The following is a 72,089-nucleotide window of genomic DNA, read 5'->3' as shown; positions in this document are numbered from 1 at the left end:
ATTCAACATCAACATGCTCCACCTCAACAGGAATCTCTACCTGTTCCAGCTCTTCGTCAGATGTTTCTGTACTTCGACCAACATCATCAGTTTTCTTAAAAGCCATTTCAGCTTCATTGAAAACTACATCTCGACTGGTGATACACCTCCTATGACCTGGCTCTAGGCACCATAGCCTATAAGCTTTGACTCCTTCAGGGTATCCCATGAACATGCATTTCAGAGCTCTAGGTTCGACCTTGTCTTGCCTAATGTGAGCATAGGCTATGCAGCCAAATACTCTCAGTTTGTCGAGATCTGGTGGATGTCCCGACCAAACTTCTTCAGGTGTCTTCATATCTAACGCTGTCGAAGGACATCTGTTTATCAGATATGTTGTTGTCGAAACAGCCTCAGCCCAGAACACCTTCTTTAAACCGGCACTAGTCAACATGCATCTGACTCTCTCCAAAATAGTTCGATTAAACCTTTCAGCCAAACCATTTTGCTGTGGAGTACCTGCAGTAGTTCTATGCCTTGCAATACCAGAGGCAGCACAAAAACTGTCGAATGCCTCATTGCAAAATTCAAGGCCATTGTCGGTTCTCAACCTCTTGACTTTTCTGCCAGTCTGATTTTCAACCAGAGTCTTCCAATTTTTGAAATTCTCAAAAGTTTCATCCTTAGTCTTCTAGATGAATACCCATAATTTTCTGGAATAATCATCTACTATGGATAGAAAATACCTTGCTCCTGAATGTGATGGACACCTTGCAGGCCCCCAAAGATCAGCATGGATGTAATCAAGGGATCCATGTGTTCTTTGTTTTCCTTTGTTGAACTTCACTCTGCAAGATTTTCCAAGTACACAGGGTTCACAAAACTTCAGCTTTTCGATTTTGTCTCCACCAAGCAGATTTTGTTTCCCTAATTCGACCAGACCCCTTTCACTGACATGGCCCAATCTCATGTGCCAGATTTCTGTTTTCGACAACGGTTTCGTGGATGCAACATTTGTCGAACCACTTACAACTTCAGCCTCAAGGGTATACAAGCCTTGTTTCTTCACGCCTCTCAAGACTTCCTTCGAACCCTTCATGACTCTTAGGATACTTTTCTCTCCTTGGAAAACATATCCTTTCTTGTCGAATTCACCAAGAGAAAGCAGATTTCTCTTCAAATCAGGAACATACCTGACTTCAGTCAACAACCTTATTGACTCATCATGGAGCTTGAATCTCACAGATCCAACACCTGCAATCTTGCAAGCCTTGTTGTTTCCCAGCAATACTGATCCACCATCTTGATCACATAATTCCTCGAACAAGTCTTTGTTTGGAGTCATGTGCCAAGTGCAACCGGAATCCATAATCCACTCCTTCTTAGAGTCACTGCTTGAAACCACAAGAACATCAGATGATTCGAAATCATCTTGAACAATGGAAGCGTTGCCATTATCCTTACCTCCGTGATATTTCAAGCGTTCAGGGCACACCTTTCTTGTGTGACCCTCCTTTTTACAATGGTAGCATCGAATGCCAGATGCTTCGCCACTGTAAGTCTTCGACTGGCTTTTGCCTTTCTTCTTGTCGAACTTACCATCCTTTCGTAAGAGTTTTCCTTTAACGGCCAAACCTTCGCCAACAGTCGAAGGTTTATGCTCCTTTCGTTCATTCAAGTCCTTAGAGTACAAGGCTGATTGAACTTCTTCAAACGTCAGGGACTCCCTTCCATACAAGAGAGTTTCTTTGAAGTGAGCATGTGATCGAGGCAAAGAACACAATAGTAACAGCGCTTGATCTTCATCATTGATCTTCACATCAATATTTTCAAGATCAAGAATCAGCTTGTTGAACATATCCAACTGCTCAGCCAATACTTTGTCTTCAATCATCTTGAATGAATACAAAGCTTGCTTCAGGTAGAGTCGATTTACCAGCGATTTGGTCATATACAAACTTTCAAGTTTCACCCATAACCCTGATGCCGTCGTCTCCTTTGATACCTGCCGGAGAACCTTATCACCAAGGCTCAACAAAATTGCGCTGTGTGCTTTCTCGATCATATTCTTCTTCTCCGCTGCCGTCAATTCTGCATTCATGGCTGCCTCTCCCTTCAACGCTTCCAAACAACCCTGCTGAACCAGTAGGGCGTTCATCTTCAAGCGCCACAGACCGAAATCATTCACTCCGGTGAACTTTTCAATCTCATACTTTGTTGAAGGCATCTTCTCCACGCTCACCGCACCAATTTGTTGTGAATTCAATGCCAAGAACAAAGTATAAAACAAGGAAGAAGAGGAACACAAGAATTGGTTATAACTGCTATTCTTTTACTTTCTCTTAAAACAAGATTACAAGTTTACAAGAATAACAAAGAACCTCTCTCACCCTAAATTAGGATTTGCAGCTTAGCAATGATGAGAGACTAGTATGCTATTTATAATAAAACCTAACATACTAACTAATGGGCTTTTTCAGCAAGGCCCATTACACAAGCCAACTTAATAAACAAGCTAACTTAACAAATTAGGGTTTAAACACTAAAACCTAATTTAACATGCTAACAACCCTAGCATCTTCGACATCTGCATGCTCTTCGACTACAGCATGCACACTTCGACACCAGCATGTGAGCAACCCTTCGACTTCATGCTTAACTCTGTCGGACTGTCGAACCAAGAAGCTACCCTTCGATAATACTAGAGTTCGATCCAATATCTCACACTTCCATTATTGGAAATTCTTGGTGTTACTTCTATTGAGAAGACTTATTCTATCGAGTTTGCATTTCTAAAGTGTGAAAAAGAGGAGAATTTTACTTGGGATTTAGAGGTGTGTCGGACAAGACTGAAGAATCAAGAAGAATTGTCAAAAGTAATTGTTACCGACCGTGATTCCGCTTTAGTGAACTCAATCGCAAAGGTATTTCATACTTCTTATGCATTACTTTGTAGATATCACATAACAAAGAATGTGAGAAGTCGGGTTAAAACCGTGGTAGGGACAAAACAAATAGAGGGTGAAGATGGAAAAATTGTCAAGGCGATCGTCATAGTAGAAAAAATAATGGATGCATGGAATGTTATAATAAATTTCTCTACAAAATATGTATATGGAGATGTTTTTATACAATTCAGAAATGTGTTTGGGAAATATCCAGATTTATTTAAATATGTTGTAATTACAATTTTGGACTAGGTTAACGAAAAGATTGTATGTTCTTGAACCGCTCAGGTTAGACACTTAGGAAATAAAAAACAAATTGAGTTGAGTTTTCCATGCTACTTTGAAGAATTGGTTGACAAATAGTAAGGGAAATTTGTGTACAGATTGGAATTCTGTGAGCCAAATGATTCAAAACTAGCATAATGAGATATAAACATCATTTAGATGAAGTCAAAAGAGCTGAAAATGTAGGTTCCGATAGCTCAAAGTGTTGTTGCACAGTTGTGAAAACCTATGGTCTCCCATGTGCTTGTGTTATATCTAAGAAGGTGAAACTTGATATCCCGATACGAATGGATGAAGTTTGCACTCATTGGAAAAAGCTCAGTTTTGACGATGACGAAGGTGTCGTGAAAGATGGTAAATCAAATATCTTTATCTTGAACGAACTGGAAATGATACAAATAGATTTTTGAAAGTCGATGATAATATGAAACTCCACATCAAAGAGCTATTGGGGGATATTATTTGTGTTGGATGGATTTCAAATATGTGGCATTTTATTCAAGTTTATTTAAAATTGGGGTGCCTTATACCACTTAAATCACGGAGTGGACAACTAATTCAACAACCAAAGTTGAGACTTGGCCGGACCATTTTGTTGAAAGAATGCAAGAGTTCATCAAATTGAACTAGATTGAAAGAGAAACAAATAAACAAAAGTCAAAGGGGGTACCACTAATAGTTATAGATTTGGCCCGAGACAAGTCTTTCGATTCATTTTAGTATTTATTTATTAATTTATTGTAAGTAACATTGTATTAATTTGTTATGATGTCTAATATATACATTTTAAAGTTTGTCAAAAGAACCCTGCATTTATTACATGTTCTATTTCTGTTCTGTTGTGTTCTGTTAGGGAAGGTTCAGAAATAAAGGATGGTACTAGAGATGCACTTTTGGAACGTTCCTTTGTACAAGATAGAATTTTTGAGGTCCATATTAGTATATAACGATTGTAAATATAGGGAACTTTTCATATTGTTTCATACCAAAATACATTACACTAGAATGAACGTCATTTTACATGTCGAAAATACTTACTTTAACGGTGTGACACCCTTAAGAGAATATAAGATCACTGAGTACACCCCTCTTGAAGATTTGAAATAAACAATGTAGGAGCTCTTAGCGTATGGCGACTATTGCAAAATTGTGAAGATCGAGTATGGCTCGCTATACGTTGAAAAAGAAGGGAAGATTGAGTTCGACAACTACGAGCTGAACACGGGCGCTGCTGATTTAAGGGCTATGTTGACAACTTTTTTCCATTTCGAATGAAAAGTTTTGATCGAGATGGATGCGACTGTTTCGAGATCGGTCAATGATATTATCAAGATGTTGCAACGTCCACCTGAATATTGAAATGTAATGTTTGATCTAAGTTATATATAATTCCTTATGTATTGCTAATTTTATGATATCAATGACAATTTTATTTCGTCAACATGTTGTCTTTTGATTTTATTTTTCTGTTACTGCCTCGTAACGCTACGGAAATAAATCTTCGTAATTTTTACGAAAACGCATCTCTGAAATAAAGGCTCATTAATATGTTTTGGTGCGTCTGAAGATGGATATCCAAAATCTAAAGACATTAAGTTGCATTTTCACGCAATACCTTAATAATGCATAAGGTGCATTAAGAAATCTCCTTTTTTTGTAGTGATTGCATATCAAATTTATCTCTTGAGGGAGATATTTTTAGTAGAGAAGAATACTGCTATCTTTTTTTCTTTTTTTCTTTTTTTTTTTTAATCAAGTTGTATTGAGGAAGAACAAATGTTCAAAACACGATTATAAAAGATGGCCTAAACACAAGCTACAAAAAATGAAAATTACACATTAAATAGAGTCTAAGATAAGTATAGCAAAGGGTTTTTGCTAAAATCATAGAAATTGTAATTGGAATGGGTAATTTTCCCTGTATAAGACCATCTCAAAAGCAAAGCTTTGCAACTCCAAGTGACATCTCTAGCATTCCACTCAACATCGTTGAAAAAAATATCGTTCCTACAAATCCATAAAGACCATAAAACGGCTAGCCAAACACTTCCCTCCTTGCCTCTTTTGAATTTCAAATTTCGACACGAAGAGCCCCACATAAGAAAACTTTCTTTAAACCCCACATTTTTGGCATGAGACAAACCCAACCAACCAGCAATATCCTTCCAAATCCCTTCCACTTTTTGACAATCCAAGAACGAGTGACATGGAGATTCAGGATACGCATTACAGAAAGCACAAAGAAGGTTGGAAGAAGATGGAAGAATATCTCTATTATTGAGCATATCTTTAGTAGAAATCATATTCCAAAAGCATCTCCATCCAAACGCACGGACTTTCAAAGGAACATCATTCTTCCAAACTAGAGAAAAGACTAAATCATAACGATTTGCCGGGCCAAACGAAATGTATCTTTTTTCTGATTGGTAGCCCTGCATGTCTACAGACGGAACTTTGTGCTACCATGAGGTAGCCTTGTGCTGCCCCCATTTTTCTTTATTTTTGAACAAGTTAATTAGTATATTTTTATGAAGCTAATTTTTTATATACATGCGTTAATCTAAATATTTTAATAGTGTAAGTCGTAACACCTGAGGCTTGACTAGGGCTAGGAGTGATTGGAGGTTCACGAACACATGTCATGTTCAAAGAGAGGCCATTAACACATGAATCAATTAAATTCAAGTTAATAAAAGAAACTTTTAGATTGTGCATGCACGAGACTTTGTAGTTGAAACATGACATAAGAATTGATTGTTACTAACTATATCAATGTAAGATATATATTCTTTTCGTTGGTCTATATCATCATTGGAAAATCATGATAAAGTGTGTTTTCTTAAGAGCAATTGTGAGTTCTAAAAAGTTTTTAAAAAGGTTGTGAGTGGGGAACAAAACAAACCGAAATTTATGAAGACAATAAGGTCATACTAGAGTAGTTTGAGACAAACCATGTGCGAGACTTTAAAATTAATTACGATGAAAGCCAAATGTTTATATGATTTAATTAGGCTGTGAAAAAAGCTATTTGCAATAACTATGTATGGAAAAATACTTGCATGATCACAAACATAACAGGTGGCTATACAAATAACCAATCACAACCACCTCATGAATCCAATTAAAAAATAAATTAAATTTAAAATAAATTTAAAATTTTCTCTTTTCTTATTGGTTGTTCGTAACACTCATGATTTATGTTCGTATCCATGCAAATTTTTCTCCTATGTATGAGTGAAATAGCTATCTTTAGAATATGCATAAAAAATATTCAGAAATTAAAAAAAAAAAAAAAGTTTGCTATCGAAGACCACTTGTTTTAAGAAGGTTTATTTAGAAACATGCACGTTAGAGTGTGTTTAACTATTTTAGTAAGTTCATGTGGAATTTGCTAAATTAAACCTACTTATTTTTATGAAAATGTGTTTTAACAATATGCACCTCAAGATAGATTTAATATTTTTTATTTCAAAAAAATATGTGGATCTACGTTAACGAACCCATATATATATATATATATATATATATATATATATATATATATATATATATATATATATATATATATATATATATATATATATATATATATATATATATATATATATATATATATATATATATTTCATTTGTAAGGGACCAAGTCAGATTAGCAACACACACTCTCATATGTTTAAACCATAATATATTTTTTATTTAATCACTTTGTTCATACAAGCATCGTGCTTGAATATAATAATTAGTAACAAACCCGTGCATACGCATAGGTTCTAGTTTGGTACACGCATTTGTTTAATTAATATATTTATTTTAAATTTAAATCAAAATTTTTGGATCATAAATAGTAATTTTGAATATAAAAATATTTAGATCAATAATAGATTTTTTCCCGTATACAAATATTATTTATGTTTAGGTATCATTTAGAAAAATATTTGGATCAATAGTAAATTTTCATATATAAAAATATTTAAATTAATAATATATTTTTTCCAGTATACCATTTTTTAATCAAAATTTTTTGGATCACAAATATAATTTTTCATATATAAAAATATTTAGATCATTAATAGATTTTTCCCATATACAAATATTATGTATGTTTAGGTATCATTTACAAAAATATCTTAATCAATTGTAAATTTTCGTATATAAAAATATTTAGATCAATAATAGTACTTTTCCCGTATACCTTTTTTTAATACAATTTTTTGGGATCATAAATACAATTTTTCATGTATAAAAATATTTATATAATTAATAGATTTTTCCCATGTACAAATATTATTTATGTTTATGTATCATTTACGAAATATCTGAATCAATTGTAAATTTCCGTATATAAAAATATTTAGATCAATAATAGTTTTTTTCCCGTATAGTCGTATATATATTTTGAACAAAATTTTTTTTGGATCATAAATAAAATTTTTCATTTATAATAATATTTAGATCATTAATGACATATATTAATATAATAATATTTTGAATCATATAAATTAAGTTAATGATAACTGACACGCACTTTTGTATTTTATCCCATAACACATATTTTCAAGTATATTTTTAAATTCATTTTAATTAAAATATTTTTTTTAAACTAAAATTATTATTATTTTCTTGAAAAATATTGTATCTTAAAATAAAAATTATTAAAGTTAAATTTTAAAAATTAAATACTATTTTAAATGTAAATTGATAATCATTTAAAATGATCATAATAATTTTTTTATTAAAAAATAATTTATTAAAATATTTTGATTAGTAATTTATTAGAAATAATAATAATAAAATAATAAAAAGTGAAAATTTAGAAAGTGAAAAAGTGAAAAGTGAAATGTTAAAAGTGAAAAGTGAGTTGAAAAGTGAAAAAGTGAGTTGGAAAAAATCAAAAAAAAAAACATTTTTTGCCCCTAAATTATTAATTTAGATTAAAAACATATTATTGAATTTTAAGCTCTTTGTATCAATTTAAAACCTATTATAGATTATCAATCAAGTTTTATTACACTTGTTAAACTACAATAAAGTTTTTTAGCGTTATTGTCGAAAATTTTCTATTATTATTGAATTTTAAGCTCTTTGTATCAATTTAAAACCTTTTTTCTTTGCAACAAAAATTTTGCATTTATTTATTTATAAAAAAATTTATTTTATTTTTACTTCAAGAATTCTTATATACTTTTCTGCCAACAAATTGTTTGAGATTTGTAAAAATTTGTTATTTGAAATTCTTATCACCTCCATTTGCCGACACATTTTTAATTTAGAGTTTAAATTAAAGGTACCTTTAATATGTAGGGTAGGGTCAAAAAATTTACGAGTTGGTCGAAAACCAGATATTACGGCTACATCGAACAAAGTTGGTATAATCATCCTACAACAGAGGAGGGAGGTGTTTGTCGAGCTTTCCTAGAAATGCAGTGTTGCGATGAGCATGTTTGGACTATATATATGGATTGCAAATGGAAACATTTCAAAATGGTTCACACGTTCTAGATCTAATTTCACACGTACTATGCCCTCAAAATTTTTCATATAAATAGAGAATTATTTTGCCTTCATTTGCAAGCTTGAATAGCCATAGAACCTCTGCCGTCTTCACTCAAAAAAAGCTTCAAAAAACCAGAAATCCTTTTCCCAAATTGAGCTTGTTTTTGCTTTGTTTTTTTGCCCAGAATCACTCATGGGCATCATTCGAAGCAATTGAACCATTGCTGAAGCTTAAAACTACCTACAACCTTCAACTCGATGTTACCATTGTTGACCTTTAAAAGTTCAACTGAAAATATAGTTACGAGTTAGATTTTTGAGCAAACGAGTTACCACTTTCTTCGTCTTGGTTCACTAATTAAAAGCCATCACTTACCTAAAATTTACCTTACGTATTTGTCATTTAATTTTACTTTGAAGAATTAGGGTTCTTCCTGTTCTCGAGCAAATTCTCTTTGCTCAGAGCCAATCAATGGCTCTGAAGCAAATAGACATGAATGATGATATGAGTAGAAGCTTAAACGTGTATTATTTGAGCTTAAAACTCAGAGTTCATGGATTTGCAAAAACCATCTTGAGGTTGAAGATGATGAAGGGAAGCGCGCACTCTGGTGGGAAAATTGAAATTCGAACCAATGAGAGCTTGCCACGCATCCTAGCCATTGACCTTTTTATTTCTTTTATTTTAAATTCATTTTAATTTTTCTTTTCTTTTCTGATTTATTTTAAATAGCTCATTTGACCTTTTTTTATTCAAATTTTTTTCATAAATCACTAAAAATATTTTCTATCACATATATTTGTTTCGGAATTTTAAAATCATTTTTAGTAATTTTTTGTTATTTTCTTCTTATTTTCCTTTTAATATTCATATAATAATTAAGTTCCACACATTTCAAATACTTTTCTGTCCAACTTTTGATATCTAATTACTAAGAATATTGTTGAGTTTCTCAATTTTTCTTGGCAATTTACTTGATGTTTACATGCTTTCTTTTAAATTTTCCATTTAATTTCCATTTTGAATCATTTTAAAATCCTTTTAATCTTTTTTTAAATTCATTTTTGTTTTACTTTTTGGTTGACTTGGATCGTGGTTTGGTTAATTAATGCTTCATCAATTTCAATTGGTCCATGTATGATACTTTGGTTGTATGAACTTTCATCATTTCAAATCCATTGATTAAATGATCATTGGATCATTTTTTATACTTTATATTAGTGACAAGTTTTTCCCATTTCGTATCATCCATCTACTTCTCTTTCTTTTGTTTTTGATCATTGTGTTACATTTTTTTAGGTGGATGATTTTGTATCATTCCTCTAACATGTATGACACATAAATTTCCATTGACCGACCTCATATTGGTGTGACTTCTACATAAGTTTACTTACGATTGCTTAACATAGCGCTAAATTGTCCTGACTCGATTGATTCCTCATTAACACTAACATTGACATAGTAATTGTATAAATGACTAACTTTTACCTTTTATACTATTTACTTTAATGCAATTTAATTTCATGTTATTTACATTCATGCCTTTACATTCTTGCCATTTTACTTTGTCTTTTATTTTATGTTTCGTATTTTTGCTTCTACTATTTTATTAATTTAAAAGATCAAAAATATTAAAAAATGGATAAAACCCTAAAAAACATTTGTCTGATCTTGTGTACTTTGTGTTACTATCCCTTTCTTGAGGAGTATTTTGAACTTTGGACTTAGTATTTTCCTTTGCTTAGAGTGGTTGTATATGAGACTTTGTGATTCATTTGGACCTTTAAACTTTAATTCAAGACTTGGACATGTTTTGAGAAACTTTTGATCTTTATCTTGAACACTTGGGATTTCCTCTGTGGCTTGGTGATCTTGATACTTTTTTGGGACTCTTCTTGATCATCTGCCTATGTGCTTGCTTGCTTTTTTTCTTATCTTGTAGCCTAATCCAAAGGGAAAGGAATGCTCATTTTGACCAATGTCAAATGCTTGCTCTATCTTATGGTTAGTACACTTGCACGCACTAAGACTTTCTCTTGGGCTACCTTAAAATGAGAAATTTTATTTCATGTCATTTACTTTATACTTTAGGATAGTCTCTTCATCTCCTACCCCCTTCTTGAGTTTTCAAAACTTCTTCTTCAAACGTTTCTCAATAAACCTTAACTTTGTCAAGTGATCCCGAAAATATTTTTTCTTAATAAATGCTAAGACACCTAAACATACTTAAACTCTTTTCAAAACCCCTAAAAAATATAAACCTCATCAAATTTATTTTTATGCCTTTGTTCACTTTTTCTTTTAAAAACTTTTTCCAAATATTGGATATTAGTCTATTCTTATAATGATACAAACCACTATGCTTCTATAATATACTGTGAAGTGATTGATATTTTCCACTTGAATGTAGAGATGTGCTTATGAGAAAGTCCAAGTAAAAGTTCTCTATTTCAAGATGAAGCAAATGCTCATGTTCTCATACTTGTGGGTACTGTAACATCCCTATATTTATATTATTAAGTATGAGAGACATATAATGGTATTTGGAAATTTTTAAGAGAAGTAATTTGATCTAGTTAGAATAGAAATGAATCATTGGAAATGGACCAAATGGCATAGTAGTAATTATCATTTAGTTGAGGGGTACAATAGCCAATAAACTTTGTTGCATGCCATCATAAGACCTTGTTTGGACTAAAGGTTACAGTTGGTAACAGAGCTGGTCGATTCTCGGCCGAGCCATGAGACATCACTAGGAATTCCTTTCTTCTTCCCATGTGCGCGTTGCTAGTCTGATTTTACTGATATCGCATTCAGTCGTTGAACTTCATCAACTCATCAATTGGGTGCGTGATAGTAGAATCACGGTAGAGCCGCCACGAGGACTCGTAAACCTGTAAGTGTTATGAACCCAACTAGTAAGAGTTAGATGAGTGATGGATTGATTGGACGACTGTAGATAAGGAACTATTGTGTAGTAATGGAACTAAGTGGTTTGTGGATGTAGCGGGACTCAAAGGATTTCAAGAAGTTTGTGATTGGTCGAGATCAGAGTAGCGCAACGGATAAAGGAAGAACCTGATAAGTCTGGGATAGGATCGGACGAACTACTTGTAGGTTTTGTGTTGGGAAGGAAGTATCCTCCTAAGAGAAACTCGTCGAAGTAATGTTTCGTTCATCTCAGTCATTCCTGAGGATTCACCATAACCCCGAGAGGTGTTGTTAGTGGCCTATCTTAGAAGATACTTTGTGGTTGACATGTGGTCCGATGTTCGTAGACCATCAATTGAGCTTGTAAGCATCAAGAGTTAGACATAGTATCGGGACGTTTGGAATGTTGAATACAAGTGAAGGATTTCATTTGACATAGGTTTTATATGGCTATGGCATGTGCGCTTGAGTTTGCATGAAGATTTGGATCGTGGTTGCAGGTTAATTTTTAGAGTTCACCTTTCACCAGTGGAACCTTGTGCGAAGTTGTCGTATATCAAGACTATAGTTATAAAATGATACACCTTTGTGACTTGCAATGAATGTTGTTAGGTATAAGACCGAAGCGGAGGTTGAAGTAAGAAGCCTTAGTTGCATAAGCAAAGGTAAATCTGGAACAAGCTATCCTAAGCATCAGGGAATTGGAAGTTAAGACCAAGAATTTGGTAATCATCTAAATGCCACCGTATGGACTCGTGTGAGGAGTATTTTGAAGTATCATTGCATATGGGAACATTGTGGCAGGAAATTATCGATTGGGAAGTTATTCAAGGAGCTGAGAAAAAATTGGTAATGTACGTTGAGCAAGGATAAGTTAGGCAAAGAGTGGAACAAAGGATACCCGAAAAGAGTGGATTGCTAGGGTTTTCGAAGTCATGAAAATCCAGTGCAGAGTAGTGTAGGTCAAGGACCTTGGAAGGATCTTTCCCAAGTATGTCAAGGCGAAGTATCCGAAGAGAGGTGTTGTGTGAAGATTAGGATTTCCGATCATGAACAGTGGAACGCGAGTGTTTCGGAGGATTATGTATCCTCAGATGGAACGACACCTAGGCAGAATAATGATGTTATTTAAAGGAGGAATGTAAGGAACATTCCATCCCCTGGCTGGGATAGACTTGGAGAGTTTGTTTTTCGTGGTGATCGGAAAGAATTCAAGAGAGAATTCTATTTAAGGGGGGAGAATGTAACATCCCTATAGTTATATTATTAAGTATGAGAGGTACATAATGGTATTTGGAAATTTTTAAGAGAAGTAATTGGATCTAGTTAGAATAGAAAGGAATCATTGGAAATGAACCAAATGGTATAGTAGTAATAATCATTTAGTTGAGGGGTATAATAGCTAATAAACTTTGTTGCATGCCATTATAAGACCTTGCTTGGACTAAAGGTTACAGGTACACTACTAGAAAATTCGCTTTTAGTGACCGATTTAGTGACCGAAAAGTTTCTGTCACTGTAGGGACCGAATTAGCCACCAAAATTTGATATTCATGAGCAAATTTTAAAAGGTCACTAAATCGGTCACTAAAATAGATCAGCCACAGTTTTAGAGGCCAAACTTTTGTGACCGAAATTTCGATCATTGTAGTGACCGAATTAGCCACCAAAATTTGATATTCATGAGCCAAATTTAAGAGGTCACTAAATCAGTCATGAAATTTTTTTATACACAGTTTTATTTATATATAAAAATTAGAGACCGAAATTTCAGTCACTTATAATTTTTGTTTTCTTTTTCTATTTTTAATCCTCTTTATTATGTTACTATTTCCTTTCCATTTTTTTAAATATTTTAATTCTCATTCAATTTTCAATTTTTACTAAAATTTTCATATTTTTTTATTGTTTTAACTAGGGGTGGCAAAACAGGTCGCAGCCCGCCGGGCCGGCCCGCGCACCCGCCATAAAACCATCTGCCAATACCCGCCCCGCCAAAATCCGCCGCCTGCCAAAGCCCGCATCGCCTATTCGTTCAGCCTATCCCGCCTTAAGTCCTCATTTTTAAAGTTAATTCTAGTAATTCTAATTTTTGATGGTTTAATTTATACATTTATTTGTACATATATGCAACATTTTTTAAAGTAATATTTGTTAAAGAGATGTTTTATAAAAAAAGGTTAAATACCTTTTACCCCCTCCGATATGAGCGTGTTTTGATTTTCACCCCCTTAAAATTTTATTTTTCCACAACCATCACCAAATAAAGATCAGCCCGCGTGGCTTTTTTTTTTCTTAAGTATTTTTTAAATCCAAGTGGCATTTTTTTAATTATGAATTCTTTTTATGAATATTTTAAATATTATATATATTTTTTATTTTTTTTACGTTTTTTAATAATTTTTATAAATTATTTTTAATTAATATTTATTAGTTTTTATGAATTCTAAAAATTGATGTTTGGGCCTAAAGCCCGTACTTGTTATGATAGAAGCCCATTTGTTGGATTATGTTTTTAATTCATAAGTGTGTGTGTGTGTGTGTTTTTGCTTTATAAAGACTCATTTTGTCTTTGTAAAAAACGATGTGGGACTTGTAAATATACATACAGCAACAACCCTGAACAGAAAACAACAACCCCAGTCATCTCATGCACTCGTACTTTTGACTATGTTGGTTTCTCCATTGTTTCACAATTCCACCTTCTCATACACTCTCAAATATTGCCACTTTCTCCAGCCAAAACCAGACAACATCATACACTCATACTACTAAAAAAAAATCATTCTACCAATACCTTGTACCGAACATTAGCTGAATGACTACTGCTGGGATGATTTTTGTATCATGTACGTCATGTTCAATGCTCATAAACAAAGGGATAAACCCATCTTCCCAGTATTTTTCTGTTTGTTTTTAATAGATAAAGAAATTGCTCTCTTCTTTCAGTTTGTTGTTAGATTAGAAATATCAACGACATATGTAATGTAGACACAATTGTAGATATCTAATCCAATTGTTTACATAATAGGATATGTGCTGGCTGCAATACTGAGATTGGTTAAGGGCGGAATCTAAATTTCTTGGGTGCATTATGGCATCCTGAATGCTTCCGCTGTCGTGCTTGCAACCTACTTATTTCTGATTATGAGGTGCAGGAAGTCACATTGCTCATTTTAATGGTTTCATTTTGATAACAGGTGTTTATTATGTACTTAGAGATTTATTGGTTTTATATTTACATATATTTGCTTTTGTAGTTTTCCACGTCTGGAAATTGACAATACTACACATTTTTGCAATATGGACTACAAAGCCATAACTCCCCCTCAAGTTTAATCATGTAGCCTAAAGTGGACTTTATGGAATCAATTTCTTCATCCATATTAGAGACAAAGTACCCCACTAGAGTAGGCTTATTTACTCCAAAGCAAAGCCACATAGAAGTAGTATCGGGAGGATACCTTAAAATCCATTTTTCAACATTCTAATGCTCTCTACATGGATTTGATAAAATTCTACCAACTGTACCAACATCATGTGTTATATCTAGTCTTGTACACACCATTACATACATCAAATTATCCACATTAGACGCAAAAGGAACACATTTATAATCAAATGGTTCACCCTCACTTAACGTACTTTGATTACAACTTAAATTGAATTGAGTAGCAACAAGAATGTTTACCGCCTTAGAACTTTCCATTTGAAATTTCCTCGAAATCACCGTGAAGGAAAGTCATTTTCATATCCATTTGCTCAACCACTAAATCAAAAGAAGCAGCCAAACTCAACACGGTTCTTATTGATGACATCTGTACAACAAGTGAGAACTTTAAAATAAACACCCTTTCTTAGATGGGAACCTTTCACCAATAATCTGGATTTATTCCTTGGAGACTTAGAGTTACTCTCATGTTAAACTCTATAAATCCACCTGTTTTCCAAAACCCTTTTGCCTATAGGCAATTTCACACTACGCCAAAACTGGTTTTAGACAGCACTTCATAGACAGCGCTATTATACCAAAGCACTACTATAAGTTCAAAAAAAAACTATATACTAAATTGAGAAAAAGCGCTTCTAAAGGGTAACTTTAATAATGTATTGTCTTTATTTCTTTTGTGTGAAGTTTATGGTCCTTAGATATTTTTGTTGTTGTAATGTTCTGTATTGGATTTGAATAGTTCTAGAAGTTCTGAATTAAGGGTTAATGGAATTTGTAATTATGTTTGGTCAATCTTTAGAAGTTAATGATTTTGGAAGTGAATTTGTTGTTATTAGAATGGTGGATGTTTTAATTTTTAAGAAAACTTAGTATTAATGGTATATAGCATTTACAAATTTTGATAAAAATATTATTTTCTTGGTGTATGAGGTTTGTGTTGAACTATAATGGTTATAAGGTTTATGTGTTGAATTATAATGGTCATAAGGTTTATGTGTTGAATTATAATGGTTATAAGGTTTATGTGTTTAATTATATGGTTATAAGGTTATAAGGACTTTGACTAATATGCATAAGGATTTACTTATACACCATGCATAAGCTTACATAAGCCATTGGATCATGTTTTTAATCCAGTATTGAGTATTGAGTGGTGAGTATTGAGTATTTAGTAATAACAATTGATGTCTAGAATTTGATCCAAGGGTCCATAATAATCTATGCATGGTGCATAGATTTTTATCTATGCACGGTAACTGCACCCGGTTATAAGGTTTATGTGTTGAATTAAAGGTTTAGGTTGAATTATAAATGTTTGTGATAAATTTTGATAAAAATATGATTTTCTTGATGTATACTAGTATATAGAAATTTTTATAAGGTTTGTGTTTAATTATAATGGTTACAAAATTTATGTGTTATATAGTTTGGTTATGATGTCTTTTAATTTGTTGGTTTTGCTTCAGATAGATGCAGAAGATAGAGATAACAAGTTATTAAAAGTTGTAGATATGTGTAGAAGACAAGTTTATAGTTTTTTAGCTAGTGTTGGTATATATATATATATATATATATCTGTGTGTGTGTGTGTGTGCGCGCGCGCGCGCGCAAGCGCGCGCGCGTGTGTATATATATGTTGTGCTAGCGCTTCTAAAATATATGATGCCATATTATTAAAAAATAAGACTCATGTCAACGCTTTAACCAAAAAATGCTGCCATATATGTGCACAATAGACATCACTTTTGACAAAAAATTGCTTCCTAAATGAGACAATAGAAAATGCTTTTAACAAAAAGCGCTGCCTAAGTGAAGAACAGGAAGTGCTTTGTAAACAAAAGCGCTTCCTATAGTTGAGAATAGAAAGCTCTACCTAAAAGAGATCTAAAAGAGAACTAAAAGATACAACAATATAATGCGCTTTTAAAGAAAAAACGTTTCCTAAAGGTTACAATAGAAAGCGTTTTTAAATGAAGCGCTCTCTGTAATTACAGTAATGCCTTATAGGCAGCGGTTTTTAGCGTTGTCTTTGCCAAAAAAGCGCTATCTTTTCCCTTATTTGTTGTAGTGTCATTAAATCATAAGTGTGATTATCATGCAATAATTTTATCTCATCATGCATTGCATCTAACCACTTTTGATTTTCATCACTTTTTACATCCTCTTGAAAACACTCAAGTTCACCCTCATCAGTCATGGTCACATACTCATCCGAACTATACCTTGTAAAAGGTTTTCTATGCATGTTAGACCTCCTAAGTTGAACTTTAGATGATTATGGAGTTTCACAAAGATTTCCATCCTCTAACATATCATTTTGCCCTTCATCATCACTAGTTATAATATTCACTTCATCTCCAAGTTATTGGTCATCAACATAATCATTTGGCTCACCATTCTGATCATCACCACCAATAGTATCCATATTATAAATAGGTAATCGAACTAGATCAGTATTAAACAAACTGACATATTTTTTTAGTGTAGTCTTCTCCACCTTATCAGTGTTTTCAATAGTTTGGTCTTCCATGAAGACCACATCGCGGCTTCTCATAAGCTTCTTCCCTATAGGATCATACAACCTATAACTAAACTCATCTTTCCCATAGCCGATGAAGATATATTATTTTGAATTTGCATCCGACTTGGATCTTTCATCCTTTAGAATATTCACAAAATCCTTACAACCAAAGACTCTTAGATGATCATAATTAACATTCTTTCCAAATCAAATTTTTTCTGGAACTTCACTGTTCAAAGTAACATTAGGTGTGAGATTAAGAACAAGTAACACGTGTAAAATGTATCACCCCAATATTGATTGGGCAACTTAGATTCCGATAGCATACACCTATTCTCCCCATTAGTGTATGATTCATCCTTTCTATTAAACTATTCAATTGATGAGTTTTAGGAGGAGTATTTTCAAGTGCAATATCATGCTTCTTTCAATAGGCATTAAACGATCAACAATACTCACCGTCATAGTCAGAACGGACACATTTCAGCTTCTCGCCTATTTGCCTTTCAACCAAAGCATGAAATTCTTTGAAATTCTCCAACACTTTTGTCTTCAAGACACAAACCCATAGTTCACTAGAACAGTCATTAATAAAGGTAACAAAATAAAATGAACCTCTAAAGTATTTTACCTTTAATGGATCACAAACATCATAATGTACCAATTGAAGCAACTTTGACTTCCTTCGAGGGAGGATTTGTCTTGAAAGGTACTCTATTCTATTTACCAGCCATACAATGAGAAAACACTTCTCCAAATCTGCATTCTTTAATCTTGAAAGAACATCATTTTTGGTCAAAACATTCACCCTTTTTTTTTGCTATATGACTAAGTCTTCGGTGCCACAAAGATGCTTCCATGTCGATAGCAATTACACTCTCCCTAGAAACCAAAGCTTTTGTCTAATAAAGTTTAGAAAGATTCTCCTCTCTAGAAACAACTAAGTTATCTTTGTTGAGTTACAATTTCTAAAACCAAAGTGATTGTCATAACCACAATTATCTTAGATACACCATCATTACCCATCTTCAGCACTCCAAAGTCACAAGAAGTATAAGATGCGAAGTAATCCGTCTTTGGTGTAACATGCAATGTAGCACCACTGTCAACTATTCACATATTCTCGTCTAATACGAGATTAACATATTCATGATCACGTAGAATAAAAAAATCATTACAAGTAGCTGTAGTAATTAGGTCATCATCATGATCTTCATGATCTATTTGTTTAGATTTTCCTTTCTTTCCTTTGTTATCCCTTTTCCATTGATAAAAATACTTTGCGGAACTAAACACCGGTAAATGCAATTTCTTCACAAATGGTAAGTCTTTCATCTTGCCCTTCCATAAATGATAACTACAACTAGTCAACAATATCATTTTCATATTTGTATTTGACTCTATTATTCAAACTAGTAAAATAGCCCTTGACCAAGAGCTCTGATGTCACTCTTGTTGGAAATTAACTCACAATAAAAAACCAATACGTAGCAGATATAAAATTCCTCAAACTTGTTAGAAGCTTGAGGATCAACATGATATAACAACAAATTGAACAAATAACAGCACCAAAGGACACTGACATTTTTTCGTGGAAAACCCCTCAATATGGGAGTAAAACCACAAGTTGTCTAGATCAAAGAAATAGCTCCATTATAATCAAATAAGGATACAAGAGAGTTTTAAAGTGATTCGCAAAGCAATGCTAACAACTGCAAAACCACAAAGCAGACTTGCTTACAAATAAGAATCAAGAAGCTGATTAATATTACCCAAATATGCAACTTCAATGCGAAGTAAATATCTTTCAGCTTAGGCTTCGTTTTGAAGATCCAAACGGTCAAAAGATAGATAGATGTGTTGCAAACCTGCCCTCCAAATTTGAGCTTGATCCAACGGTTAACGAATTCGCAATCACCAATTTAGTGAGACTAGTTGTAGAAAAACAGGAATATGGTTCTCTCCTCTTTTCTCTCTTTTGAAACCTTATTTTCTCTATACCTCTCACAACTATAAATTGACCCTCTCCACATAAATAAGTGAGACAAATGGACTAACATATTTGAGTCTTTCTTTAAATGGACTCTCTCCACTTAAATAAGTGAGACAAATATGCATATAGGAAGGGAGTCCAAACCCAACAAAATAAGAAATTAATTTGAACTTGAAGATATCATTAGTTATCCCAGAGATTTTGAAATTGCTTGCCACTTCAAAGAATTACTTCAAATGAAGATGAAAGTTATGTCGCAGCACTTAAGTATTGTTCTATAACTTGCAACATTTGAAACATTATAGGCTTGAATTCAAATTGGACCACAGTGATATTGATCATATGATACTGGTATTCATGGCATTAGGATCAAATATTATATAATCTCTTATGTTTCTTGCTAGGTCCTTGACAATGTCAATGATATCTTCATTATTAGTCATGGCTTCTTTCTCTTGTTGTTCGGCTTCAAATTCTACTTCAACTTGCTAAGTTTAGTGTGGAAGAATTACAATTCCATGCAAAATATTCTACTTCGACATTTGACAGTTGCAAAATTCAATTTTTTACTTTGAACTGCCTTCAATTTTCTCTTCATTTCAAGTTCTTTAATTAAGCAGAACTGATATTTGTTTATGTGCTCAAGCACTCATGAATCCGTTCCCTTCATTTATTTGTCATAAATAGACATGGAAATAAAACCCAGACCCACGGGTACCCACCCGAACCTGCCCCGAAGTTGACGGGGAAAACCCGCTTTGACTGGGTTTGGGTTCGGGTTTTCCCCGATTAGAAAACATGGGGATGGGTCGGGTAATGGGGACATTAGTACCCACCCCGAACCCGCCCCGTTTATTTCAATATGTACATTATTATTTATATTTCAAAATTTATATTATTAAATATGTGGATATTGTTTTAATAATTTGATTTGTATTTATTATTTTAAATATTTGAAATATATGTATGAAATTTTTTGAGATTGTTTTATTTTGTTATTTATAATGTAATTTTATTTTTGAAAAAGTAAATATTTTTATTAAAAAAATTGATTTTACGAAATACATGGTGGCGGGGCGGGGATACCCGAATCCGTTAAAGACGGGTTTGGGTTTTAATTCTCCATCCCCGTTTGGGTTTGGGGCGGATAACGGGGATTGATTGGAGATTCGGGTTTGGGTTTGGGGAGGTAAAAACCGTCCCCAACCCGCCCCGTTGTCATGCCTGGTCATAAATTGTAAGTGTTGCGGATTCACCAAATAATATGTTTTTTTTTTTTATGACAGCTATAAAAAGGTTGTGCTTACCAAAGACAAATATTTTGAATGCAATGAGAAATAAAAATCACACCTAACAAATTCACAGTCAAATATTTTGCATTGGGCAAAAAAGTTTCTGGTCCACATCCCATCTTGAACTCAAAGACAAGTATAGGAGACTCCATGCATAAAAAAAATATATTGTAGTTGTGGATATTATTATTAAGACACCTTCCATTTGACACAAACACACACATTATTGTATTACACTCTTGGATATTATTATTATTATTATTATTATTATTATTATTATTATTATTATTATTATTATTATTATTATTATTATATATTATTATTATTATTATTATTATTATTATTATTATTATTATTATTTGGATGACTAATGACAATACAGTAATAGTAGGGACAACAAAATCTTGCCATTCTTCTAAAGATAAGCATCTTAGCGCGTATGGAAAACAATGAAATTGACCTATCAATAATATTCATTCAATAATATAGATAACAATGGATACATGTCTACGGCTTCTACAACCACACGCACTACGCAGGTTCATAGTATAAATACCTATACTCAGAATGGGGCTATTCAATCTCAAAAAATTATAGATTTTCTAACTTCACTAAGTAATACATCTCATATTCTATAACATAGTTAAAGATGGTTCATTCTTTTGTTGGAAAGATCCAAAAGGGTATTTCACACTTTGTACACAAAAGGAACGGTTTGAGTAAAGAGTTGGTGGCAGAAGAAGTTAGGGAAGGATATTTTGCTGTTGTTGCAGTGAAGGATGGAGAACTAAAAAGGTTTATCATTGGATTGGAGTACTTGAGTGATCCTGAATTTTTGGAACTACTCGATCAAGCTCAAGAAGAGTATGGTTTCATACAGAAAGGAGCTATTTTTATCCCTTGTCGGCCTCAACAATTTCAAACCATTTTAGATAGTCAGAGAGATGAGCATTAGGGCATAGAGCACTAATCTAAGTTGCATAGGTGTTGTTTTTGTAAAACACGTTTGAAATACCTCTCGGAAGCAAATTCGGTGAGGTCCCAATTGAATAGGTTAGACTAAGTTTCTTTAGAGATTTGAGCTACATGATAACTGTATGCATAAGTTCAAGATGAAAGCATGTATTGTTTATCCTTCAATCGGGAGTCCTATTTATACCTCCAGGATGAATTGCAATGTTAATGAAGTCACCCGTTGTTAGCTGGCATTTTCAACACCACGTTATTGTTGAAGAAAATGAAATATAATTGAGAAGATTGGAAGTCTTCGACAAGATGACATGATTGATGAAAGTCTGTCGAAGTTACCTTTTGATAAGGAAAGTTGTTGGACATGGACTTAGAAATATTTTCTAAGTTTTGATATTTGGTTCGACGGAAATGAGCATTCGACAGGAAAGTTAAGTCTGAACGAAGGCGTAACTGTTGTTTGTCCTGATATTTTGTATGAAGGGACGCGTAGAGCTTTAGGGCAAGGGAAGAGCATGTCGAGCGCAACGTGACGAGCTCTGATCGAAAGACCGTTGGGACAGTTATTTCGAATTAGTATATATAGGAGTGTTAGCGTTTACATCCCGGGTCTTCATTTTGTACAAAATCTCATTAATTTACTCATAGTACATGCATGTGAGAAACAAGTCATTCTGAGAATGTACGTATAAAAACACCATCATTACATCCTTTTTTTACAGTTTTAACGTTTCCAGAATTTTACATTCTTGTCATTTACATTACTGCAATTTATTCTTCAATTGCCTTTACATTATCTGTTTTACAAGTTAAATTGATATTTTAAAAGATTCACGTAGATCAAATGAACTTTGAAACGAGAACATGATTTGTGTCGAATTGTTCTTCACTTTATACGAGAATATCTAAAATATAAAGCACATGTCCTAGGATCAATCTAGTCGATCCTGTGAGTAACCAAAAGCTTTTTACTTTTGAAAGACTAGCGCTTATTTACCAATTTTCACGGTAAACACCCCCAGAGTCCCTCAGTAATGGAAACTATTATAACCTTCGCCTCCCTTCATTTAAGGGACGTAACACTCGTAACGGCCTCAGCATACCGGAAATCTGTAATCGTCATAGAAAACCAGGATTCCCGGCAAGCGAGATGGACGATGTAGAACCCCTCCGAGTTGAGGGTCTTGCCGAGTAGAAGACATGATCTAACTAGAGAAGATGTGTCTGACCTGCTCGATGGTATGCCGCGCAACCGACCTTACTTGTCATAGCCGGTTATATTCATATCGACTTCCCATGTTGCCTTAAGTATTTTTGGTATGTACAGATGCAAATACTATCAATACATGTTCCTAACTTACGGTTAATTCATTTGTTAAACTAATTAATAAGTCTTGAAAATGTATATAAAGATATGGAACTTTTTTTTAACCAAGAGAGATTACAAAGACAACTAAGGGTTCTCAACCTCGATTACAAAAAGCGAGACAAAAACTCGGAAGCAGAAAAATTACAAACCAATTGCAACTTAAGATAAATAAAACAAAGGGTTTTTGCTAAACTCGTAAAATTTATAATTGGTATGAGTAATTTCTATGATAAAATACCACCTCCAAACCAAAGCCTTAACATTCCAAACTACATCTAAAACACACCCTACTTTTCCGAAATTCACTTTCTTAGCCTTGCAATAAGCGCACCACCTCAAGAAACTTCCCTTGAAACTCTCTCCATAGTGCTCCAAAAACCTGATCCACTCTTGCACTGAGGCGGTACCAAAAAGCAAGGAGTGCTTCAAAGATTCTCCAACAGCCATACAAAGAACGCACGCTAGATCTGTTGCACCCCAAAATTTGCCCATCTAATTTTATGCTAACTGGCTAAGCTTCGCATTCTTATGCATTTTTCCATTAAGGCACTAATATAACTCCCGCATCATTAATCAATAAAATTGGCATTGGGATCAAGGATCTTGAATTATTGAGGTTTCATTTGATTTATTCACCAATTTAGGTTTGAGTACAAGTCATTTGCTTAAAGCTTCATTACAAGAGTATGGATTCATTCCTTTATATTGGGCCATTTTCAATGATGGAGGCATTTGATGAAACTTCGACTTTTGGTAAAAGTCAACCATGAGCTTTTGTCTTATGATGCTGGGTCAAGATACAGAGAGAAGAGATTTGGGAATTTGAAAAAAATAGCCCATGGAGAAAAGACTTGAAATTCAAAATTGAAAGTGGAGGAAAAAGAAAGTTGTCACTAGAGGAAATAGTGTATTACATGTCAAACTTCATTACAAGTCAAATTCACATAAATTACAAGAAGAAAATACAAATTCACAACAATTGACTTTTGACTCTTAAGTTTGACCAAATCAGTTTGACTTTCAAGAAAAGTGTTTCAACTTAACATCAAATCCATTATATACTTGATTCATGTCACTGCCAAAGTGTAATGCAAGGTACCGGAGTCATTACAAAGTTCCAATATACATTACAAGAGCCATGTTCATTTACACCTCCAACCAATTCAGGTCCATTACAAAGGAAAATATACAAAAATTGACCAAGTGACCTTTTGACTTTCATGTCACCTATCTCTAAACTTTTCTCCCTAAACTTATTTTCCAAGATATCCTCATTATTGTCTTTGTTGGTGTACTTCCATGCCTTACACTTCAAACTTCAAAGCACTCCAGAATTGCTTCATATGCCTTGACACATCATGGTACCATAACCCTGCATATCAAACACAAGCCATATCATAATGTATCGGTTCAGAAAATAATATCATGACAGCCCTGTATATAGTAGCACATACAAAAACATATTCAGCATATCTCATTTACATTCAATTATCCAGTTTCAAATTACAACCATATATACACCCCTTGTACCATGTTGCATACAAAAAGAGAACAACAGCATCACCATTCAGCTTAACCTACACTACTACATACATAATCAACACAACATCAAAACCCAATTAACCTTTAACCAACCACCCATCAGTTCCAGCCTCTTTTAACAAACTCTGTGTAACAGTTTTATTATAACTAACAAAAAAAATCAGTTTATAACTACCCCATTCACACTGTAACTAACTCTCCTGACACTTGAACCACCCCTAACAGTTAATAACAAACTTCATAACTAACTTATAACCTCCAACAGAATTCAGTTACTACCTAACTAACCTCAACCATCTTATAACTACCCTAACAACCTCCAAAAAAACAGTTACACAGTTACTAACAGATAACAGAAAATTGTAACTAACCTTCAGAAAACTAATCCTCTTCATCTCTATATAACAGGCTCTCGATTCATTCTTCAAGTCCTTGGCCATTCTTCACATAATCAGAATCACTCTCTTCATCTCTTCACTTCTCTGTTTCTATACATCAACTCTCCACCATCTTCCATTATCCTCACCACTTTCTTCCTCTTGCTCACTCTCTGAAATTTCAATATCTTCATCCCTTCATCTCCTCTTCATTCATCTTCATCCCTTCAATCTCCACACTGAATCATCACTACTTCCTCAATCTTCCATCCTCAACCTACAAAAAAAATCCAACAATCAGTATAAGGAAAATTCGGAAAAAATATGAGGGAAAATCTGTAACAGCAAAGCAACCACCGGAATCTTCATCACCTTCAACTCACCATAACAGATTCTTCAATTTCTCCTTCGATTCATCTTCAATCATCATCGTCATCCACATCTGTTCTTAATCATCAACGCGCATCTCCAGCAAAATTCTATCGTCCTTCTTCATCTTCATAGCATCACCGAAACTCAGCGACAACAACAACTATCAAGACTTCATCATCGTCGATCTTCAACTGAGAATCTTCAGCACTGAATCGATAATATCATCATTATGTCAGCTTTACATTCACAATGGCCTTCATCACGGACGAAGAGGAGAGTGAGAGCTGAATCAAATCGGAAACGAGGCGAAGCTTTAATTGAAAGATAAAGGATGGCAAGAAAGAGGTCTGTTTATGAGGTGGTGGTGAACGACAAGACTCTCGTCGGAGAAGAAGGATTCGCGGCGCCGCTGAAGGAGAAGAAAGGAAACTCGTTCAAGAGAAGGTCGAAGGTCACAATTATTAACCCTAAATCCCAATTCTATTTTCCTTTTATTCTTCTTTTTATTAATTTCTTTTGTTCTTTATGAAAATAAGTGGATCAATCTGTGTATAAACCTCTGGGCCTGAGTTGCTAATTCACACCCCTCTATGGTCCATTGCATCATTTTTGACACAAGAAAAATCTGTAACAAAAACATCTCCTGGGCCAATCATTTGGGCCATGCGCCCCATTTATTCTTCACACCTTTAATTCCAGTTCATACCCCCCCGGCTCTATATTCTAACTAGTGAAATTTAGTTTTTTTACTTAGTCTTTTTCCATTATTTTTAGGCAATAAAATATTAATTTTCTCCTATTATTTTTAGACTTTAACACAAATTTTGACATGGAAAATAATCATAAAAAATATTAGTTTTTAGGCTATTTGTTTTTTAGTCTTTTTACTTGACTTGTAATTCAATTTCTCTCATAAAAATCAACATAAAAATAATAGTACTTTTAATTCACTTTTGTGCTATATTTTGACTTGTTCTATTTCATGCTTTTGTACTATTTTCATGTATCCTACTTGTTGACTTCTAATTGTGATCTTTATTTTCATATTCTTTTATTCCTAACCTTAGGTAGAAACCATGATAACATTAGGTAGAAATCCCCTTCATACTTAGGCTAGTTTCTTTTCCTTTTCAACATTAAAACATCTAAAAAATATCAAAATAAAATCCCTTTAAAAAATACAAAGAAAACACTTAATAAAACATTAATAAAAAAGTGAAAATCATTAAAAAGGGAATGGAAGCTTGAATCTCCCTTGCTTTAGGCAATCATTCGAGTGCTTGGATCTCCCTTGCTTTAGGGAACCATTTGAGCGTAAGTTCCCAATTTCTAAAAAAACACAAACCAAAGAGCAACTCGAGTCTCCCTTGCTTTAGGGTGCCACTTGAACGCTCAAACTCTTTTCTCTATCTCGCCTCCGAGGCATTCTTTAATCGGACACGTTATTTCCGCTCCATTCCCAGCTTAAGACTCCAGAGGTCGAGCAGCGGAGTGCGAATGTAACTTCGTCCACTAAAAAACACAAAAACAAACAAAAACTAAAGAGCCGAACTACGGCACTCTGATTCCTGAAAAGGATACGTAGGCATTGGGTCGCGGGGCCTAAGCGAGCACAACTATTTAAAAACCTTATTTTCCCCGTGTTTCTTTTCTTTCATTTGCACGCATTCCCTTAGTAATTAAGCTTTAGATAGTATACACCCTTTAGATAGCAACAAACATAGGTGGATACCATCGAGTACAATGGGCGTGAGGGGTGCTAGGACCTTCCCCTTGCGTAACCGACTCCCGTACCTTATCTCTGGTCGAAAAGACCTCGTTCTTATTCACCTTAGGTTTTCTGATATTCCTTTCCCTCTTTGGGATAAATATATTGGTGGCGACTCTGTTCATTTTCGCGAGCGTGCGACAAGATCGCCAAAGGAAAGAATGATGCATCGAATCTTCAATAAATCTCTTGTCGGTAACCTATTAATGAAACATCTCCAACCAAAAGCTCTGATTTTGAATGGAACCTTCATTCTCCAAAAAATATCCAAATCCTTATCGTGATGATTTGAAGGGCCCATTGGAATTCTATACATGCTGATAAATTTACAGAAGGAACTAACAGAGAAGCTACAATCAGGTTTCAAGTTCCAACTAATCCTATCCTTCCAACCCGTGTTCGGACAGGCCGTCTATAGTAACACCCGCAACAATTGCAATTCAGCAGCGGCCACAGGATCTCCCAAAAAGGGCACACCAAAATCACACCACTTCTATTCCCCATCTGACCAGCCTCCCATACTTGCCACCGGCACATCCTACAAATGAGAAATAGCAAACAAAAAAGGATATAAATCCTTTATGCTACTATCTTCGAGCCAAATCGCATGACAAAAGGGTGTGATCTTTCCAATTCCAATAAAAAACCTGCAATTTGAAACAAAAACCTCCTCCAAAAAATTCTTCCCTAAAGATAAAATATCCCTCCACCAATACGATTTAGAAACCTTCCTGTTTTAAGAAATCCAAAAATCCACCATCTGCAAATTAATGTCCATGAAACAATTTACTAGGTCATGGAATTATTAAATAAAGGAATTTCATGAACAAATACTATTAAAAAGCATGTAGGTATATAGCTAATTTAGTTACTTTAGGCCTAAGGAACTAGGGCTAATGGGATAAGCAGAACACGTTTAATATGAAATGTAATGATGATATAATGAGTAGGGGTGGCAAAACGGGCCACCCGTCTTAAGCCTGCTAAAAAATCAGTGGGGCGGGCTAGCCCGCCAAGTGGAAATGGGCATGAAAATCATGTGAGTCCCGCCAACGTGGCAGGTTTGCGGATGGCATGAAAATCATGCCTATTTTTTATTTATTTATTTTTTATTTGTTTTAATAGATTAATAGGTTTTTCACTTATTTTTTAGAAAAAAATTTTATAAAGTATCTTTTAACAAGTTTTACTTAAAAATTAAATCATATATTCACAAATATTGTATAAAATAAAATCATCAAGAATTGAAATGATTATAATTAATTAAAAAAGGACGGGCTTAAGGTGGGACGAGATCAACAAATAGGCGTGGCGGGAGGCGATTTTTGGCGGGGCGATCTTTAGCCTGCCACGGGTTTTGACAAAGCGTGCTTTGGTGGGAGGCGAGCCCAAAATCCCAATCCAGCCAGTTATTTTTTGGCGGGTGCACGGTCTGGTTTGGTGTATCACGACCCGTTTTGTCATCCCTAATTGTGAGGCATAGGAACAAGTTCAGTGGTGAATCAATTCATATTTTCACGTTTAGGTACACACCACTAGGTTGAGCTCTACCCCCATATGTCACGACACCTCATTTCATACTCATTACATTAGATAAAGTCATTAAATGAGTCAATATCCAACATATTAGTCCATCTAGTAAAACGTTTATTTCTAAGTTGTGATTTAATTGTTTCTCATCACGTGACACATACTCAATTATGTTATTACTAGTTGATGTTTACTTTACAACTTCTTGTATATAAACTATTATGCTTAATACAATACTCAAGGGTTTGATAATTTTTCATATACAATACAATACATCCATACATTTTTTAGCGGTGTTGTCGGGGATTGTGTCTCTAACATTTTGATTTTTCATTAATCTTTGAAAAAATTTACATTTGAGCTTTTGATATATTTCTATTTTCTACTGGCACGAGATGAGTGTAAAAATATTTGTTAGAACAAGATTTGTTCTGATCAATATTCTTAGTTTTGATGATAACAAGGATATGAATTTTGTGTGAGATAATGTGGTACTCTAATACATTGCAATTTCCATTTCAGGAAATATATAAAGAGTATGCACAAATCAGCGCTCAGAAGCTTTGTCTTAGAAGGTTCAGCATGCAACATCAGAACATGGTCTGGCAAGACATCAGAAGATGGTCAAGGCAGAATCAGAACATGGGTCTATGAAAGCATCAGAAGAACTTGAGATCAAAAGCAGAAGCACTGAAGTTCTCATGGTATCACGCTCAGAAGCACTTCAAGGTCAGAAGACAAGAAGATGTTATGCATCAAGCTGATTGACTCTGATGATATTCAAATATTATATTCACAAACATCAGATCAGAAGAAAGTACAGGTGGCAGGCTACGCTGACTGACAAAAGGAACGTTGGAAGCTATTAAAGGCAACGTCAGTAGACACAGCGTGAACAAGGCTCGAGGTAGTTGACAAAAGCGTGAAACATTAAATGCAAAGCTGTACGGAACACGCAAAGAATTAAATGCACTCAACAGTCATCTTCTCAAACGCCTATAAATATGAAGTTCTGATGAGAAGCAAGGTTAACAACTCTGAACCAATTCTGAACGAAACTATTCTGAAAAACTTGCTGAAACGCTGTTCAAATTCAAAGCTCAGAAACTTCATCTTCATCAAAGCTCACTACATTGTTGTTGTAATATATTAGTGAGATTAAGCTTAAACGTTAAGAGAAATATCACTGCTGTGATTATAGCTTTTCAGAAGCATTTGTAATACTCTTAGAATTGATTACATTAATTTGTAAGTAACTAGAGTGATCACGTGGTGGTCAGGATACTCTAAGAAAGTCTTAGCTTGTGTCTAAGCATTTGTTCTTGGAGTGATCAGGTTGTGATCAGGATACTCTAGAAGACTTAGTCGCGGACTAAGTGGAAAACCATTGTAATCTGTTGCGATTAGTGGATTAAATCCTCAGGTGAGGTAAATCACTCCGTGGGGGTGGACTGGAGTAGTTTAGTTAACAACGAACCAGGATAAAAATAACTGTGCAATTTATTTTTATCGTTCAAGTTTTTAAGACTACACTTATTCAAACCCCCCCTTTCTAAGTGTTTTTCTATCCTTCAATTGGTATCAGAGCGCCGGTTCTAAGGTGCAAGCACTTAACCGTGTTTAGAAAAGATTCAGGAAGAGAAAAACGCTTCAGTAAAAGATGGCTGGTGAAATTCCAACAAATCCAGCTGCATCTACATCTGGCTCTGCTGAGCAATACAATGGTAACAATGGTTATACTAGACCACCAATATTCGATGGTGAAAACTTTGAATATTGGAAAGATAAACTGGAAAGTTACTTTCTTGGTCTGGATGCTGATCTATGGGATCTTCTGCTGGATGGTTACAAACATCCTGTTAAAGCTACTGGTGTAAGGCTCACGAGAAGAGAAATGAATGATGATCAAAAGAAAGATTTCAAGAATCATCACAAATGCAGGACTGTTTTGCTGAATGCTATCTCTCATGCTGAGTATGAGAAGATATCTAACAGGGAAACGGCCCATGACATATATGAGTCCTTGGAAATGACTCACGAAGGAAATGCTCAAGTCAAGGAGACTAAAGCTCTTGCTCTAATCTAGAAATATGAAGCCTTCAAGATGGAGGATGATGAAGATACTGAGAAGATGTTCTCAAGATTTCAAACTCTAACTGCTGGATTGAGAGTTCTGGATAAAGGCTACACCAAGGCTGATCATGTAAAGAAGATCATCAGAAGTTTTCCCAGAAGATGGGGCCCAATGGTGACTGCATTCAAGATTGCGAAGAATCTGAATGAAGTTTCTTTGGAAGAGCTTATCAGTGCCTTGAGAAGCCATGAAATTGAGCTGGACGCAAACGAGCCTCAGAAGAAAGGTAAGTCTATTGCATTAAAATCTAATATTAAAAAATGCACTAACGCTTTTCAGGCTAGAGAAGAAGATCCTGAAGAATCAGAATCTGAAGAAGAAGATGAACTGTCCATGATCTCCAGAAGGGTGAACCAACTCTGGAAGAGCAAGCAAAGGAAGTTCAGAGGCTTCAGAAGTTCAAAGAGATTTGAACGTGGAGAATCTTCTGGTGACAAAAGATCTGACAAGAAGAAGGCTGTCTGCTATGAGTGCAATGAGCCTGGACATTACAAGAACGAGTGTCCAAAACTTCAGAAGGAGAATCCCAAGAAGAAGTTTCATAAGAAGAAAGGTCTTATGGCAACATGGGATGATTCTGAATCAGAATCAGGATCAGACTCTGAAGGAGAGCACGCAAACTTTGCGCTGATGGCGACAGAAGATGATGGATCAGAATCTACATCAGAATCAGATTCTGAAGAGGTATTTTCTGAACTATCTAGAGAAGAGTTAGTTTCCAGTCTAACAGAGCTTCTTGAATTAAAAGCTCATCTTAGTATCAAATACAAAAAGCTGAAAAAGCAATTTGAATTTGAAACTAAGAAGCTTGAGTTGGAAAATTCTGAATTAAAAGAAAAAGTTTTAAAATTATCCAATAATGTTGGATCTCCTTCTGATTCAGAAAAATCCACTCCCAGTCTGAATCATATTCTGAAAGAATATGATTTAAGTTTCAGGAAGTTCTTATCTAGAAGTATTGGCAGAAGTCAGCTAGCTTCTATGATATATGCTGTGTCTGGGAACAAGAGAGTTGGCATTGGTTATGAGGGTGAAATCCCATACAAGCTTGAATCTGTGGATGATATGAAAATATCATACAAGCCTCTGTATAACCAATTTAAATTTGGCCACTCCCATGATATAAAGCACACATCACATGCACAAAGTTTTCACATAACACACACCAAGAAGCATGTGACACAACCTAAGAAATATCATGGAACTCAGAATAAGAAGTATCATGCTGTTCCTCCTGTTAAATGTTTTGCTAAACCCAAGTTCAATCAGAACTTGAGGAGAACTAACAAGAAAGGACCCAAGAAATTGTGGGTACCTAAGGAGAAGATAATTTCTGTTGCAGATATCCTTGGCGGCAAAGAGGACAGAAAGCAAAATGTCATGGTACCTGGACTATGGGTGCTCGCGACACATGACGGGAAGAAGGTCTACATTCCAAGACCTGGTGCTTAAACCAGGTGGAGAAGTCAAGTTTGGAGGAGATCAGAAGGGCAAAATCATTGGCTCTGGAACCATAAGTCTTGGTAACTCTCCTTCCATAACTAATGTACTTCTTGTTGAAGGATTAACGCATAACTTATTGTCCATAAGTCAATTAAGTGACAATGGTTATGATATAATCTTCAATCAAAAGTCTTGCAAGGCTGTAAGTCAGAAGGATGGCTCAATCCTATTTACAGGCAAGAGGAAGAACAACATTTATAAGATTGATCTTTCTGATCTTGAGAAGCAGAAGGTGACTTGTCTTATGTCTGTTTCTGAAGAGCAATGGGTCTGGCACAGAAGATTAGGACATGCTAGTTTGAGAAAGATTTCTCAAATTAACAAACTAAATCTGGTCAGAGGACTCCCAAATCTGAAATACAAATCAGATGCTCTTTGTGAAGCATGTCAGAAGGGCAAGTTCTCCAGACCTGCATTCAAGTCTAAAAATGTTGTTTCTACCTCAAGGCCGTTAGAACTCTTGCACATTGATCTGTTTGGCCCAGTCAAAACAGCATCTGTCAGAGGGAAGAAATATGGATTAGTCATCGTTGATGATTATAGCCGCTGGACATGGGTAAAGTTCTTGAAACACAAGGATGAGTCTCATTCAGTGTTCTTTGAATTCTGCACTCAGATTCAATCTGAGAAAGAGTGCAAAATCATAAAGGTCAGAAGTGATCATGGTGGCGAATTTGAGAACAAATTCTTTGAGGTGTTCTTCAAATAAAATGGTATTGCCCATGATTTCTCTTGCCCTAGAACTCCACAGCAAAATGGAGTTGTAGAGCGAAAGAATAGGACTCTGCAAGAAATGGCCAGAACCATGATCAATGAAACCAATATGGCTAAGCATTTCTGGGCAGAAGCAATAAACACTGCATGTTATATTCAGAATAGAATCTCTATCAGACCTATTCTAAATAAGACTCCTTATGAATTGTGGAAGAACAGAAAGCCCAACATTTCATATTTCCATCCTTTTGGATGTGTATGTTTTATTCTGAATACTAAAGATCATCTTGGTAAGTTTGACTCTAAAGCACAAAAGTGTTTTCTTCTTGGATATTTTGAACGCTCTAAAGGCTACAGAGTATACAATACTGAAACATTGATTGTAGAAGAATCAATCAATATCAGGTTTGATGATAAGCTTGGTCTTGAAAAACCAAAGCAGTTTGAGAATTTTGCAGATTTTGATATTGATATATCAGAAGCAGTAGAACCAAGAAGCAAAGCTGCAGAAGCTGGCAGTCTCAGAAGCAATGAATCAGAAGATCAAATTGCTGCATCTTTAGAGAATCTGAGAATTTCTGAAGAACCAACTATCAGAAGATCACCTAGACTTGCTTCAGCTCATTCAGAAGATGTGATCCTTGGAAAGAAAGATGATCCTATCAGAACAAGGGCATTCCTTAAGAACAATGCAGAATGTCAATTAGGTCTTGTTTCTTTGATCGAGCCAACTTCTGTTGATCAAGCTCTAGAAGATCCAGACTGGATAATTGCCATGCAAGAAGAACTAAATCAGTTTACAAGGAATGATGTATGGGACTTGGTTCCTAGACCAAAAGGATTTAACATCATCGGTACTAAGTGGGTTTTCAGAAACAAGCTAAGTGAGAAAGGTGAAGTGGTAAGAAACAAAGCCAGACTAGTTGCTCAAGGTTATAGTCAGCAAGAAGGGATTGACTACACAGAAACCTTTGCACCAGTGGCCAGGTTAGAATCTATTCGTCTATTAATTTCTTTTGCCACTCAACACAACATCACTCTTTATCAGATGGATGTTAAGAGTGCCTTCTTAAATGGTTACATAGATGAAGAAGTTTATGTCCATCAACCTCCTGGTTTTGAAGACTCCATGTCTCCAAATCATGTTTTTAAATTAAAGAAATCATTATACGGATTGAAACAAGCTCCCAGAGCTTGGTATGAACGTTTGAGTTCTTTCCTTCTGGAAAATGGTTTCACTAGAGGAAAAGTGGACACTACTCTCTTTTGTAAAACATTTAAAAAGGATATTTTAATTTGTCAAATATATGTTGATGATATTATCTTTGGAACATCTAATGCTACACTTGGAAAGGAGTTTGCTGAGGCTATGCAGGCTGAATTTGAAATGAGCATGATGGGAGAACTCAAGTATTTCCTTGGGATTCAAATCAACCAAACTTCCGATGGAACCTATGTTCATCAAACGAAGTATGTGAAAGAACTTCTGAAGAAGTTTAATCTTTCTGAAAGCAAAGAAGCCAAAACTCCTATGCATCCAACATGTGTACTGGGTAAGGATGAGGTAAGTAAGAAGGTAGATCAGAAGTTGTACAAAGGTATGATTGGATCTCTTCTATATCTAACTGCTTCTAGACCTGACATTCTCTTTAGTGTTTGTTTGTGTGCTCGATTCCAATCAGATCCAAGAGAATCTCATTTAACAGCGGTTAAGAGAATTCTAAGGTATCTGAAAGGTACCACTAATGTTGGTTTAGTTTACAGAAGATCTAAAGATTACAACTTAGTAGGATTCTGTGATGCTGACTATGCTGGAGATAGAATAGAAAGAAAGAGCACTTCTGGAAGTTGTCAATTTCTTGGAAGTCATCTGATCTCATGGTACAGCAAGAAGCAAGCTACTATTGCCCTCTCAACAACAGAAGCAGAATATGTTGCTGCTGCTGGTTGTAGCACACAAATGCTCTGGATGAGAAGTCAGCTGGAAGATTAACAGATATATGAGAGTAACATTCCTATTTTCTGTGATAATACTTCTGCTATATGTTTATCTAAGAATCCTATTTTACATTCAAAAGCTAAACATATTGAGATTAAACATCATTTCATAAGGGACTATGTTCAGAAGGGTGTTATATCTTTAAACTTTGTGGATACAGACCATCAATGGGCTGATATCTTTACAAAACCCCTTGCTGAAGATAGGTTTAAGTTCATTCTGAAGAATATCAGTATGGATCTATGCCCAGAATGAGAAGATGAGAAGATCTTATGTATGAGTATCTTCTGAAATGAAATTGGATATTTGTTTTTATAAGAAGTTCTGATTGAAATCAATTAGAAATTGTGATTCAGTTATTACTAACGATTCATTGTCTAAGTTGATTCAGAATCTCTTTAAAAGCAAAACAGCTGTAACTGACTATCCAGATGGTAAACACGTGTTCACTATTTCTGGACAAGCGTGCGTGCAGTTGAGGGGACGTCTACTTAGGTAACTGTGCAAATCTCGTCTTTTGTCATTATTATCTCTCCTCACGTCACGTAACATTAAATGCTATCCATTATTTACTCTTTTTCAGTTTTCTTTTTATACTCTTCAAACATTTCTTTTCCCTCTTATATTTCTCTCACTTTGCATTCAGTTTCTTTTTCGTTCTCTCTCTTTGCATTCATATCATAAACCCTAGCAGTTTTCAATATCTGCAACTTCATCATGAATCCATCGTCAAGCTCTGGAAATCAAGAAAATGATCGAAAACAAAAGAGAAAGGCAACTGATGAACAAGAAACCAAACCAAAAAGAGTAAGGATCACCTATGACCCTCTCAAAGTGAACCCGTTTGAAGCTATGATGTCTGGAAACTACTCTAGACGTGTGTATCAACCCCTCGACGGTACCCCTTAATCACCTCCCTCTTCACAGACCTCCACCACCTCTTCCTCCTCATTCATCCTTTCGGAACCACCTTCTTCACCATCTGATATCTCCTCTCCTTCAACCTATCCCTCAGATATTTCCTCATCTCTCTCACACCCTTTTCCCACCAGAACACCTAACCCCTACAGTGTTGTTTTTCCCGACTCCAGGTTCACTGTCAACCCTCCAACCCCTACCTCTCAATCATTTCTGGAGCTTTTATATTCTGATGTAAATAGCTGGTTGGAGATTCTGGGTGCTGCTCACCTTAACCATCTGGATGAGTATGCTACATGCAACCTTTGGGATACCTTTCGTCAGGATTTTCTGGTTAGGGCTACAGACATTCAGAGAAGGATCATGTCTGAAGCACCTGGTGTTCGTGGTCTTCGGTTGGAAGTTGGTGAAAGCAGCTATCACCATCTCATCAGGAACAGAAGAGTTCTTGAAGAGAGGATACCTGCAGATGAGTTGGAAGAAGAAAATCCTTGCAGAGACATCGTGGTATGGAGACCATGGTATCCTGTGCTGACTGGAGACTTTCAGTGGCTGTTTAACTGGTTCAGAATGAACCCCTCTGAAAAAGCACCTCACATGGTCTTTCCAGTAGTGGTCTATCCTGCTGAAGTTGCTGGTCCTACTCCTCCAACAAACCTGGCAGCTATTCTTCAGGCATTGGAAGTTGGAGCTTCTGTGTTGCCTGAACCAGAATATGCTAAGGCTACTTCTGAGTCAGACTCAGATGAGGAGATGGAAGATGCACAAGCTGAAGACCTTCCAGAAGAGCGCCCTGCTGAGATTTCTGTCCCTTTTGGCAGAAATTCTGGTGCCTCTTCTTCTGGTGAAACCTCAGCTCTGATGGAGACCTTGGAAGCTCTTCATCAGAATCAAGCTATGCTGGCTTCTCGTTTGGACGCGCAAGAAGCAGCCAATGCTGAGTTTCGCTCGTTCATGGCAAGGCAAGCTACAAGCACTGACGGGATTCATGATGTTCTGGCGCGGATTTTGCGTAGGCTAGGGTCTTAGTCCTTTGGTCTTTGTAGTTTTCCTTCCTTGTTGCATCTGTTTTCCTGCATTCCTCTTTTGTAATCCTTCTTGTTGAAATCAATGAAAAGTTATTTATGTTTCTTTCCTTTTGTCTCTTGCTTTACATCTGAATCTTTTACATTCTTTTTGATGTTATGACAAAAAGGGGAGAAAATATATGATAAATGATCTGATTAATATTATCAGTTACCGAGCAAAAAGGCTCCACATTTCTAACAGAAGCTGCAAGCTTCATATGTTTCTAAGTTGTGTTGTTGCAGGAATCAAAGATTCAAGATCAACATGAGGAGCAACAAGATGATGAATCAAGCTCATGGATTCTTGAAGCAAGCTGAGTGCTAGGAAGCTTCAGAATCAGAAGCAAGAAGGAAGAATGATCAAAAATTCTGATAATAGAATATGATCCAAATCATTGTCTATTTGCTCTGATACATTTTCTATTGGATCTGATATATTCTATATGGCTTATATGGCTCTGATACATATTTTGTGTTCTGATACACATTTTATGTTCTAACTCATTCATGCTGACTTTTGTCGTTTAGTTTTGTTCTGTAACATTTCAGGATGTAGAGATGCTCTGATGATGCTCTGGTACATTCAACAATGTTCTGATACAATCTAGCATGAAGTGATGTAAGAAGAAATTCAAAGCTCTGAAGCTATCCGAGGGAAGCAGAAATCAGAAGCTGTGAATATTCTAAAGATCCAGAAAACTCAAGTTCTGAAGCTGTCCTAAATGGAAGCATGAATCAGAAGCTGTGAATGTTTTGAAGATCAAAGAAATTCAAGGTCTGAAGCTGTCCTAAATGGAAGCAGGAATCAGAAGCTGTGAATGTTCTGAAGATCAAAGAAATTCAAGTTCTGAAGCTGTCCTAAATGGAAGCAGGAATCAGAAGCTGTGAGTGTTCTAGGGATCTAAAGAAATTCAAGTTTTGAAGCTGTCCAATGGAAGCAGAAGTCAGAAGCTATGAATTATCAGAAGCAAGAAGCTTATGTGATCGTCTCTACCGAAATAATCAGGGAAGTCTTTTATTATTAAAGTTCTTCGAGTATTTATTTCAGGGGGAGATTATTCATCTCAGGGGGAGATTGTTAATCTCAGGGGGAGACATATTCACATGCTTATGCTATAGCTGTGTAATTTGTCTTTAGCCGTCTGCTCTTTCTGATCGCAAATTCATATAATTTATATATGTTTTTGTCATCATCAAAAAGGGGGAGATTGTTAGAACAAGATTTGTTCTGATCAATATTCTTAGTTTTGATGATAACAAGGATATGAATTTTGTGTGAGATAATGTGGTACTCTAATACATTGCAATTTCCATTTCAGGAAATATATAAAGAGTATGAACAAATCAGCGCTCAGAAGCTTTGTCTCAGAAGGTTCAGCATGCAACATCAGAACATGGTCTGGCAAGACATCAGAAGATGGTCAAGGCAGAATCAGAACATGGGTCTATGAAAGCATCAGAAGAACTTGAGATCAGAAGCAGAAGCACTGAAGTTCTCATGGTATCACGCTCAGAAGCACTTCAAGGTCAGGAGACAAGAAGATGCTATGCACCAAGCTGATTGACTCTGATGATATTCAAATATTATATTCACAAACATCAGATCAGAAGAAAGTACAGGTGGCAGGCTACGCTGACTGACAAAAGGAATGTTGGAAGCTATTAAAGGCAACGTCAGTAGACACAGCGTGAACAAGGCTCGAGGTAGTTGACAAAAGCGTGAAACATTAAATGCAAAGCTGTACGGAACACGCAAAGCATTAAATGCACTCAATGGTCATCTTCTCAAACGCCTATAAATATGAAGTTCTGATGAGAAGCAAGGTTAACAACTCTGAACCAATTCTGAACGAAACTATTCTGAAAAACTTGCTGAAACGCTGTTCAAATTCAAAGCTCAGAAACTTCATCTTCATCAAAGCTCGCTACATTGCTGTTGTAATATATTAGTGAGATTAAGCTTAAACGTTAAGAGAAATATCACTGTTGTGATTATAGCTTTTCAGAAGCATTTGTAATACTCTTAGAATTGATTACATTAATTTGTAAGTAACTAGAGTGATCACGTGGTGGTCAGGATACTCTAAGAAAGTCTTAGCTTGTGTCTAAGCATTTGTTCCTGGAGTGATCAGGTTGTGATCAGGATACTCTAGAAGACTTAGTCGCGGACTAAGTGGAAAACCATTGTAATCTGTTGCGATTAGTGGATTAAATCCTCAGCTGAGGTAAATCACTCCATGGGGGTGGACTGGAGTAGTTTAGTTAACAACGAACCAGGATAAAAATAACTGTGCAATTTATTTTTATCGTTCAAGTTTTTAAGACTACACTTATTCAAACCCCCCCTTTCTAAGTGTTTTTCTATCCTTCAATATTACAATTGTAGGTTGATATCTCGAATATATAAAGTAGACCATTGAGTCATAGAGAACTTTCCAACTCTTAAGGACATCTCAATTTTCTCATCAAGTACTGGGAACCTCTGTTCTTGCTCCTAATTTTAACAAGTTGAGATTGAGCTTGAAGACTATCAACAAGAGAAAGAAGAAGACATACCATAACAAGATATCATTGTCACTACTAAGAAAACAACGTTTAATCTCGGTTTGATATGAGGTGCTACCTCGTTTTCAAAGGCGAGGTAACAAAGAACGTCATGAAAAGTGTGTCACTTTACCTCTCAATTGAAACTCCACAGAGGGGAAAGGTTAAACTTGTAGTGGGTTCGATCCCCAATAACTGCTTATTCGTTTTTTGTAAAGGTGCTACTTTACCGCAACATTCCTTACTTTATTAATATAAAAAGTCTTTATTTTACAATATTATTATTTCAATCTACAAGTATAAATGTCTGACAAATTCCGATTCCGATTCATCACCATTATTGTAAATCTGGGGTGAATATCAAATTTTGGATCCTCGTTTATTGAATCTTGGGGAAGATTAAATGTTTGATAATGCATGCACTTGTTTCTTATATAAATTAAAAACATATTAGATAAATAAAATAAATTTTCAATTACATGATAAGAGATTATGTAAGAAAACCAACATTATCTCTGAGTGTTGCAATAATCAAACAAAGGACTATATATGTACATGTTAAAAATACTTAGGTCAAACTATAAAGACGGGTGACAAGGCCGGCTGTCCATATAGGAGTTCTCAAGAGACGGGTCGATATGTATATCCCGGACCCGGGTTAATACACGTCTCAGATTTAGGCCGTTACAACACTTAAAGGTCGGTTACAAAATTTATGATAAATACTGAAATTATGAGGGGCGGTTAAAAGCGTTATGAAATGGCATAATGGTTATTAGATCAATGTTTATACTATAAATAGGGGCTTCCACCTGAGGGACAAGCAAAACCATCATCTTGGGTGCAGGCATTCCATGATCGTGACACCCGAATCCCTCAAACTATCCAATATCTCCCTTCGGGGCCTAAACTAATGAAGAACACAAAAAGTATTGAAACCTTGGAGGTCACCAGCAATGGTGACCCTTCATCCTTATCCCTAATACCCCTTCAAACACTTTATACAGTTGAAACCTCGCCGGATTTGCTTCCGGGAGGTAGTCCAAATATGTTTTATAAGAACAATATCCAAAATAAATAGTCGTATGATTAAGAATAAATTTTTCAACGTTGTCAACCGAAGAAAGAAATATGTTATAGAATGTTTTCTTTGATTTACAATATTGGGGTGTTATTAAAAAAATATAATTATGTTTCCTTTTACAATTCAACACTGGCAAGAGGTGGAAACACCACCACTAACAAAAACAACACCATTATATGAGATAGATTGCATGAACAGAAAACACATTTTTCAAAGGTTGGTGTTAGAAGAACAACAGCACAGAACTAAATAATTTTTTTTGTCTTGTAATTCATCCCAAAGAATGATGTTTACGAGTATGACACGACTGTATATATGAGTTAGGTTTAGGATAAAACATAGTGAATGAATCCTTTTATAATCAAATTTGGGTATCATACACCTCAGTTATTAGAGAACCCGATGGAATATACTATTTAATAATAAAAAAACTAAAATAAAAACAAAAACTGCTTTTGCTGAGATTTGAAACATGTACACTGAATTAGTGTACCCCTTGTAGTTCTACTAAAATTTACATAATAGATTGCTTTCTTAAAAAGAAAAAAATGGTGCGCACTAGTATTATTCCTTGGTTTTTTGTTACATGAGGTGAAATTCTTGTCATAAAATGTATTATTTGTAGTAGTGTAATATTTCCAATAATCGATTTAGGAATATCTGCGACTATGCTGCCTTTGATCCAAATGCCATGAAAATAGGTATCATAAGGCAAGAGATCATTGTAGCACAATTTGAGTTCAATTTAATAAAGTTTCAAATGCATCAAAGCTATTTATCAATACTCATTTATCAAGACAGGTCATCCTTATATGCATTTGAAGCAATACTTTGAAGTTAAAAGTATTTTCAGGATTCTAGGAATAATTGATGATATTTTCAAGCATAAGTTGTTTTCAATCTCTCTAAGGGATAGACTTAAGAGTTTGTTAAATTCCATAGCCACATGGAATGACTTGAATGAAAATTTTCTAGTTAAATATTTTTCTCCCGTGACAAATACAAAAATGAGGAAGGATATCACTTCACTTAAATAAGACGGGGAAGAATCATTTTTTATGCTTGAGGAAGATTTAAGGAGATGCTAAAAACAATGTCCTCATTGTGGAATTCCAATCCATATTCAATCAGAAACTTTTTCAATGGTCTTGTGCATCTTCAATAAACATGTTATGGTTTAACTCGCAGTAAGATGAGTTTTAGAGAGAGAAGTTCTGCCCTCTCTCTAAAACTAGGGTTTTACTTTGTGGTACCACAGCGCCGCCTCCGTCTCCTCTCCGATTTCGGAGCTTTTCTCCTTCATCATGGAGGCTCCCTCATCCCTAGTGGAGGTTTCTCTCCCTTTGTGGGTTTTCCATCTCTTACTTCCTTTCCTTTGAACTATCCTTCTCTAATGGTTTCTTGCCATATCCTTCCTTCAACATCCATCATGGTTTCTTCCCTCTCCGTCAACAACCATCAGGTGTTCACAGCCGTAAATCCAAGTCCAACTTCACCAACCATGGGGCCAAAGATTTGGAACAGCAACACGACAAACGACCTCCACCAGAACCGCCGCCACAAGAAGTTTCGATATCGACGAGAAATGGTGTTTGGGTATTGATTATTGTTTCTCTGTTTATTGTTATTCTGGTTTTCTGTCTGGTTCAGTGTTGCATGTTATGTTGTCTAGTCTATTTTAAGTGTGTATTCAAGATGTTTGTTGAAATGTCCCAAAGAGGTTTGGATGGAGACAATGTGTTTTTGAGTAAAACTCTAAGTGTGGTAATTACAAGCCAGACTCTTTCTCCCACTCAACAAATGCTTCTTTCAAAGATGGTGAGTTTTTTCAAGTTAGAGAATCCGTATAATCGATCTGTGTGTGATAAAGTCAAAGAAATGATCCGTAACTGTATAGATTTAAAGATTGTGGTTCCCAAACTCCTTTATCGTTTGTGGAAGATACTTGATGGGTTGCTTGGATCAAGAAATTGGATTTGTAATGCTCCACTGTTTTTTAACTTCTTAAAATTTTTGTTGTCCAAATCCTGATTGACTTATTTATTAGTGTTAGTTTTAAAATGTGGATGGAAAATGCCCTTACACATTTTTTTTTCACAATGCTTGTACTGACTCTTTTTCATCTAATGAATGTTTATGTTTACAATCAAAAAATAAATAAACATGTTGGACAAGTCATTGGGTGGAACCTTAATATCTAAGTCATACACTAAAGAATAAGAGTTGATTGTCAATATTACAACTAACTCTTATCAATGGCCAACACCAGAGTTACATCGACATAAATAAGTCATTTCAAGAGTTTTAGAAATTCGAAACCACATCATGTCAAATAATAGTTAGAACAATTATGTTATTGAACCTACCTCCAACAAATCAAAATATTTCAAACAAAGAAACCATCTCCCCTCATAACACAAACTTCCATCCTACTTGCTAAAAATTACTATAACACCGCTGCTAACTCATATGTATCAAAAAGATGACAGGATGATTCAAAGATTTTCTGACCAAGGTTTTGAAAAACGGTTTGTCACCACGAAAACGGCTTCGACAAAACGCTATCAGCATATACCAATATCATTATTATTGCTTTTATGTTAAAGAACAAATAGTGGTTATTTTACACCACGACAATCGCATTCAATGTCGCAACATATATACTTGCTGAAATCGCGAAAGTCTTTACGCGATGGCGAACGTTTTTTAAAATCGTCATGCTGACAAAACACATTCATAGGCCCACCATATGTTAAAACCACTCTCCGTGAAAAAAAGCTTTTTCGGATAGGTATCCTATCTTAGAGTATCTGTCACAAGAAAACATGCATCGAGGAGCTCAAGTTTTCCAAACCAAATAGAGTAATCCACGGACAAAGTTAGAGAAATCAGTAGCAAGTAAGGGCCAAATAGGCCAAGTTGACGACAAACAAACCCTCATCGTCATCACACTGCCAAGAATCTGATAAGAAATATATATACTTGAATGCAATTAGAAATAAAAATCCCACCTAACAAATATACTGTTAAATATTTTCAACTCGGTTTGGAATTTTGGGTCCACATCACATATTGTATTCAAAGACTAGTATGGGAGAGACTTCATGCATGTTCAGAAAGGTTGATCTTAATAAAATAAAAAAGATTGTCGTGGCTGTTAAGAAACTTTCCATTCAACACAAGCACATTATTGTATTACACTCTTGGATATTACTATTTGTATGACTAATGACTACAAAGTGATAGTAGGGACAACAAGATCTTTCCATTCTTCGAAAAAATACAAGCTGCTTAGCGCGTATGGGAAACAAAGAAGTTGACCTGTCAATAATATTCATTCAATAATATAGATAACAATGAATACATGACAACCACGCGCTAACTACTACACATGTTCACAGTATAAATACCCATACTTAGAATGTGAATGTAGCAACTCCAAACTCAAAAATTTAGAAGCTTTTCAAGTTCACTAACTAAAACATCTTTTAAGCTATCATCATTAACTAGTTAAAGATGGTTCATTCTTTTGTTGGGAAGATCCAAAAGGGTATTTCACACTTTGTACACAAAAGGCACGGATTGAATGAAGAGTTGGTGGTGGCAGAAGAAGTTAGGGAAGGATATTTTACTGTTATTGCAGTGAAGGATGGAGAAATAAAAAGGTTTATCATTGGATTGGAGTACTTGAGTGATCCTGAATTTTTGGGACTACTCGATCAAGCTCGTGAGGAGTATGGTTTCATACAGAAAGGAGCTATTTTTGTCCCTTGTCGGCCTCAACAATTACAGACCATTTTAGATGGCCAGAGATGAGCATTAGACTAATTAAGGTGCAAAGGATGAAAATACAAACTGATACATGTTCCTAACTTACGGCTAAATCTTATTCATAGTTATATTTAATTATCAAGTCTTGAAAATGTATATGATCATACAATATTATAATATGATGGTTGTGTTTTTAAAATATATTTTTCATTGCCTTCGTATAACAATTCTTAATTATATCAAAGCCTGTTGATAGACCATTGTCTAAATGGTGTAGTCTTCCGTTCTCTTTCAGATGATGATAAAAAAAATTTTATCAATCCCTTTTAGCTTTCAAGAGTTTGATTATACAGTATTCCAGTGCGATGGGAACAAAAGTAAAGTTCAAATCCATATGATTTTAACTTTTCCCTTTTGAAAAGATTCTAGAACCTTCTCAGCGTTGATATGGAGATCATATTTATCAATTTCATCTGAAACCTTTGCATCTTACTTTGTTACTATGATCCCTAAGATTAAATCTCCCTTTTATTTGGGAGATTTTCTACGTATATCTCTTGTGGGATCCATGTATAAGTTAGTGGCCGAAGCATTGGCTATTAGACTTGGGTCAATGATGGAGAAGCTCATATGTCCTAACTAATTGACTTTCCTTAAGGGAAGATTGTTGATGGAGCGTGGTTATTAGTGAAGTGGTCGACTTGGCCAAAAAAACTAAAAGAACTTATCATTTTTAAGGTGGATTTTGAGAAACTATATGACACTGTTAGTTGGAACTTTCTAGATTATATGCTAATTATATTTCAGTTTAGTGAAAAATGGAGGTCTTGAATGAGAGCTTCTGTTTTTGCTAATAATCTTGAACCGTTGGTTAATGGGTATCTTACCCAAGAGATTAGAATCTAAAGGGGTTCCAAATATGTCTTTTCTCCTTCTCTACTCTATTTAGCTAGTTGATGCAAGGTTCGCTATGAGTAGAAGGAGAGAAACGGAAAACACGATGGATTGTTCCTTGAAACCTAATTCAAAACCTTTATCTGGAAATGCATGAGGTTTGTAGTAAGTTAAACTAGAGAAAAATACCTTTAATTTATTAGGCTTCATAAATGATTTAGATAGAGGATCCATAAATGCATGTGTAGTACCTACAAGAGAAAAAGGAATTAGTACTCCGGAAGCCCAAATAAAAAATTTCTTTTTCCATGGATGGTTCCGGAACGTAAGAGGGATTGCTGGAGAAGACATGTCCCCGGGTATTAGCAGCAGAAGGAATTTTGGTTTATTTTCCAAGGCCAGAAGTAGAAGCCATTTGTTTGAGAACTTGAGTAGAAGAACAATAAAAAAGAATGTTGCAGTAAAAAAAGTTTTAAAGGTTCAGAAAAAGCAAAAGTTAAATGGAAGAAAGAAGAGAAGAGAGAGTTATATAGCTATTATAAAAGAGACTCTTCAAATTTCTCTCTGAAATTAAATACTAGTGTCTTTTATTTGTTTTAAAACATGACTAATTAATGATTTCCTTTTATTTACTCCCTCTGTTCCTTTATAATTGTCATTTTTTAAGTTTTTCCACATACCAAGATAACCAATAATTATGGTTACTTTTTAAGTAATGATTATTCTTTTTCCAATAATATCCTAAAATTTTTAATACTTTATTTAACTTTTTCTGACTCTATCATAATGATTAGGGGTAATTTTGACAAAACAACAAAAATACTTTCTTGAACTTTGAAATGTGACACTTAAAAAGAAACAAGTTTTTTTCACAAAAGTGACAATTATAAAGGAACAGAGGGAGTAATATGTTTTATTTGTGTGGCCTACAATCGCCTTGGAAATTGGAGCCATGATGGAAGATGCACACACATTACCCACTTTACGACTAGGCCATGGTAGTCATGATGACAATGACGTATGCATGACGGTTTGAATACTATTGTGAGTTTACTAAAAATTTCTATTTTCTGCCATATTGAAAATATGATCGACAATGACATTTTTGGGGGCATCTGTTAGCCTGAAATTTTCGACTCAACATGTTCGACACGAATGTGGATGTGAGATAAATATACAGGCTAAGTATAGATAGCTAAATCATGTTTTCGAACAATAATTACAAGTTTCGACCAATGGACTTTTCGATAAAGGCAGTTGGATGACTTATAGTTGTTTTCGACTACGGTAGCGGTTTTGTAGCAGTTCAAGAACTAAAGACACATGGAAGCAAAACGAAGGACGAAAGTCCGTGTAAAAGTGTACATGTATGATTGTAAATAAGTAAGCATTGTCGGGAGTTAAAAATATATAAAGTATATAAACAAATTTTCGTTTCTGGAAGGAAGGTTCACATTTCCATTCTATTCTCTTTAAAATTCACACATCCAAGTCATAGAAATACATAATTTGTAAAAATAAAATGTATGAACTTATGTCCCACTTTTGATTTAAGCATTTTTACTCAATTGTTTTACTTTCTTTCTTCATTTACTTTATCGTTTTAAGCAATTATGCATTTAATTCTTCAAATTCTTGGCCAATTACTCTAAATTTAAACATTAAAACTTTTAAGTACTAATACGCTTTCTCAAACTTTTCACATAAAGTGTCTAATAGAATTTTTTCGTTGATTCTACAAATGAACTAAAACTCATGATTTGTTTACCTAAAATACCAAATAAACAAATAGTTAGATCAGTCATATTCTTGTCCTCACCCTCAATAAACTTAAATATTTATAACAAAGAAACTAATTATCATGATAATACCAATTTCCACCCTACTCGCTTAAAAATCTCATACCACAAACTCGCTGTTATCTCATAAATAACAAAAAGATGACGGGATGATTTCAAAGAATCCTAGCAAAACATTTTTTTTATAAGCAAGGAATTCATTGAAAAAGAGTACTGGGGGTACTCAAAACCCACTTACAAAAGAAGAGGAGCCCAAAAAAATAGAAAGGGAAAATTACAAACCAAGTGAGATCTACTTCCAATTACACTTGGTGTTCGCAATTTTACCGATAGACAACCACTTCCACCCCGACAGTTTAATATTCCACGAAAGATCGTTAATATTACAAATGCCTCCGTTGAAGATAATTTTGTTCCGCAACTTCCAAATTTCCCAAACCACCGCTGCCCAAATAATTCCCGTCTTCCTCCTACTTATACCGTACCTCCTAACGCCATTGCCCCAAACCAGAAAATTCCTCCAAATACAAGGGTCAAAAAGTAGATCCAAACCAGTCCATTCCGCCATGTTTTTCCAAATCTGAGTCGACACAGAACAGCTAAACAAAAGATGGCCTAAAGATTCCTGATTCTCCGAACAGAAAACACAATTATAGTCATCATTAAGAATAGAAATACCGCGAGTTAGCAGCAGATCTTTTGTAGGGGCTCTGTTGAGAAAACACCTCCAGATAAAAGCTCTAACAGTGAAGGGGATATCCATGGACCACAAATCCGCGAAGGTGTTGGCTTTATCATCCTCCTCCCATTCCGGTATTCCTCTGCAAATCAAAAGATCGTAACCGGACTTCGAAGTGTAATCCTTATCCACATCGTAATTCCAAGACAACGTATCGGTACGATTCTGATCCGGCGACACAAAACCAAGAACTGAAAGAAGCTGTTGCTGCAGCAACAGCCCCCCGACCGCCCCTTCCAAAAGCTGGTCCTCACATCCCAGATCGCCCGAGACCCAAATATTTCCAACCCACTCTCCCATTTTTCCTACCTTCGCCTTTTTCTTCTTACTAATAACATAAAGGTCATGGAAAGATACTCTGAAAGAAGCATCTCCCAGCCAGACAGAATCCCAGAAAAAGATTAAATTTCCATCCCCAAGGACATACCTCACTTTGTCTGCCAACACCGTCGTCGGAAGCGATGACTCAAGTTTTATTAAGTTTTTCCACCAAACCGAGTTTAAACGCGAAAATCTGACTGAGGGGCCAGCGGTGACTTCCCACCGAATATTGCCGTACTTAGCTTCCATCAGCTTCATCCACAGAGAGTTTTCACCCTTCAAGATTCTCCACACCCATTTTAACAGAAGCGATGTGTTGAAAATGTCCACTTTCTTCACCCCCAGACCTCCGTCCCCATGTGATTTGCAGATCCTCTCCCACCCCACCCAGTGAACTTTTCTCTTTCCATCCTTTTCTCCCCACAAAAAACTAGATTAAATTCTCTGAATGTCCCTAAAAACGATCTTCGGAGCCCGATAAAAAGACAACTGGAAAATAGAGATGCTTGATAAAACAGACTTCAGCAAAGTTATTCTGCCGCCTAAGCTTAGGAATCTATTTTTCCAATTACCCAGTTTAGCTTTCAGCTTCCGCAGAAGAGGAGCCCAAGTTTCACGAAGCCCCGGGTTGCAGCCAATCGGGATCCCGAGGAAATTGAAAGAGCTATCATTGATCCTGCAAGAAAGAAAGCTAGCGGCTGCTTTCAAGAAACGGTCAAAGAGATCGATTCCTATCAAACGGCATTTATTATAATTCACAGCTAGACCCGAAGCAACTTCAAAAGCATGAAGCATTGCCTTTAAAGTCCAAATCTGTTTCCAAGAAGCAGGCCCGAGTAATAGAGTGTCATCGGCGAACTGTAGAATACTGACTTCACACCCTTTTCCCACCTTAAAACCTTCAAATTCCCCTACGGAGCACGCTTTCTACACGACCCCGTTGAGGCCTTCAGCAGCCAAAACAAACAAGAAAGGCGATAGAGGATCACCTTGGCGAAGGCCCCTACTATCCTTAAATTCGAGCGTCGCACTGCCATTGACAAGAACGGACATCGAACTAGTGAAGACTATGGCATTCATCCAAATCATCAAACGGTTTCCGAAACCCATCCTCTTCATGACCCCTCTAAGATACTTCCAGCTGACTCGGTCGTATGCTTTTTCGAAGTCGACTTTGAAGAGCAAGCAACTACGTTTGGATTTCTTAGCACAATCTAACACCTCGTTGGCTATAAGAACCCCATCTAAAAGTTGCCTCCCAGGCACAAAGGCGCTTTGCGATTCAGACACAATCGAACCCAAAACCCTTTTCAATCTACCGGCGAGCAGCTTAGCCAAAACTTTATAAATACAACCGACGAGGCATATAGGCCTGTAGTCACCTAGATCCATAGGAATATCTTTCTTTGGAATTAATGTGATGAAGGACGACGTGATAGCCTTAGACAGAACCCCATGGGAATGAAAGTCCGTGAACATCCGAATAAACTCAACTTTAAGAAAGCTCCAACAATTCTTAATGAAATTAAGATTGTATCCATCTGGCCCTGGGCTTTTAGAACCCTCACACTCCCAAACCGCATTCCTAATCTCTGGTTCGGTGAAAGGCGCCTCCAACAGATCCCTGTCCTCCATCGACAATGATTTGAAGCAAATACCAGAAATAGACGGCCGATTTAGATCGCTTTCAGAATAAAGATTACAGTAGAACCCCCTAACCTCCTCTTTGATGTCTTCAACCTTCTCCAACAAAGTACCCCTCGCGTGAACAGGGCCTAAATGGTTCCTTCTATATCTCTCCTTCAAACAGTTATGAAAGTATTTAGAATTCAGATCACCATGCCTGTCCCAATCCAGTCTTCTCTTCTGAACTAGGAAATTTTCTTTTAACCGTAACTTCTTCCAAACCTCGCTAATGGCCTCACTCCTCCTTAACACCACCTCCTTAGACATGTTCTCCAAGCAGCTTTCTAGTAATAAATCTCACTCATTAATCTCCTCCACTCCCTCCTTAATATCTAAGTCAATCTTATTGTAAACTTCCCTATCCCACTTCCGGAGGCTGATCTTGATCAATCTAAGCTTCTCCTTCAAAATGAATTCGCTCCTGCCCTCTACCTTACAATTATTCCAAACCTGCTCCACGAATGGTAAAAAAGAAGCATTCTCGAACCACTTATCCTTAACCCGAAACGGTTTAGGACCCCAATCCTGGAAGTCGACCGATAACCAAATCGGGCAGTGATCAGAAACATCTCTTTTACCAATAAATTGCCCTGTAACCCCCCATTCAGCAATTAAAGAATTAGATAACAAGAACCTGTCGATTCTGCTCATCGATCTTCCGTCACCGCTGAACCAGCTAAACCGCTTTCCTTTACATTGAACGTCAATCAGACCTGAGCCCAAGATGAAATCAGCAAAATCCCTCATCTCTTTGCTTCTGCTATTAAGAACCGAACCAAACCTTTCCTTGTCATTTGTCACCGCATTGAAATCCCCCCTAGACACCAATCCCCATCACTGAATTTTGATCTAAGCACAAGCAAATCCCTCCATAACCTCCTTTTAAGCTTGCTCGAGCAGGGAGAATATACATTCACGACATAGCAAGTCTTCCCCTTCCTGATGACTTTTATCCCTAAATAACCGTTCCCCTTAAAACTCGCAAGAACCTCACAAGCCTCCTCCCTCCATAGAATGATTAACCCTCCTGAAGCACCATCAGAACCAGAAAAAGACCACCCCACCTTCTCTTTGGGCCACAAACTCGTAATAATACCTTGGTCGACCACCTCTAGCTTGGATTCTTGAATCAGGAAAATGTCTGCTTTACCTGTTGAAATGATATGACTGATTCTCTTCCTCTTAATCTTACTGCCTCCACCCCTGATGTTGAAAGACCCTACAATCATTGACCCAGCTTGATTGATTCCCTCTTCCCTTCCGTCTTCTTTCTAATGCCATCTTCCAAATCCAGAATCTTCTTTCTGTAGTCTATCTCCCCCACGCCGGATGTAACCCCAATTTTAGAGATAATATCCATCAATTTCTCCCCAACATTCGAATCGAGATGATTCCTAAATCTGTTATTGCCTTTAGCTATGTCCTGGTCTGATACCTGATCGCAACAAAGAATCGCTCCCGCTAAAAAACTGTTACTCACGCTTTGGAAACTCGTAGGAGAAGGAACACTGGAATCGGTGAAAAAAGACGTCCTCCCAACCTTGTCGTTCTTCAAAGACAGGATTGGGCCCGCAGAACCGTCCAACTTAAAAGAAGGCCCAATATCCACTTCAACCAGGGAACGTTTTTTGTGCCTCATTTTCTTACTCACTATAGGCCCACAAAAATCCTCCACCAGGCCCACATTTTTGGCCCTAGGTTTGGCCAAAGCAATGTTGCCCGCGTCAACATCTCCCCTTTTGCAGCATTCAGCTACGTCCTCGTTCTTGAAAAAAGTGTCCACCGAAAAGTCCTTGTCATTTTCCTCAAAAGAAGGAAAACTCTTCTTGACCCCCCCCCCCCCTCTGACATTACCATAAGAATGATCCTCCCTGACACACTTTATAGCTGAATCGAAAGAGATTTTGCCTTTTGCCTCCTTAACAACATCTGCACGTTTCCCTCTCGACATGTCAACCTTAGCCCCCTGAGCCGCCACATCCGCCGCCCTATTGATCTTGGGAATAGATACATTTTCAGCAGGGGTATCTTGAACCTTGAAAGAAGAACGGAGCTCCCCGTCTTCACTCGAGGAACAATGGAAATCTTCCCTACTTATCTCAGATTCAGAAGAAGATAAAGACCCGACATGGTTTACGTCCTTCTGAAACAGGTTAATACGCAAAGGACCATGAGTGTCTTCTGTGAGCTTGATCCTGAAGGAAACACCATTGATACGAACGCTAAAAGATTCGTTAAGGACTTTGGCGCACGTGGTCCTAACCAAAATCCTAGCAATATCCATATGATCCCCCCTCATAGTGCTATCATCACAACACACATACTTTCCTACCGTCTTGGCTATCATCTCGAAGAAATCGAAGTTCCAAGCATGGCAAGGAATACCGTAAACCCTTAGCCAAGTTGCTCTCTCTGGATCTACATCTTCCTCCCTCCATTCTCTAATTTCTGAAAACCATTGAGACCACCAGCTTCTTCCCTCTTCAATGAGGTCGCGAATAGCTCCCTCCTCAAAATCTTCTAAAAGACAGAGATTTTCTCCCATGGGAGTAACCTTAATGGAAAAATACCCCTCCACCTCAAAACTAGTTTGGATGTTATAAGACATTCCTGAATTCACAAGCACACCTATGAATGCTTTCTTGAATATGGCTAAGGAGGCGGGAGTAGTTGTGTAACTAAGATGACAATGAGGATTGTCTCCTTTAACAGCATCTGCAAACGAGCTACCGCCCCCCCTTACTGAAAAAACTAGCTGCCCTAACTGGATTATCAACTGGTTGCTTCCGAGAGACATTAGAAAATCTGGTACCTGAAGCGCCAAAAACCCCACCTCCGTTTCCACCTTTGACAACATCATATCTAGCAAAACGGGGTAAGTTTGCGTGAATCTTCCTTCCGTCCACCATGATGTTGTCTAACTTCACAGCTAAAACCCTCCCGTCTTCTACCTCCGCGAACCTAGCAAACCCGAATTTCTTCCCATACTTATTCCTTCTTGGAGAAATCACGACCTCAACTATCTCTCCCACACAACCAAACAACACAAAAATATCCGAAAAGCGAATTCTATCAGGAAATTCTGAAAAAAAGATTGAGGTTAAAGCGTCTCTGTTAACATTAGACAACCTGCCTCCTGCCGGAAAAACATCCCACGAAGACGTCAGATGTTTGAAGTTTCTTCTCCCCACCGATTGCCACGACATTGTCAAAAAACTGAGTACTAGCGGAGTTCTAGAGAGAAGTCGGACATTCTCTCTCTAAAAATGCATATGAGTCCCACCTACCATGTGTCAAAACCACTTCGCCAAAATATGTTTATTGTAGTGGGTATTCTATAAAAGAGTAATTGTCAAAAAATAAATAGACATTCTAGGAGGAGCCCAACTCTTCCAAACTAAAGAAAGGAGTCGAATGACGACATTATATTATAGTAAGCGAATTTTTACGGTGAAGTTGTAAAAATGACAACTTTAAAAAAATCATTTGGAAATGAGAGATATGTAACTTTTACACTTTGAATTAATTTAAGGGTGAATTTAATTTTTTAATTTAATTTTTTTTTAAAATAATCATCATCAATCTTTAGTCGGATCATTTCAATCCGGTTTAAAACCTGTAATCATCATTTTGTGTTCATCATCTTCAATTATATCTAATAAATAAAAAATTCAAAAATCACTAAATCAACTAATTAATTCATAAATTATATACCGTTGAAACAGGAAGTTCTCCATGATTTCAAATATGTATTCAAAATTTCAAAACAAGTTTGACAAATTGAAGAAAAAAAGTTGCATGAAACTCAAACATAAACACACTCGATCCGACTTAGTTATGAGGTTTTATGTAAAACTAGTTATAGAATAGAGTTCGTGGTGAAATTATGTTTTTAATGGTGCATTCATTTGCTTGAAATAGCTTAGAATCATAATTTTTTTTCCATTTTTGTGTTCTTGAGTTCATGAGAGTTCTTGAAAAAAAATCCAAAAATCATCGAATTAATTCAGAATTAATATACCGTTGGAATCAAATTTTCACCACAATTTCAATTATGTATTCAAAATTGCAAAACAAGTCATGAATTTAAAAAATCGAAGCAAAAAAAGTGGCGTGAAACTCGAACACAAACACACTCGATTCGGCTTGGTTATGAGGTTTTATGAAAAACTAATTATAGAATCATGTTTGTGGTGAAATTCCGCTTCTAGTGGTGTATTCATTTGCTCGAAACAGTTAAGAATTATGGTTTTGCCATTTTTGTGTTCTTGAGTTCATAAAATTTTTTGAACATATTTTTTGAATCAGAATGAAAGTGAAGACTTATGGATGTACAAGATGAAGATGAAAATGAAATCTTGATTTAGATGTAGAAGATGAAGATTCAAGATTTTGATCTATGAGATACACGGAGGGTACACAGTAATGATGTGTACCATATAGTCTTGCGTGACATTGACTAAATTAAAATTGAAAAATTATAAGTCAATACTAATTTTTGATTGGTCAAATTTATGAATTCACCAAAAAAGTTAATTTGATGACTTCACCTTAGAATTTTTCTTGTAATAATCCTTAGCACATAAACACGACTCTACAAGGGTCAAATAGGCCGAGTTGGAATCCTCATCATCATGACCCCATCTCTAGGGTTATTAAACAAATAATAATTGAACCGAAGTGAAATTAAAATATCTAAATCGTTATGTTTGGTTAGTGAACCAAATCATATTATTCAAACCGTTCTAGAACCGAACCAAAATTAAAAAAAAAACTAAGAACAACATTTAATTTTTTTTAAAAAAAATATTTTAACAATTCGGTACGGTTCAAATTTTCAAAACGATATACCAAATCAATAATTTTAATTCGTTTCGGATCTGAATAAATTCAAACTTTTCAGTCCAAATCAATAATTTTAATTCGATTCGGTTTTCTCCGTCTAACAATACCATGAATAGTCCTACACACTGTTGGTGCACAAAGAATAAAGATGATGACAAAGAGAATAACGGCGCAAAGATTAATGAGAGAGAATAAAGTTGTTGATCTTTATAAATGATAGCTACTACAAGGCTATTTATACAAAACAAAATTCTTGCCACGTAGGCCCTAACAGACTAAACTTAGTGAACAAGTTTAAGGTACAAACAGTACAGTATTACAAAATACTAAAGTATCCTTACTACTAAACAGCTAAGCTAATGGGACCCAGAAGGTAACATCTTCTGGTCAACACTATCTTCTGAGTAACCATCAGAAGATCAGCCCACATCAGAATTTCTGATGTTCATCTTCTGAATATTGAATTACTCTTCAATACCATCCCTTAATTCATATTCTTCAATCAAAGCTGACAACGCCAATTCCATCCCTTAAGAGCATAAATTGATCCGTCTTGATCGCCTTCGTCAGAACATCTGCCATTTGCTTCTGGGTGCTGCAGTGCGCAACTTCTAATGTTCCATTTTGGACTTGGCTTCTCAAGAAATGATACTTAGTCTCAATATGCTTGCTTCTTCCGTGTAACACCGGATTCTTGGCAATATTGATTGTAGACTTGTTATCAATCATCAGCTTCAGAGGCTTCTTCACTTTAATCTTCAGATCTTCTAATAAGTTCAGAAGCCACACAGCTTGACATGCAGCTACAACGCCTGCGATGTACTCAGCTTCACAGGTTGATAGAGCAACAACAGGTTGCTTCTTGGAACTCCAAGAAATAGGACCTCCCAGAAACATGAACAAATATCCAGAAGTACTCCTTCTATCAACTCTGTCTCCACACCAATCAGAATCAGAATAACTCAATAACTCTGATTCTTCCTTTCTCCCAGAAGGAAACAATATGCCATACTTCAGAGTTCCCTTGACATATCTCACGACTCTGACATCAGCTTGGTAATGGGACCACTTAGGTTTACTCATGAACCTACTCACCAATCCAACTGCATAGCATATATCAGACCTGGTATTACACAAATACCTTAGAGAACCAACCAACAGTTTGAATATCGTAGCATCAACATCTTCATCTTCAGAATCAGAGTCAGACTTCTGATTCGTTTCTGATGGTGTAACAGCAGCTTTGCAATTCTCCAGCTTGAATTTCTTCAGAAGTTCTAACTCATACTTCAGTTGATGCAGAATGATACCATCTTCTGAGTACAGAATCTCCATCCCTAGAAAATATGACGTTTTCCCAGGTCTGTAATCTCAAACTCATTCATCAGCACCTTCTTGAACTTCATCAGATCTTCTGGAAAACTCCCTGTAAGCAATATGTCATCAACATACAGACACAACAGAATCATATTGCTTCCAGAATGTTGCACATAAACTCCATATTCCATCTCACACTTCTGAAACCCTTGCTTCTTGAAAAATGAATCAATTTTCAAATTCCAAGCTCTGGGTGCTTGCTTTAATCCATACAGAGCTTTATGTAATTTGTACACCATCCCTTCCTTATTCTTTTTCACAAAGCCAGTGGGTTGTGACACATATACCTCCTCTTGTAATGGATCGTTCAGAAATGCAGACTTTACATCCAGATGCATCAAGGACCAACCTCTGTTTGCAGCTAACGCAATCACCAGTCTGATTGTTTCATGTCTAGCTACAGGAGCAAACACCTCAAAGTAATCTAGTCCAGGTTTCTGAAGAAACCCTCTAGCCACTAGCCTCGCTTTGTGTTTACCAACTGGTCCATCTGGCTTCAGCTTTACCTTGAAAACCCATCTAACGCTGATGGCTTTCTTCTTCTTTGGAAGTTCTGTCAGCTTCCAAGTCTTATTTCTTTCTATAGCCTCAAGTTCTTCTTTCATGGCATTCAGCCAGACCTTCTTCTTGAGCGCTTCTTCAATACTCATTGGTTCAGAATCTACTAACATGGCACACTGAATGACATCTCCTTCTGAGTCAACTTCTGTGTCTTGCAACATGTCAAAATCTGCAAACCTTCTAGGTATTGTTCTGACTCTTTGTGGTCGTTGAGCTACTTCAGAGTCAACTACTCTAGAGTCACCACCTCCAGAGTCTCCACCTTCATGATCATCTACAGAATCTTGTCCTCCAGACTCTACGTCTTTAGAGTTTTCCCTTCCAGAATCATGACTACCACCAGATTCTGGGTCATCATCAGAATCTGGATCAGAATCAGATTCACCATTTGACTCATCTTCAGAAAATGCTTCATCTTCTGACTCCTCTTCAGAAGATTCTTCATCTTCTGACTCTAACTTTTCTTCAAAAGTTATCTCTACATCAGAAGTTGGTTGAGACTCACTCCAATCCCAAACTTCTGATTTTTTCACAATGACGTCTCTGCTGACTTCAACTTTGTTAGTTTCTGGACAATAAAGCTTGTATGCACCTGTACTGTGGTACCCCACCAATAACATCACTTTGCTTCTATCATCCAGCTTCTTCCTTCTAGCTTCTGGAACGTGTTTGTAGCACACAGAACCAAAAACCTTCAGATGACTAACACTCTGCTTCTCCTTAGTCCACTTCTCTAAAGGAACAATTTCCTTCAGCCTCTTTGTTGGACACCTGTTGAGCACATATGCTGCAGTAGCAACAGCTTCTCCCCATAGATTATGAGGAAGCTTCTTCTCTTTAAGCATACTTCTCGTCATATCAAGCAAAGTACGGTTTCTACGTTCAGCAAGACCATTGTGTTGAGGAGTATAAGGAGCAGTAACCTCATGCTCAATTCCATTATCATCACAGAACTTCTGGAATTCTGTAGAGTTATATTCGCCTCCAACATCCGTTCTGAGAATCTTTATCTTCTGACCACTCTGCTTCTTAGCCTTCACCTTGAACTTCTGGAATTCTGTGAACACCTCAGTCTTAAACTTGATAAGTGTTACCCACATCATTCTTGTGAACTCATCCACAAAAGACACAAAATACCTATTTCCTCCAAGTGAAGGTTCTGGAAATTGTCCACACACATCAGAGTGCATTACTCCCAAAGCATGCTTTGCTCTTGGAGCAACTTCTGATACAAATGGCAATCTGGGTTGTTTTACTTTCATGCATACCTCACATGACTTCTCAGGCTTCACAATCTTTGGAATGCCATGTACAAGCTTCTTAGAACTTAGATGCCCCAGGCTTCTATAGTTCAAGTTCCCCAACCTCTTATGCCACAGCTTACTATCACCTTTTGAGCCTTCAACCCTCAGACATTCTTTTTCAGCTGTTTCTACATTCACCTTGAATGTTCTGTTGCTTCCCTGTTCAGATTGCATAATCAACTTCTGATTGGAATCATACAACTTCAAGAGGTTGTTCTTCATAACAACTAAGAAACCTTTCCCAATGAGCTGACCTACACTCATCAGATTGCTTCTGATTCCAGGAACATACCAAACATCCTTGATCAGAAAAGTCTTTCCATTCTTCACTTTGACTTTGACATTTCCCATACCTTCTGCATAAAGATACTTATCATCAGCACATCTGATCTTTGTCCTCCTTTCAGAGTCAAAGTCTATCAGCCATTGTTTGTTTCCAATCAAGTGATTTGAACACCCAGTGTCCATATACCACCATTCTGACGAACGTCTATCGTCAGACTCTGAAGCCATCAATAGCACAGGTTCATCATCTGAACCTCCTCTGGCTATATTTGCTTCTTCTGATCTCTTTCCTTTGTTTTCCAAACAGTCTCTAGCAAAATGGCCAAATTGTTTGCAACAATAACATTGAACTTTCTTCTTATCCTTTCCCTTTTGATATCTCTTCTCATCAGAAGTTGAGGCTTCCTTCTGGAATCTATCACCACGTCTATGCTTCTGGTCCTTATTGACAAAAGAAGCCTTCAGAGCTTGCTCAACTTCTCTCTCAGAAGTTCTCTCAGTCAGACGCAACTCTTGTGCTTCTAAACTGCTTTGCAACTCTTCTATTCTCATGGTTTCCAGATCTTTAGAATGTTCAATAGATACAACAATATAATCAAATTGAGGAGTAAGAGACCTCAATATCTTCTCTATGATTACTTGTTCAGAAAGAGTTTCTCCACAAGCCTTCATCTCATTAGTGATCACAATCACTCTAGAGATATACTCAGAGACTTTCTCATTGTTCTTCATGTTAAGATTTTCATATTGCTTTCTCAAGGATTGAAGCTTCACCTTCTTTACTGATACGTCACCACCGTAACACCTGACCAGTATATCCCACGCCTCCTTAGACGTCATAGCATCAGAAATCTTCTCAAACACATTCACATCCACACACTGATGGATGAAGAACAACGTCTTTTGATCTCTCTTGTTCGTTTCCCTCTGCGCTTCTCTTTGTTCTTCTGTTGCATCCGCTGCAACCGGAACATATCCTCTAGTGACAAGATCTAAAGCATCTTGAGCACCAAATAATACACGCATTTGAATCATCCATCTATTCCAGTTTTTACCATCAAGAACTGGAAGTTTGGCATTCAAGTTGCTTCCACTCATCTTTAAACTTGTGCAGAAAAATCAGATTTCACTCACACTCACACAGTGCTTCCCAACCCATAAACAACCATGAAAAATGTGATTCAACACAACTTTGTTTCCCAGAAACAAAATCAATCACACAGTCACACAAACTCACGTTCACTCGTGTTTCCCTGTGTTTGGAACCAGAGCTCTAGATACCAATTGTTGGTGCACAAAGAATAAAGATGATGACAAAGAGAATAACGGCACAAATATTAATGAGAGAGAATAAAGTTGTTGATCTTTATAAAAGATAGCTACTACAAGGCTATTTATACAAAAGAAAATTTTTGCCACATAGGCCCTAACAGACTAAACTTAGTGAACAAGTTTAAGGTACAAACAGTACAGTACTACAAAATACTAAAGTACCCTTACTACTAAACAGCTAAGCTAATGGGACCCAGAAGGTAACATCTTCTGGTCAACACTATCTTCTGAGTAACCATCAGAAGATCAGCCCACATCAGAACTTGTGATGTTCATCTTCTGAATATTGAATTACTCTTCAATACACACCACCAAGAATGTGTTAAGAAATATACTTGAAACCGATAAGCAATAAAAATCTCCGACCTAACAAATATAAGGTTAAATATATTCCATAGGGTTTGAAATTTCTGGTCCACATCATATCTTGAATTCAGAAACAAACATGGAAGACCTCATGCATGCATATTCAGCAAGGTTGATCTTGAAAAAAAATTGTCGTGGCTGTTTCAGACACCTTCCATTCAACACAAGCACATTATTGTATTACACTCTTAGATATTATTATTATTAGTCTATACAGTGATAGTAGGGACAACAAGATCTTGTCATTCTTCTAAAAATACAAGCTGCTTGGCGCGTATGGGAAACAAAGAAGTTGACATATCAATAATATTGATTCAGTAATATAGATTACAATGAATACATGTCTATGGCTTCTACAACCACACGCTAACTACTAGGCATATTCTCAGTATAAATTCCCTTACACAATGTCAAGTTCACTAATTAGTTAAAGATGGTTCATTCTTTTGTTGGGAAGATCCAAAAGAGTATTTCACACTTTGTACACAAAAGGCACGGATTGAATAAAGTGTTGGTGGTGGCAGAAGAAGTTAGGGAAGGATATTTTGCTGTTGTTGCAGTGAAGGATGGAGAACTAAAAAGGTTTATGATTGGATTGGAGTACTTGAGTGATCCTGAGTTTTTGGGACTACTCGATCAATCTCGTGAAGAGTATGGTTTCATACAGAAAGGAGCTATTTTTGTCCCTTGTCGGCCTCAACAATTACAGACTATTTTAGATGGTCAGAGATGAGCATTAGGGCATAGAGCACTAAACTAAGGTGCAGAGATACAAATATTACCGATACATCATATATGTTCCTAATTTACAGTTAATTCATAGTTATTAAACTAATTATTAAGTCTTGAAAATGTATATGATGATACGATATGATAAAATAGGGTTAAAAACGCTTTTTTAATTCTCATAAATATGCGATCCTGCATTATTAGTTCCTATAAATTTTTTCTTCGAATTATAGTCCCCGTAAAATTTGATGTCACTATATATGCTTGTTGTTATATGTTTTCACTAACGGAGGATGACGTAGCGTGGGTGACATGGTATAATAAAAAAATGAAATTGCCAGCTTGGATTAAGATAAGCTTAAATGATAAAGTCATTTTGTTCCTCCCATTATCAAATGCTTTTCTGCAAAGTTTCTTCTTTCCCCAAATCGAAACCCTAGTTGTGTGTGGTCCCTCATTTTCATTGGTGGTCCCAGCTACCGTGGCCTTCGTTTTCCTGTCTCTGTGTGGTCCCTCATTTCACTTGGTGTCTTCGTCTTCTCCTGGTCCCAAGTAAACTCCTTTGTCCCAATTTAATAATGTTAGGGTTAATAATAATGGAATCTGAGTGTTCGTATTGTTAGGAATACATATTTTACAGCTTGTTTCGAAATAGGTAACAAAATAGTTTGTACTGAATACCTAAATTTTTACCCTAATATGTACTTGAGTTAAAATTGAATCCTAAATTGGTAACATTATGTACAGGAAATGATTACATTTAAGGTGGTGTTTTATACAAAAGGTTTTGTTTTGTAAAAGACCTAGACATTAGATACGATGGTGGGGATGTAATTAATTTTAATAGTCAAGACGTAGATTACTGGCCCTTTTTTGAAGCCTGTGACTCAGTGAAATCCATAATGAACCTAAGTTTGATACTAATAATGTTAAGATGTGGTGGAAACATGAAAAAGGAACTATTGAAGAAGATTTAAAACCATTTAGGGACGACGGAGATGCTTCTGAGTTAACAATGTTTGTTGTTGAGCATAAGTGTGATGTTGAGATTTATTGTGAGCCAAAACCTGAGACAGTAGGTAGTACCTTTATGGATAGGGTTAGGGAGAAGAGGAAGGGTAAACCAGCTGATGCTAGTGATGATGAACCAAGTGATGAGTCAGTCAGGGATGTGCATTTTGATTATAGTATGGAGGAGAGGATGAAAGGTTTTGATGAAGAAATGGATGATATGGCTACTGGTGTTGCCGCTGAACATATAAATCAATCAGTTCTTTATGCCTCAAGTGAAACAGTTAAACAAATGTTTATCATAGATGAAATAGGGAAGCAACATGTTATTGAAGACGACTACATGATAGATGAGTTGGACAATGGGGTTGATGATGACAATTGTGATGAAAGGCCTTTTGTAATAAGGTTCAATGAGAAAGATAAATTGAGTAAGGATTATGTTTTCAAAGTAGAAATGGAGTTTTGTTCCTTGAAACAATTTAAGGATGTCATACTTGAACATAATGTGCTAAATGGGATGGATATGAAGTTTGAGAAAAATGATTCCAATAGATGTAAGGTGGTATGCAAGGATAAGAAGAAATGTAATTATACTATCTTGTGTAGTAGAGTGTTAACATCCACAACTTTTAGTATTAGAACACTTTATGCAAAACACAAATGTGGAAGAAAATTCTTTAACAAAAGTGCTAAGACAGAGTGGGTTGCAAAGTTCATTGTAGATGGTATGAAGAACAATACAAAGATGAAACTAAATGAGGTAGTGGCAGATGTAAGACTTAGGTATGCCACTGAAATCCCAGAGTACAGTGCATTCAGGGCAAGGCAAATTGCAAGACAAATAGTTGAAGGGGATCCAAGTAAACAATTCAGTTTGTTGTGGTCTTATGGTGCTGAGTTGAGATGGGCCTCAGCAGGTAATACTTTCAAAGTCAACACTACTACCCTAGCTCCAGGTTTAAAATCTAGATTTGAGAGGTGTTACATTTGCTTTGATGGGACCAAGAAAGCACTGACAAAAGCATGTAGGCCATTTATTGACTTAGATGGATGCCACTTAAATCACAAATATGCTGGTATTTTAGTTATCGCAGTGGGCAGAGATCCAAATGATCAGTATTTACCAATTGCTTTTGGTGGAGTTGAGAGTGAAACAAAAGACTCATGGAGCTGATTTATGAAGTTGCTTATAGAAGATATTGGAGATGGAAGGTGGTGTTTCATATCCGATCAGCAGAACGTAATAGCTCTAGGTTACTTATCATTATGTAATTTCATTATTTACTTATCATTATTTAAACATGTTTTCATGTGATTTTGTTTAAGTAGGGGCTGGTTCAAGTGTTTGAAGAGGAATACCCGAGTTATGAGCACAGATTTTGTTTGAGACACTTGTATGCAAACTTCAAAACGAAGTTTGGTGGAGGATCTTTATTCAGATATCTGATGATGGCAGCTGCCAAGGCTACATATTTTGAGACACGTGAATCAAGGATGCTCGTGATCAAGAAGGTCAGTTTGGATGCTTATCAGTGGTTAGAGACTATTCCCAAAAAAAAGTGGTGTAAACATGTTTTCCCTTTCGTCTCAAAGTGTGATGTGTTAACGAACAATTTGAGTGGGTCTTTTAATGCAACAATCATGCTGCAATGGGACAAGCCAATAATTATTATTACTGTTGATTGTTTTATTAATTTTATGTTAATTTTCCAACATAGCCATCGGTAGTCAAAATGTGTCGGTATTGACATGTTTTCTTGCGGTGGTTGAATGTCTGGTCCACATCTTGAACTCAAAGACAAGTATAGGAGACTCCATGCATATTCACAAAGAATGATCTTAAACGAAGGATACTCGTGGCTGCTAAGACACCTTCCATTCAACACAAGTACAATTTTTGTACCACACTCTTGGATATTACTATTTGATTGATTAAGTAGAGACAACAAAATCATAACATGTCTATAAAATACAAGCTGCTTAACGCGTATGGAAAACACAACAAAAAATTACCTATCAATGATATTCTATTTGTTATGAACTAAAGAAAGAGAAGAAAAAAAAAGAGAAATTAAAAGTTGTATTATGTTGTTTACAAATATATCTTTACATAAAAATAGGAATCTTATTTATAGGATACAAATAGACTTATGAAGAATCACTATTTATCAAAGGTCAATAACATTTTATTGTAAGTGGGAGGTTATATGTCTCTGTTAAAATTTTAATAGAAAAAATTTAACAAAAAAATTTAATAAAAAAAAGTACATTTTTTTTGTAAAATTTAAAGTTACATACATTTCTCTTCTCTCCTTCTACCATAAGATCATCTCTAAGACAAAAGAAAATCAATATTTTGTACTCTTGGTTAAAATTTTTATTTCAAAGTGATTTTGTGAAAAAGTATGCAAGAATAACACACGAATAAATTTATTAAATGTTTATATCACAAATCTTTTAAAATCGTAAGTGAAAAAGAAGTTTAGAGAAATGTGTTTTACATGATTCCTTTTAATGTAAGATTGTTTCAATTAAGCGATTGTGCAGTATAATCTTTATGAAAAATTGTTGTATTTATTCTTCCATAAGACAAGCCACAAGTCTATGTGTTGAATTAGAAACCTCAACCAAACGCATTCTCGATTTACCTCTTATAGAACTAAAAGTTAGGCATGATTTGATAAAGTTGTTGATATGGTTTGTTTCACGAGTCTCTTTAAATTGATTGTATCACCACAAGTAAACAAATAACATGTTTGTGATCTATGTTATTAGGATAAGACAAATAAATTGATTGTATCACCACAACTAACAAGTAACATGTTTGTGATCTATGTTATTAGGATATGACAAATAACATGCATTTGCATATCATGTTAGTCTAATGTCGATACTTTAGAATAAAACAAACTCATATTCATTGTATCTGAAGTATATGATTGAATTCATTTGAATGTTTTCGTGAAGGTGAGAAAATGATATATTAGGACTACTATAATTAGCAAGATCCATCAAAACCCCACTTCCGCTCCCCTTAGCCTAATCATGGCTTTGATACTACTTGTTGGCTCTGAAACTCTTTATAGTTGATGTGAGACGAAGCACCATAAGTATCAATGGGCTAAATGTTCAAGATCGAAGAGTCCTTACACCACATATTTATCCAAAACCTTAAGTTTAGAAGTGTCAATGGGATAAACATTTAGGATCCAAGAGTCTTCGACACCACATATCCACCCAAAACCTTAAGGCATTAGGGGTATGGGTCATATCTCTTATAAACCCAAGATTTTCTCTATTTCTAGTCGATGTGAGATTTAACCACTCACACTTGAATCCCAACAATCTTCCCCACAAGTGTGAATCACTCACATCATTAGTCTTGCTCCATACTAGGACCTTACTTCCGCTCTCCCCCAAGCATAACTATGGCCTTTATATCAACTGTTAAAACAATAATCAATATAGAAGATTAAAGATAAATGAAAATAAAAGACAATATACACAATCGAACTTTATTAATGCACTTAGGCAATGGTGCCTACTTTTGCGACTATAGGGCATCTATAGTTCCCTTTATTTATGTTTTATGAATTAATTAGTATCTCAACGTTACAAGCCATGTATATAATATAATACTAGGGTTCAATTTATGTAAATTCTATCCCTAGTTTCTCTCAACAAACAATTATCGCTACTCATAATCATCTCAACAATATGAATTATACCCAACAATCTATAATTATCTCAACAATATATATCATACTAAAAAAAATTTGTATATGCATTGACTTTTTTTTTTTTAAATACAGCACTTATATCCCTCACTTTACTAAACTACAAATAACAAGCATGCATCAGACACTGAATCACCTACCTAAGATGAATACTCTGTTAGTTTAAATACACTGCATCATCTAAACTAAGAAACCGTAGTTTGTTTATTAATTAACAAATTACAATGATGTACAATTTCTTACATCTCTTATGTATACAAGGAAGTTTAAATACACTGCATCATGATCCCATATGTATTAACATAGAAGTACACAAGATTCTTAAACTCACCTAGGAGGATTAACAGATGACGAAATCATTATAGTGAAAGAAATCATTTCACCTCAGAACAGTTATTAGGCCCAACTGGTTCTCTCAAGCAATTAGAAATTGCCATAACTGCTGATTCAATAGATGCATCTTCCCCCTGTTTCATTTCGTATTAAACCAAGGATTGTTATTACAGCCATTAATGATCTGCTATGCATCTAAGACGAGTTGCTCGCTTTATATAGAGACCTAAAGAAAGTAGAGCTTACCTTCTCCCTCCAATAGAAAATGTTCCCATACTTGCCTGCCAAACGACTCCAAAAACTACGCGGGATGTCCAAATCAACTGAAGCACCAACATTGAAATTCAGTATATTGCCTGATCAACATCAAAAAAACTCCTTAATATTACTGTTATTTCGACTTGGAGTTAAATTAACTCTATATGCAAAATCAAATATAGGCAAGTAGTCAGTCACATAGATTCTTTACCAAATGTGGGATCAGCAACAAAAACAACTGTACTGTCATCTACTTGCCAAAAATCTTTGACAGCCAAACCTGCATAATAACAATACATAATTTCAGCTTTCAATTTTCACTTCATTAATCATAACCTCAAGTGAGCCCTTAAAGTGTGCTAAGACTGTGATCATAAACCTGGAGTAACGGGATAGTTCTGGGCCAAGACTCTCAACTTGTATCCAGTATCTTTTTCAAGAGCAGAAATCTCTTGAGCTAGTCTTTTCTCCTGAAATTGAATGATCAATTTAACATCATTAACATTCCTTCAAGAGCAACCATCATTAGCCAGGTTTTAAATAGCTGTCGCGATAACCGCTACAGTCAGGTAGAAATCCGTAAGCAGTTATACCAGAAGCACTTATGCCATAAGCACTTATACCAGAAGCTGAAATATATCAATTCAAATCTTTCCTTCATAATACCTGACCATCGGTGAGAAATCCGGCAACATCAATGACTGTAGTAAACTCTTTAGGAAGCAATTCTGGCTTGTTAACACCAACTTTTGCTGCCTGGGCAATTTCAGCCCCTACCAATTTCAACAATTTTCAATTTATTTTGCAGTACAGAAATTAAAAAAAGCAAAAAAGAAATGAAGGTTGAGTAATGAATAGTACCTCCGAGTAATAAGCAAAGTGAGAGAGCGCCGGATAGAGCAAAATGTAAGGGTTTGGAGTGAATTTTGGTGAGCAATGGTGTAGTGGTGTTGTGTGATGGAGAGAGGTGACACGACAGCGTTTTGGGTAGTGAGAATGTTCGAACATGAGGTGAGTGTGGTGGTGGAAAAGTGAGAGTTGCGAATGGTGATGGATTGTGAAGAAGAAGAGGGTAAGGAGGATGATAACGTGTTATCGTAGTCGACGTCATCATCTTAGAAACGCGATTGTTATGGTTAGTTTGTTAGGATCGTCACTTTCTTTTTGGGTTTTTTTGGAGTGTAAATGCTGTGTCCAAGGGCTTTTACGGGTCAACATTACCAAAAGAGTTTTTACAGCACCACCAAAAATTTTCTTTGGTTAAAAAAATAAAAAATCACATTTATACCGTTCCTTTCAAAAAAAAGTTGTGTAATTTCCCTTTTTTTTTCTTTCTTTTACCGAACTTTTAAAAGTAAGTTTCTTTTGGATGAAGAGACAACACCTTAGGAAGATAAATAGACTCAGACTGGCATGGATGTGGAGGCTCAAATTGATATAAAGGTGGATGATCATGCTAACACAGAGACTGATGGCTAACCAATTTGAAATTCTGTCATTTTTCTCATACTTTGTTAAACTTATGAAACTTGTGATTTATGGTGATAAGATAGAGTAGGATTCACGAATTTATAAGTAATGTTTGAAATTATGCAGAATTAAAACAAACTAAAATTAAGAACGAACATGATTGAAATGAGTAGAAATTGGGTGTCACACTCTTTCTATGAATAAGAAAGAATGATAAGATTTAATTAAGATCACCACGAGAAACTTGGTTGCTTCATAAGATCAAAAAAATTGTACAATCCAAAACTAAAGGAGCAAAGCTCTCAAATTCACACAATGTGTTTGTTTAACAAAATTCAACTTGATTTTCTATTCATGGTTAACACTCTATTTATATGTATAAGGTAGCATATTGAATTTACAATATTAACTCACGAAATGTTACAAATTCGGCTCATTATTATATCAATAATTGCTTATGCATGAAAAGGTCACACACTAAAGGTGGTGGATGTAACGCCCTAATTCCCCAACGCACATTTTATAAAATAATCAGAGCTTACTTTCACCTATAGGGTGTCACACATTCTCAGCCTAAAACATTTTCACAACTCAAACACATCGCAGCGAAATTTATAGAACATTTTAAATAATACTTTGTAAGAACAAGATTTGGTTTTGCATCTGGCCTTATGTTTTGATGACAACATTAGAAGATATCTTAGAGAATAATTTAGTATTCTAACGGTTTCTATCTAGTGTGTAGCTTTTTCTAACAGGTTCTGACTCTGAAGATAAGGCGTGTTATGTTATTAGGTTATGGACTCAACACACTCTGACTCTGGAAAAAACCATTGGCGTTTACAAAAACTCAGTCAAGTTATAGAATGCTTCTATAACAACTATTATGATGAACGTTGGTGATAGAGCTTCTGATCGTGACTCTAGTGTAAGAGCTTCTAGAGACTCATTTAGCTCTGAGATTCTATTGTCCAAGTTCTAAAGATCATGAAGACAAGGTTCTAGAAGAACAAGTTCTGAAGATTTGGAAGACATAGATTGCGAAGATCAAGTGCTGAAGACTCTGAAGACAAGGTTTGGATGAACAAATTTTGAAGACTCTAAAGACTTAGATCCTAAAGATTCAAATTTTGGTTCTTCTAAGCATGCTTCATCATCAACTATCGGAAGCCTTCGAAGATTAGAAGATAAGATCAAAATTGGTTTACGTGAGGAAATACTACGAGGTACATATGTTTCCATTACCCGGATAAGGTGGTGCAAGGACTGTACTATAGTACTATGTTGTCGACCACTCAATCATTGACCTTTGTGGATAACACAGCTAGAATTAAGCATTCCCGTTCTACCCTTCAATGGACTTCTTTTTAGCTATAAAAGGAAGACCTGAAATATTAAAGATAAGAAGAATTTCTCCGAATAAAACTTACGCTGCTCAAATCTCTCTGATAAATTTTATGTTTAGTTTTGTAAAAGCAAGTGAAGTTTTGTTTGATTAACTTGCAGCAAGTGAGCTTTTATTCATATACTTGTTAAACACTTTTGTGTTTTTGATTGTATTCAAATTTGTGTAATATGCATTCAAGAATCAACTCTGTAAACACAACTCTTTGTATTTCAACTTGTAAGTGGATAGTACCTTGATACAGGGGTATAGTCAGATTACTCAAGAAGACATTGACGGGTAGTCTTTGTGGTTTGCAACACTGACAGTTGATCTTTGTGGTGGTTCTATAATCAGTTTGGTTATAGTGGATTAAGACCTTTTTTAGAAGGCAAAATTACCTTGGCGGATGGACTGGATTAACTTCGTTAACAGTGAACCAGGATAAAAATAATTGTATCATTTATTTTTGTTCTTGTGTTCTTTTTTTTTTAACTTGGGAAGAATTTTTTTAAACCTTGACACCCAATTCATACCCCCTCCTCCTTTCTTGTGATTCACGCACCTTCAAATTGGCATCAGACCTCCAGTTCTGGCATTGGTTTATCAAACACTTAACCTTGTCAGATAAAGATCTAGATTTTTTCTATGAAACACAATGGCTGTTCCACATCCACTGCCACCAGTTATCAATGAAAGAGATCATTACAATACCAAACCTACAATATTTGATGGAGAAATATTTGATTTCTGGAAAGATAGAATATAAAGTTTCTTTCTAAGCTATGATGTTGATTTATGGGATATGGTTGTAGATGGCTACAGATATCTTGTGGATGCTAGTTGAAACAAGATCGAAAGAAGAAGTATGAACGATCAACAAAAGAAGGAGTATAAGAATCATCATAAAGCAAGAATCATTCTATTGAATGAGATTTCTGATACTAAGTATGAAAAGATAACAAATAAAGACTCTGCTAAGTCTATATTTGATTTTTTAGAATGACTCATGAGGGTAACGCTCAAGCAAAGGAGACCAAGGTGATTTCCTTGATTCAAAAGTATGAAGCCTTCAAGATGGAAGATGGTGAGACTGTTGAGAACATGTTCTCAAGGTATCAAACTCTTCTTTCAGGACTAAAGGTTCTGAACAAAAGGTATTCTACTTTAGATCACGTGAAGAAGATTATCATAAGCTTGCCAACTAGATGGAGACTGATGGTAACTGCACTCAAACTTGCCAAAGATTTGAACAACACTTATCTTAAGGAACTTGTTAGTTCTTTAATAAGTCATAAAATAGAGCTGGAACAAGATGAACCCCGTAAGAAAGGAAAACCAGTTGCTCTAAAGTGTGCCAGAAAGTCTGAGAAGACTAAAGCTCTTCAAGCTTAAGAGGAGGAAGAATCATAAGAAGATTCTAATGAAGATGAAGATGAGCTATTGATTCTTTCCAGAAGGGTCAACCAACTCAAGAAGAGGAAGCAATGCAACAAGTTCAGAGGAGCAAGAAGGAGAGGTGGTCGCTTCGAATCTACTTCTGGACTAAAGAAGTCTGGTAGCAAAAAAGGTGTTACTTGCTACGAGTGCAAAGAGTCAGACCATTACATCAGGAACTTCATATCAAATTCAAGGAACTGAAAAAGGTCTATGAATCTGTTGCTGAAGAACACATTAAGCCTAAGGAAGAATTCTCCATCTTGAAAAAAGAAATTTTTTCCTTAAGGATGAAAACTCTGTTCTCAAAAGTATGAGTTCTAAGAGTATTGGTGATGTCATAAAGAAGTATGACAAGTATTTTCATAAATTTATACTTAGAACCCTAGGTATAAGCATTATGGCTTCGATGATCTATGGCGTTAGCATAAACGAGACCTGAGGCATTGGTTATGATTCAGATGAAGAATCTGATTCTGAAAAAGACGATAAACCAAATGTGCTTCATTCTCATTTTGTTTCTGCTAGTTTTGTGCCTAAGGAAAAACCTCCTCCTAAACCCAAGGCAAAACCAATAGCTACACCTTGTCATTTTAATTCTTCAAATATGTTTATTCTGCTCCTAAACCCAAAGTTGTCAAAAACTCTAGGAACACCAACAAGAAAGGACCCAAGAAGTTATGGGTACCTAAGAACAAGATAATCTATGTTGCAGATATCCTTAGCAGCAAAGTTAAGACAACAGTCATAGTACCTAGACTCTGGTTGCTCGCGACACATGATGGGAAGAAGGCATATTTTCCAAAGGCTGGAACTTAAGCCTGAAGGCGTCATAGGTTTTAGAGGTGATTAGAAAGGGAACATCATAAGGTCCAGAACAGTTGGTAATGGTTCTCTACCCTTTATTACTAATGTTTTGCATGTTGATGAATTAATGCATAAATTATTTTCTATAAGTCAATTAAGTGACAATGGTTATGATATTATCTTTAATCTAAACTCATGTAAAGTTGTTAGTCAGAAGGATGGCTCTATCCTATTCAATGGAAAGAGGAAGAACAACACCTATAAGATTAGACTTTATGATCTTAAAGAGCAAAACTTAAAATGTCTTATGTTTGTTAACTAAGAGCAATGAATGTGGCATGGACGATTGAGCCATGCTAGCATGAGAAGGATCTCTCAACTGAACAAGCTTAATTTAGTCAGAGGCCTTCCTAATTTGAAGTTATCTTCAGATTCTCTTTGTGAAGCATGTTAGAAAGGCAAGTTTTCAAAAACCTCGTTTAAGGTTAAAAATATTGTTTCTACCTATAGGCCTTTGGAACTTCTGCACATTGACTTGTTTATACTAGTGAAAATTGCTTCTGTCAATGGTAAAAAGTATGGATTAGTCATTATTGATGACTACAATAGATGGACTTGGGTTAGATTTCTAAAACATAAGGATGATTCATATTATGTCTTCACCACCTTCTATACTCAAGTGCCAAATGTGAATAACTCTAAAATTGTTAGAGTCAGAAGTGACCATAGTGGCGAGTTTGAAAACAAATAGTTTGAGAAGTTGTTTGATGAGAATATCATTTCCCATGATTTCTCATGCCCTAGAGCTCTATAGCGAAATGCGGTTGTAGAGAAGAAGAAGAATAGTACTTTGCAA

General features: G+C 35.7%; 7 protein-coding genes across 8 annotated transcripts; 4 read left to right on the top strand and 3 right to left on the bottom strand.

Moving 5' to 3' along the window:
- Window positions 1–5,062: 5,062 nt before the first annotated feature.
- On the bottom strand, window positions 5,063–5,650 carry LOC131659033 (uncharacterized). Its single transcript, XM_058928278.1, has one exon. It carries the CDS (start codon window positions 5,648–5,650, stop codon window positions 5,063–5,065), a length of 588 nt encoding a protein of 195 aa, XP_058784261.1.
- Window positions 5,651–21,543: 15,893 nt separating this feature from the next.
- On the top strand, window positions 21,544–21,849 carry LOC131659023 (auxin-induced protein 15A-like). The gene has a single exon (XM_058928271.1). The coding sequence runs from the start codon at window positions 21,544–21,546 to the stop codon at window positions 21,847–21,849; it is 306 nt and encodes a 101-aa protein (XP_058784254.1).
- Window positions 21,850–44,300: 22,451 nt separating this feature from the next.
- LOC131659015 (auxin-responsive protein SAUR32-like) lies at window positions 44,301–44,600 on the top strand. The gene has a single exon (XM_058928261.1). It carries the CDS (start codon window positions 44,301–44,303, stop codon window positions 44,598–44,600), a length of 300 nt encoding a protein of 99 aa, XP_058784244.1.
- Window positions 44,601–47,540: 2,940 nt separating this feature from the next.
- LOC131659006 (uncharacterized) lies at window positions 47,541–48,557 on the bottom strand. The gene has a single exon (XM_058928255.1). The coding sequence runs from the start codon at window positions 48,555–48,557 to the stop codon at window positions 47,541–47,543; it is 1,017 nt and encodes a 338-aa protein (XP_058784238.1).
- An 11,940-nt stretch (window positions 48,558–60,497) lies between these two features.
- Window positions 60,498–60,797, top strand: LOC131658996 (auxin-responsive protein SAUR32-like). The gene has a single exon (XM_058928242.1). The coding sequence runs from the start codon at window positions 60,498–60,500 to the stop codon at window positions 60,795–60,797; it is 300 nt and encodes a 99-aa protein (XP_058784225.1).
- Window positions 60,798–61,727: 930 nt separating this feature from the next.
- LOC131658989 (uncharacterized) lies at window positions 61,728–62,981 on the top strand. The gene has a single exon (XM_058928237.1). The coding sequence runs from the start codon at window positions 61,728–61,730 to the stop codon at window positions 62,979–62,981; it is 1,254 nt and encodes a 417-aa protein (XP_058784220.1).
- Window positions 62,982–64,496: 1,515 nt separating this feature from the next.
- On the bottom strand, window positions 64,497–67,325 carry LOC131644620 (thylakoid lumenal 15.0 kDa protein 2, chloroplastic). 2 transcript variants are annotated; one of them, XM_058915173.1, is made up of 7 exons: window positions 66,997–67,325; window positions 66,802–66,908; window positions 66,515–66,605; window positions 66,347–66,415; window positions 66,124–66,233; window positions 65,876–66,011; window positions 64,497–65,251 (listed from the first exon to the last, which is right to left on the bottom strand). In XM_058915173.1, exons 1-6 carry the CDS (start codon window positions 67,247–67,249, stop codon window positions 65,919–65,921), a joined length of 723 nt encoding a protein of 240 aa, XP_058771156.1. In that variant the 5' UTR covers window positions 67,250–67,325; the 3' UTR covers window positions 64,497–65,251; window positions 65,876–65,918. The 2 variants fall into 2 exon arrangements, with proteins under 2 accessions (XP_058771156.1, XP_058771155.1); XM_058915172.1 differs by lacking the exon at window positions 64,497–65,251 and having other exon boundaries at window positions 65,726–66,011.
- Between the last annotated feature and the right edge of the window lie 4,764 nt (window positions 67,326–72,089).

The sequence above is a fragment of the Vicia villosa genome, linkage group LG1, assembly GCF_029867415.1.
Source record: "Vicia villosa cultivar HV-30 ecotype Madison, WI linkage group LG1, Vvil1.0, whole genome shotgun sequence".
In the NCBI taxonomy this organism is placed as follows: Eukaryota; Viridiplantae; Streptophyta; class Magnoliopsida; order Fabales; family Fabaceae; genus Vicia; species Vicia villosa.
This window is presented reverse-complemented; position numbering and strand designations above follow the sequence as displayed.

Bases quoted from the DNA above. Each gene is read 5' to 3' on its own strand.
- LOC131658996 (XM_058928242.1), top strand. From the start codon at position 60,498: ATGGTTCATTCTTTTGTTGGGAAGATCCAAAAGAGTATTTCACACTTT.
- LOC131659023 (XM_058928271.1), top strand. From the start codon at position 21,544: ATGGTTCATTCTTTTGTTGGAAAGATCCAAAAGGGTATTTCACACTTT.
- LOC131659006 (XM_058928255.1), bottom strand. From the start codon at position 48,557: ATGGAAGCTAAGTACGGCAATATTCGGTGGGAAGTCACCGCTGGCCCC.
- LOC131659033 (XM_058928278.1), bottom strand. From the start codon at position 5,650: ATGCAGGGCTACCAATCAGAAAAAAGATACATTTCGTTTGGCCCGGCA.
- LOC131644620 (XM_058915173.1), bottom strand. From the start codon at position 67,249: ATGATGACGTCGACTACGATAACACGTTATCATCCTCCTTACCCTCTT. The intron at 66,909-66,996 runs GTACTATTCATT...TGAAATTGGTAG, and splicing joins ACTTTGCTTATTACTCGGAG to GGGCTGAAATTGCCCAGGCA. The intron at 66,606-66,801 runs GTATTATGAAGG...ATTCAATTTCAG, and splicing joins GATTTCTCACCGATGGTCAG to GAGAAAAGACTAGCTCAAGA.
- LOC131659015 (XM_058928261.1), top strand. From the start codon at position 44,301: ATGGTTCATTCTTTTGTTGGGAAGATCCAAAAGGGTATTTCACACTTT.
- LOC131658989 (XM_058928237.1), top strand. From the start codon at position 61,728: ATGTGGTGGAAACATGAAAAAGGAACTATTGAAGAAGATTTAAAACCA.